We start from the raw sequence: 53,855 nt of genomic DNA on the forward strand, positions 1-53,855 counted from the left end.
AATTTATAATTAAGGAAGCTGAAAGGTCACATGCATGCATTGCAACACGAGCGAGGATGACGAGGATAATGTTCAGAAATGTATATGTTTCAGACTTTCAAATTAAGTGGGCGCATACCAGACAACATGGTCAACGTAAGTGTGGTATAATATTTATTTTAAAAATATTTTATTAAAAATACATGAAAATTAGTTATAAAGAAGTGTATTTTTTTAATATATATAATGCTTGATTTTTTTATGGTTCATTGATTTCCTGAAAGAGGAATATATTATGTATAAACAATTTGGTAAACAACATAAAAAATATTTAGTTGTATCTTTTTTACATTACATAATAAACATGGTAAATTACATTGCCAACTTCAAATTCTTCCAAAACTGAAATCTTTTTTTCTTAACATAACAAATTACGAACCTAGAATTAATATATATAATAACAAATAATGAAAAAAAAATCAAATTTAGCCAAACAAAAATATAAAGGCACAAAGTATTTATATTACTTGATGTGTAAAATAAAAGAAAGAAAGTAATAGTTTAAGAACAAACTGAGAGTTTGTTTTTGTGTGGCATAGATGAGTTCTTGTTTCTCTATAAGGCTTTTCCTTTTTGAAACCTCAGAATTTGTAACTGCACCTCCATAATTTTCGATATGTTTTATAAAAGTAACTTTTGGATTACCTATAGGAATAAGTTTTCTGAAATTTTTGAAAAAAAAATTCTTGGATATAATTTTCAGAACAAAATTTATAAATAAAATTTTTAGAACAAAATTTTCAAAACAAGCTTATGAAATGCATTTCAGAATAAATTTTCCAAAACATTTTCAGCATAAATTTTCTAAAATATGTATAATACTTTCTAGAAATGAGTTTTTTGAGATGAGAAACACAAAATGTGTTTAGGAATGAACCTTTTAGAACTTTTTTTTTTTTTTTGAAACGAACTATCTTTTCTTCTTCTTTCTCTACAGTGGAGAATGGAAATGCTGCAGTGAGAAAAGATATTTTAGTCTTCTTTTGTTAGTGAGAGGTGTAGTTAGTAATAGTGGGGTGCTGGAAGAAACTGTTCTCTATAATATTGAGCTAAAACTTGTGGAAGCCCATATGGCCCACTCTGTATTGTGAGCCCACCTCCTTCTCTTTGCGCCACAGACGTGAGGGACAGCTAACACAGGACAGAATGAACTGAGTAACACCAACGCTGTTTTCTTTCTCTTTTTCATTCATTCGAATTTGTTCTGTTCCTTGCAATTGAATTTGAGAAGCATCATCCATTTTTTCTTTCTGGGGACCTCCGAATACCCCTGCATCGCCCTGAAAGTGGTTCAGTTGGAACAACAAAAAGATGTCGGCTCGATTGATGAAGAAGGTTCTGAACGAGCAACACCACCTTCAGCAACACGTGAGCGAAGAAGAAGAAGAAGAGAACGATTCTGAGCCCATCACTCGTTCCTCCATCAACCCCTTTGACCTTCTTAACGACCAAGATTCTGAACCCGAAAACCAGGTTTTTAAAAAACCCCACCTTGTTCATTTCGATTCAAACTTTGATTTTGTGAAGCATTACCCTGTTTACCCATTTGAGGTTTTCATGTCGTTCCTATCTTTTTGTTGCTATCATGCACCACGAAATTGGATTAGATAGATTTTGTAAATCTGCCTTTGTATTTGCGAATAGGTCAGAAACAAACAACTATGGAATCTGAATTTAGGTTGAGGTTATAATTTATCGTTATTCTTTTTTTGTTAATTAAATGTTTCAGCATTTAGTATAATAGAATGGTGTAGGCCCTGAGTTGAATAAATGTCTCACTAGTTGGATGTGTGTGGCTTCTACAAAAGTTAACTGCGTAAGTTAATTTTAGCACATGGGAGAAGTCCAATTCATTTTAGGCTTTCCTATTTTCTTCTCTTATAAGTGATTATAGAGAAACTTAGAATCGCATGAAGTATTTCTTTCTTACAAAAAAAAAAATTAGTATTTGATTTTTTACAAGAACTTTTTGGATGTTGAACCTCAAATTTATTCTTAGATTCTTGTTTGTCCAAACGGAGGTCAAGATTAAGGAGTATGCTTCTTAGTTGTTACTTGATGTTGCTGTTTTGGCTGCAGGAAAATGAGTTGGCATCCTCCCATGAAACTTTGGCGAGTTATGATAAAGAGGAGTCATCTTCATTGAAACCTACTGCTGAGGTTTCCACATCAAATCCAAAATCGAAGAAAAAGAAAAAGAAGAAAACCAAGGATAATGCTGCTGCTGCAAATAAAACGGCAGATGATAAAGAATTGGACTTGATTCTAGAAGATTTATCTCTGAATGTCAACTCGTCGGCTGAGCAACCTGTTTCTGCCAAAGACAAAATTAAGTCTGTTAAACAGCAAGCAACCTCCGTATTGAAAGTGGATCCTAAATATTTGAATGCTGAAAATGAGCTGAGAAGAATATTCGGATCCAAGGTTATGAAATCATTTGAGAGCAATAATCAAGCGAGCAGTTCTAGGCAGATGCGAGGGGTGAGGGGGCGTGTACATTACAATCTTAGAAAGAGTGTTCTTGTCACTCCATCAGACAATTGGCTCCGCTGTGATGACTCTTTGTCCATGGAGTTTCTGGAGATGAAAAATGGACATAACTACTTCAGGTAATGAACTAAGGGTCATTCTTGTTCATTCTATTGATAAAATTTTCTGATCCGATTGTATATAATAAACATACAACGAACTCTGAAGTCTGGACTTATACAAGTTTCCATTTAAGAATAACCTTGAGTGGAATAAAAGTGCCTAATGGGTGAGTTAGGAAAAATAGTAATAGAAAGAGGAGGGGGAAATTTATCAATAGCATAGGAAATTACGTACTTTTGCCTGGTTATTGATTACTTTCATTACCTACAGTCTCTCTCTTCCTCTTCATATTGTTGATGGTTTTTCTTTTTAAAAGGAGGGCATGCATGATTGAGTCATCTACTGTGGGCTTTTGTTATTTATTTTCATTGTTAATGACCTCTGGGTTTGTGGAAATTCTTAACCTTAATCTGTCTGGTTTCTGACTTAGTGGATTACTTGTGAAGTTAAGAATTTAATATGCCTTTTGTACATGGCATTTAATTTCATATTTTTTACAATGTAGATATGTGCACTCGCCATCTTACTCCCAATCTCAGAGAGCATTTGAAGCTGCCAAAGCAATTAATGACATAAATGGCATAGCAAGCATATTACAGCACCGTCCTTATCATATCGATTCCCTTCTAACAATGGCAGAATATTTTGCAGTGCTGGGTGAACAGCCGATGTCTGCAGATGCTATTGCCAGGTGTCTATATGCCCTTGAATGTGCATGGCATCCCATGTTCAATCCACTGCAGGGAAGTTGCCAGTTGAAGTTCAAGCATGATACAAACAAACCTATATTTGCAGCTCTTTTCACTCACATGAAAAATTTGAACAGGCGTGGCTGTCATAGATCTGCCTTAGAGGTCTGCAAGTTGTTGCTTTCCCTGGATTCTGATGATCCTATGGGGGCTATTTTCTGCATTGACTACTTTGCTTTAAGGGCTGAGGAGTATGCATGGCTGGAGAAGTTTTCTGAAGAATATAAAAGTGATAACTCCATTTGGTTGTTTCCAAACTTCTCTTATTCCCTTGCCATTTGTCGGTTTTACCTTGAGCGTGAGGCTTGCAAAGATGATGGTATGAATACTGAAAAGTCTTCTTCATCTGATCTTATGAAACAAGCATTGATGCTTCATCCTTCAGTCATAAAGAAGCTAGTCGCCAAAGTACCATTGAAAGATCGCACATGGACAGATATTCTCAACCATGCCTTTTTCCGATCAGATCAAACAGGAATTCCATCTCTAGATCACTTGATTAATATATATGTTGAGAGAAATTATCTTATATGGAGGCTTCCTGATCTGCAAAAACTTCTTAGTGGTGCCGCGAAAACAGTGATTGAAACACTAGAAAGTAATAAAAGTGAAGTTAAGGATTGGGCTTGTGTCAGAAAAGAAGCATTTTCGTCCGAGAAAAATGAGTAAGAGATTATGTTTACTTTTTTGTTGTTTTAGCTTGATTTTGCATGCTCACTTTGTTGTCATATCTGTTGAAGTAAATTTTTATCTTGACCTGAAAAAGCATCAAATATTTGAGGGCCCATTTAGTGTTGTTTTTAATTGTAAGCTTAAAAACTTTTCAAAAACTAAAAGTGCTTATTCCCCCAAAATAAACTCCACCTCGAAAGTTTCTCATCATGTTAAAATTATTGTAATGTTGTGTATTATTGCCTTCAAGACTTGGTAAACTTTTTTCAACTTGGAATGAGCATTTGGTAGTTGAGCGATTCAAATTATGATTGAGAACTCTGCAAAGAGCTAATAACATGTAACTGAAAATTGTTGTATGATGAAGTATTCAAGTTGCGCAGAATAAAAAAATTAAGCTTACTCATGTCATGTAGGTAAGAAAGAGGGATAATTAAGGAAAAAGGAAGTAGCAATATGAATCTTATTCATTTTGAAGCTTTGGAAGCAGTTCATTTGTTTGTGTGTAATATGGCAGCACTCTTTTAACATCTATGTAGTCATTTGATTATGCTTTTTTATATGTCATTTGATTATGTTTTAATATCTATGTAGTCATTTGATTATGCTTTTTTATATGTCATTTGATTATGTTTTTTTATATGTTAGGTATGGACATTTGCTGGTATCTGATTTCTCTGATTCACTTTCATCAATTCCTCGAGAAAATCTTCAACAATTTATGGGTGTTCCAAGGATGATGGAGGACGGTATGCAGGATGAAAACCAATTTGCTAATCTGCCTGGTAATGGCCATGTTCCTCGTGGTGTTGCAAATAGGAATGCACTAGCTGTCTTATTTGAGTCAATGCTACCGTGGGTTACTTACGAAGATAGAGAAGATGGTGAACCTGATGATATCCAACATGACGACCACAGGCAAGACAATCAATGATGCTGGAGAAAACTGGCCTAATTGCTCAAAAGGCCTTTTTGAATGGAGTGTTGAACTAAATGATGAGATGGCTTTCTTGTACAGAGCGACGCCTAGGGAGCTTGATGTCTTCTGCTACTATGTCGATCATTGTCAACCATGTGGGAACGCATAAAAATGCCATATAATTTTGTGGTGTCTAATTGTAGGGATATCCATATAAAATGTTATACCATTTTCAGATGATTTACTTTCAATTTTTTGTCACTGTTTTGATAATGTAATGATCACGAGTTTAAACATGATATCGACAATTTGAGGTCAAATCTTTTATTACATGGATGGCTATAAAAAAATGAAAACATTATTTCAAAAAGTAAACCCTTAAGTATATCATGATGGTTAGAGTAGTTTTGAAGGAGCATTGGGTGCTGTTTTAGGCTCCCAACTAGTTAACCATGCGTCTAATCACTATATTAATCCATCATGGAGTTATAATCATTTTTATTTTTAAGTATATATTAATATCATTATTAGAAGTCAGTCACCATTTTTTTAAATTTAGAGTAATGTAATTAATGGATTACACTTTCCAAATTAATGTAATAAAGTTATATACTGTGAAAATCCGAGGGTGATGTCTACTTTACTGTGATGATGTTGTGGAAACAATGATGTTACAAAGATTATACACTATTATTGACACGATTTCATGATTTTTTTTAAAGCTGGTTTACCTGAATTTGGGTGAAACTATGACAGAAGTTGAGCTCAATTGTGACTGCAATAGCCACACAAATGATAGTACTCAAGTGAAGAATAGGAGGATAACAAGAGATTAAGACCTTGCAATGTGCTTGTTTATTAAAAGTAGAACTTCATAGTACAATATTCTAGACCCTGTGATGCCTATAATTATTTCTCAATGCAAACTTTATACAGACTAAATAGAGAAAAGCCATTTAACACGCCGGCCTAGGCATGCTGAGGAGGAATAAGAAATGTTTTCCTGACCCTATGGTAGGTGGAACATACTTTGTTATAAGTTCCTCCAGCTCAAGCATGCAGAGCTGTGTGACATTCTTTTCTTTTTTCCTTCTTTCTTAGCAGATTGAGCGTGTCAGTGTCAGTTTAGCCTTCAAACACAATATAAGAGAAGTGGGGGACCGAATATGGGATTGAATTAGTATGATAAAGTTATCATGTGAGTGGATTTTAACATATCATTAAGGTCACAACTATATGCAGCTAACATCATTACAACACTGCTAAGCATTATTGTCAATATCACTTAATTTATGTTTTTTTGGATTCTCTTATTGTCTGTCTTGTAAGTTGTGACCATCTGTCCACGCTCGTTTACTTTTCTGCTTTCTTTCCCAACTTGTGATGATGTTCAACCTTCTTGTCGTGAAGTTTTTCACCTTTTTTATGCTGAAATGAATGAGAATACAAGTAACTAAGAATACTCAACCTGCATTGCTTAACTTTTCTTTACCATGTTTGTTAATTAAGAAAAGAAATAAATAACATGTAATATTTTGTGACTTTATGTTTAAGTGACATATTCAGCATTGCTTTCACTTACCATTTAAGAAAATTAAAATAACTTAGCTGCGAGCTCATGGAATCAGCAAATCATTGTGTTGAAATAATGGATCATATAATCTATCGATGAGTAGGCGAACATGACTTTGTGTGGGGAGCCACAAGCAGAAAGCGAGTTGTGCTAATGTTTTGGTATTGAGGATCGTATACTATGTGGAAACTGAAAAGAAATAAAATCAATTAAGAATTAGTTTTCATATGCTACTTGATATAATGTGATACTGTGTTTTTTTCATTACTTATTCAATTTGTGCAGTTATGGAAAATATTTACACAAGGATGGGTTAATTTATTAATCATAAATAAGTTATTATAATGTTAAACACGTACTTATAGCATAAAGTAGCATATATATATATATATATATATATATATATATATATATTGTAATATTACACTATTAGATTTCTTGTTATCAGTGTGAAATATCTGCAATGAAATTATCTCTTCCAAAAGACCTTTTCATGAATTGATCTGCAAAACAAAAATCCGACTCTTTATCTAAGAGTTCAATATAGTTTCACTATAACAAACGTAATATATGTTATTTAATATAGATTAGTAAGATTTACAAAAGTATTTGTCCTAATTCCTCTATAAAAGAGGAAGCTATAAACACATCCATTCAATACAACATAGGATCAAATCAAATTGATTCAAAGGGCCAAACAACAATATGTCAAGTTGTCGCAATTTGAAGAACGCTGTGATAGCATTTTTGGTTCCACTTCCCTCCATCTTCTTCTACCTCTCATTTCTCAACCACTACGACTCACCAAATTCTTCATCATCTTGGTCAAGTTTGTGGTCATGGTGCTATTACCACCCTCTTGTATTAGCCAACACTCTCTTCTTCCTCAACGTCAATGTTCTCTTCTGGGTCATAGGCGTAATCCAGTCCAGCCACTGGGTATACTCAAAGCCCCCCAATTTTTTTTCTTCTTCATTCACCCACTTTCACATTTCCTTCCAAGTTGACGTCTTTTGATGTTGATGGTGCAGATGATTGACCCCTATTGGACTGTGATACCTGTGATGCTTGTTCATTACTATGCCACTCACCCTTTGGCTAATTATGATTTGTGGAGGTCGAGGATCGTGGTTTTATTGACTTGGGTGTGGAGTGTGAGGCTCACTCATAACTATTTCAGGAGAGAAGGGTGGCAGTGGGGTGCCAGAGAAGACTGGCGTTTCACTGAGATGAGTGAACAGTACGGAAAGCAATGGTGGTGGATTTCATTCTTTGCAGTCTATGTCTCCCAACAGGTAAACTTTTCTCATTGGTCTCCTTTTATTCATTGGTGTCAAAATGAAGTTTAGAGGAAGGAATAGATTCATGGACACTCACATGCTAGTGTACACCAAGTGAAAAAACTGTACAGTGTAGATGATATGATGTGCCAAGCAGAAAAAGATAGAGAAAAATACGAGTGACGATGAGGTGTTTTCACTATTAAGGTGTCTACAGAAACCTACCCTTAAATGAACCTAATGAGATTCTTTGAATTTTATGTTAATGGGACGATCTGAATCTTGTCCTGACTTGACATTTTGGAGCTGACAGTAAGAACCTGAACCAATTTTGATGTTACCTTGTAATTTGAGACGATTTATTGCATTGTGCAATAAGAGAAGATGATAGAGTTCATTCATTATATAAGCATTGCACTCTAAAGTAAATATTAGAAATTTCTTGACTGCAAGTGGATGTAAGGTACATAACCACGTTAATTCTGTATTTTTTTTCTTGTACGGCTTCATTGTTGAATGATGTATATGCTGTAACCAAACAACTTGAACCTGCTTCTTACGTGTTTGGTTTGTTGGTTTTCTTTTTTTTTTTTTTTTTATTGAATTGACTGTTTTCATTTTGGTATGTGATTCTTGTCTATGCAGATGTTTTTGATTGCATTGTCCCTTCCCTTGTATGCGGTCCATACTGTCAGTCAGCCATTGAGCATGTGGGACTTGGCAGCTACAGCTATCTGTTTATGTGGCATTGTGATAGCATACTTTTCTGATACACAGCTCTATGAGTTTGTGAATAGAAACAACAAGCTGAAGGAGCTCGGTAAACCTGTCGCTCCTGTTCTTGACAGTGGCTTGTGGTATTACTGCCGGCATCCGAATTACTTTGGTGAGCAGCTGTGGTGGTGGGGGCTGGCTGTATTTGCTTGGAATCTGGGACTTGGGTGGACCTTTATTGGAGCTTTGGTTAATACTATGTGTTTGGCTTATGTGACTAAGCTTGTGGAGGACCGAATGTTGAAAAAAGAAAGTAGAGCAAAAGCGTTTAGACTATATCAAAAGACAACTTCTGTGTGGATACCTTGGTTCAAGTCCTCTCCTTCAGGAGTTAAAAATAAGAATGTTTGATCTTTTCTTGGTGCAGTGGTAATGGTTGCTTTTGTAAAACTATCATTTTTGTATCTTATAAATCTTGCATCGTTCTTATTTATTTAATGAAATCAGAAATGGTACGTGTTCTATATATGTATTTTGCTGTAATGTTGTATAAAATCTTAATGCATCCGCTACATTTGGAGTTGTACTTCCTGAATCTGGCTTTTCAGCTTCAAAATGTCTGATAGTGTATTTGGCTGTGCATATACATTCACTAGCCCTTTTACCTAGGCTTCTTTCTGTTCACGGGAAAACCTGGAGCCCTAAAGAAATATTTTACAGTTATTTTTGGACCATTGAACCATAACTAGTGTTTTTAACCAGTTCAATTACTTGTGTTGTCTAATTTTAAAAATATTGCTATTTCAGATCATGATTTCATGTTATAAAATGCGCCATCAATTTAGATGCTCTGTCATGGTTGCAAATTGATATCTAATGAATGTATATTTCCCTAACCTTCAAACATTGCCATGAATCGTGAGAGCCCCCAAAAATACAGAAATCAAAGAAGTAGAATATACCACCATGTAGGGTGGGAAAGAGATATATCCATCTAAATTTTCTTGCATGGAGAGCTTTGACGTGTGTTGGCCATTTACTTTTAGACCATTGAACAGAATGCATATGCCAGAGGTTTTGGTTTGAGATTCTGAACCATGTAAAGAAAAATGTTTGCTCAGGTTAGTGCCTATTTGCATATTCCATAATGTAGAGGACATATAATAATTTCAGTGAAACAAGAGTCACAAAAGTTACATTTTGACTCAAGAATGTAGTGAGTTCAGGGATGTTTTGCAGCTATTGAACAAGTGCTATTAGTGTTGACCTGAAATTAGAGTTTTGTTCTGATAGTTAAGTGATTGGGTGAGACACATCTTGGGATTAGACTTCATTAGTCAACTCTTTTCAGTGTTAGTAATTTTTCCTTCAGTTTTCCCCTAAATTTTGGGAAACAAGTTTGAGATAGATTTAGAGGATCCTCTGGCGATATGTTCTGAGGTGGCTCTGCACCAAGAAGTCTAATAACAATCAGGCCTCATCTTCCTACAACCCAAAAATCTCAGCCATTAGTACCCCATATAAATTCCTGATCAGATGATCTTGAATATAAAACTTTTAATTCCGGATTAACCTTGTTCATAATAAAAATGGTTGCTGATTGGGTTTTTTGGAGTATAGGAAGGATAAACCTAACCCCATTAGTCCAAAAAAACAAATAAGCCCAAGGGTGTTCGGATATCTACTACAAGGGGTGTGTTTGGATATATACAAGAATGATAATGAATAGAAAATTATTCTTTCCAATACAAATGGAAGAAGTAATGTGAGTGTTAGATCGAATTGAAAGTGGGTGATGGAGCTTGAATTCAAATACATACTAGGTATGTTCTACACTCACCATACACTGCAGCAGATTTCTTAAAAATCAACCAACCACCACTGAGAATCAAAGGATTGAAATGATCACATATAGGTTTAGTATTACCTCCATGCAAGGATGAAAACTGATCATTGGAAGTTACACTTTCTTCTCAAAATTTTGTCATCTCTTTATTATTGCTGTTTACTGATTAGGTCATTAGAGTTGTAGGTATCTTGCTACCAACATTCACTTGGGACCGCAAAGGAGGACTTCCATACCATTTTGAATTTGAAGCAGAGGTTACTGTAGAACAAAGTTTTGTCGGAAAATTCTACATTCTCTATCTTCACTCCTGAAGTGGTACTTTTGTGTATGTTTGTGTGCGTATTTGCGTTGAACAACTTTGACTAATGTTAATTAATTTTGAGATCAAATATGACAAAAGTAGTTTTCATAGTATTTAAAATTACAATTCTACATTTGATTACAATTGACTACAAAGAGAAGTACGTCTATGTTCCACTTGTGTTTGACCATTCTTAAAGAAAATAGGAGAATTTAAAATCAAATCTGCAATTTCTATGTTTTGTTGTGATAACGTTTAATACCTTCGTAAATTTCTTGGCAGTCTCAGCACTTCAATTTGCCATTATAGCCTGGTAACTGCAAGCAACATAAGGAGAATCACATACTCTTCATTCATATTTGTTCTGATAATATTAGTCCCCGCAGTCCCCAGTTCAAATACAACTCCTTAGTTTCTTGGTCCATCCTCAAGAAAACGTGGTCTGGACAAACATTTTTGTAAAGTGGTGTGAAATTTTGAACTAGTTTAGTGCGTCGTGGTCACGTTACACAAGTGTGTTGCAATGCGCGTGTAGAACGTTCCCTTCTGTTTTTCTACCATTATGGTATGTCTTAAAGTAACGAAATACCAGTAAAAGTCTTGGTCTTGGACATCTTTTTGCTACACTCTTTATCATTTGGCGAACGAGCTGCAGAAATTAGAAAATAGTGAGTCAAAGGGTGCTTTGGAAAAATTGTATTGTTAACATTTCTCTATCCTAAACCAAAAGAAAAGTTAAATAAGCAAGTGGGGAATGTGGAACTGTAGTGATCTTATTCCATCATGGGCATGTTGCATGCTTGTGAAAATTTTGATGCACATGTAGAAAGTTCCCCCCATTTTACACTATTTTGGTGTCTCCAAAGGAACAGAACCTCCCCCTATGCTTAATGCTTTTGTTTTTTTCCCTTACTGATTAGGATGCTAACGATTGATGTGTTAATAAAGATAACTTGTGACTATCAACCTCAAGTTTGCTTACTAGTCTTAACAGAAGAGGATGATGTATCACAGACTGAACAGTGACACCACTGGTAAGCGAAAAAACAATGAGATATCCCAAATTCCTTCCATGTGAGGAAAATTAACTGCTATTATCAAAGACTGGACCATTAACTTTTGTAGTAGTTAAGATTTTGATTAATTATAGTATAATTTGAGCTACATGTAAACATCCACTTTGAAACTGTTTGATTCCGAATCAGGGTTGAACAGTGAAAGAATCCTGACCATAACTACAAGCATTGGTTGTCATTTTTGTACTAACGTCCAGAAGACACGTTAGAGATGCATACTTGTGAAGGGAAATGAATATTATTAAATGAATAAAATAAGATTAAACTGACCTGGCCAAGAGACAAAACATAAACCAGTGGATGAGAAGAATGAAGGAAACTTTTGAGAAAGACCCTTTTGTGATGGACAATTTACATACCATTGGTGCTATTTGTCAATTAAAGAATATTTTACTAGATCATTGTAACCTTCATTCTGGAATCTGAATTCAATAACAGTTATCCATTATAATTGAAAAATACAATATGGTTCTATATTGGGGGTTTTCTATATTTTTTCTTTCCTTTAGTGACCACTTACATATTCAGACAAAACAAAACCAGAGGGGGAAATAAAAGTAAAATGCAGATCCCTTTCTGTACAGGTTTCACAGATAATAATTGCCACGAGTGTTCAATGGAGACAATAGCAGAGGTTGACACATTCAATGAGCTCTTAAATATATAATAAATGTCATATGCCCTGCAGTCTAGTTTTTCACGCATATTAAATTCATTTCTACTGTCTAGGTTTGAGTAGCTATAATTAGGTGAGTCTTAAATATGCTGATATCCTTTGAATTAAATTCAAAGAAAAATCTTTCCATTAAAATTAATTAAGAGATTAACTAGTACCAAAACAAATCAAGACATTTAGGATAGTTCTACTTTTTTCTTTTATTGTTAAACCTTTAGTTTATATGATAATGTAATGCTTTTTATTTGTTTCTTTTTTCTAGAAGAAACTCATTATTGACCAGCCAACAGAAAAAAGTGAATTTCATTACTTTATAGTACTTTTTTTCTAGTTTTGTCTCCAAGTAAATTTCCCATAGTTAAAAAAATCATACGAAATTCCCTATGAGATTACAAAATGATCATGCACTATACATTTTGTGATGGAGGAAACAGAATCATGTCATGACTCTTTGAATTTATCTCTGAGAGAATATCCTTTGGAAGTTGCCAGTTGGCCCATGCTTAATTACTTTGGTTCAATCTATCTAACTAAGCTTATCATCAACCTGACACTCAGACAAGGACATCCCCAACAATTTTTTCGTGTTCCTAGTTCACACAGGCACATTCTGATGTTACTGTTCATTTCACGTTGTCTTCTTCCTATATAAAAAATCCAAAGCCATGAAAAATATTTAATTACCAAAGAAAACACAGAGAAGGACCTTACTTTACTTTCCAAAGTGGCCAAGCTCAAGCCTATATATCTTCTTGCTACTTCAACCCCACAAGGAGTACTGGTACAATTTGAGTTTTTCTTTTGTGTTTGGCTCCCAAATTCCCAAAAACAGTGATGATTTCTGGTAAAAGAAATGTTTTTGGTACCAAGGGGAGAACGGGTTTAGATTTCATGGTTTTGGTGTCAACAGTATGGTGGCTTTGTTTGACTGCTTTCAGTGTCTCGGCTACAACACAAGCAGACCCCCCATCACCTCAACCGAATCAAAAGCTAAGGTTTGGCCAAAATGGAGAATTCAAGATATTGCAGGTGGCAGATATGCACTATGCAAATGGCAAGAGCACACCTTGCTTGAATGTGCTCCCTTCTCAGAATTTTTCTTGCTCTGACCTTAATACTACTGTCTTTATTAACAGAATGATCCAAGCTGAGAGGCCTAATCTTATTGTCTTCACCGGTAACTAGTCTTGCTTTTAGTTATCATTTCATTTGATTTCTAATCGTTTGATATTTTGGCTTCTTAGTTTTAAGAAAATGACCTTTTCCCTTCATTCTTTCGAGTGGAACGTTTCTACTTTCTTGGATAATAATATTATATACCCAAATTATTTGATAAGAAATCAAAGACAAAGAGCAAGCTATTCTATTTAGTTGTAGCCGGATGGAAATGAAATGAACTCGAGTTAGAATCTTGTTTTTGTAGCTTGTAGTTTCTTTTTACGTTGGTTAATCATCATTTGCACATCTATTTCGAAGCTATAAGTTTCCTTGGTTAATGATATATGATATAACCTATGGAGAATGTTTGCTGTGGTATAACAGGAGACAATATCTTTGGGTTTGATTGCACGGATTCAGCTAAATCCTTGGAGGCTGCATTTGCTCCTGCAATTGCATCAAACATTCCTTGGGTAGCTGTTTTGGGCAACCATGACCAGGAAGGAACCCTCTCTAGGGAAGGGGTGATGAAGCATATTGTTGGGATGAAAAACACCTTATCTAAATTCAATCCTCCTGAAGCACATATCATTGATGGTTTTGGGAACTATAACTTGGAGGTTGGAGGAGTTGAAGGCTCTGATTTTGAAAATAAATCAGTTCTCAACCTATACTTTCTTGATAGTGGAGATTATTCCAAAGTTTCTACAATTTTTGGTTATGATTGGATCAAGCCCTCCCAGCAACTTTGGTTCCAACGAACATCTGCAAAGCTTAAGGTTCTGTTTTCATTTCCTATTGCATAAAAGAAGTTACAAATGCGCCACTTTTTCAACATTTCCAATACAAACCTTTGAAAGCAGGAACAAAATTGAAACTAGGATAACTTTTACGAAACATATTTTCTCATGTGAATGGAAATTCTCATTAAACATGTGCTTATTGTTCAGTTTTCATTGGTGAGTTAGGATTGACCTCTAACTCTTTCTGTATCCTGCAGAAAGCATATATAAGTGGACCCTTGCCTCAGAAAGATGCTGCTCCTGGTCTTACATATTTCCACATCCCTCTGCCAGAATATGCTAGTTTTGATTCATCAAACATGACTGGTGTGAAACTGGAACCGGATGGTAATGGCATTAGCTCTGCTTCTGTGAACTCTGGCTTCTTCACAACCTTGGTTTCAGCAGGAGATGTGAAGGCAGTTTTCACTGGCCATGATCACCTCAATGATTTCTGTGGAAATCTTATGAATATACAACTTTGTTATGCTGGGGGATTTGGATACCATGCTTATGGAAAGGCAGGGTGGCCTAGGAGAGCAAGAGTGGTGGTAGCTAGCTTGGAGAAAACAGAGAAAGGAAACTGGGGAGATGTTAAGTCAATTAAAACATGGAAACGCCTTGATGATCAACATCTTACTGGAATTGATGGCGAGGTCCTATGGAGCAAGAACTCTCAGTGGTAAGATATCCTGTGATACTTATAAAACTACTCTTGCTCTGCATAAACTGGTTACAGGCTGAAAAGGATGGAAGTTATCACAAGATTTGTCTGAGAGATGCGTGTTGGTCACAAAGAAAATGAAAAATTAGGAAACAATTGCTCATAGAAATAAAAGTTAGAAATGAATATCATAATTGAACATTTTTTCGTAAGAAAATATGGAAGGCCACTGTGCTGACAACTGAATTTTTTGAGTTGAGTCCTCCAAGAGTAAGTGGCATCATGAATTGTCCTATTCTGATTTCTTTTGATTCATCATGGCTAGGCAACAATGCTACTATTTCATTCTCAGATTTTCTCATCATCTTTCTATACATGTTTACTTCTTTCTTTTGTTTTGAACTCACAAAGGAAACACATTACATTTCTCTTTTTTTTTTTTCTTTTCACTTCATTTAGTATCAATTCACAGACAGTGCCATTCTACTGGTCCATGCTACAGCTCCTTGGATGGGTTTCCATCACTTTGGCTTGGTAGGCGCAGTCCCTCAAGGAGCTACTGTGTCTAAGTATTCTATAAATCTAATAAGGAAGTTCATCACTGTACTTCTCCAATAAAGATACCACGTTTCAACACTTTCAGCAATTTCATTGCATTTGAAATAGTTAAGGACCAGAACTCGGTAAATTAGGAAGATGTAGAGTTATGTGTTATCAAGTATTCTACTTTGCTTGTATGAAAAAGAATTTGAACTAAAGTGATTAAATGTCCAAAGATTTTAATAGTTAAAAAATATCATAGAATACTAGAATCTCGCCTTAGGGGACCTGGGCATGTTGTGAAGAAGACTAGAAAATGTTCCAATAAGGAAAGTAAATTAGATGGTATCATAATCGTTAGACAATAATTTATCTGATTTGCTGACGTTACATAATTTATTTGTTTTTTTATTTTATTTCATGTTATCTATTTGGAGTCATGGTATTTTGGTTTTCATTGCAGATGTCCAAAGATAAAAACCAAATGGAGGTGATTGAGAATTTGAAAATTATGCAGACAGATATTGATATCCACATGAGGCTATTTTGTATTGAGTTGCTATACGATAAATTTTATTGAGAGGAATTTGATTGTCTTTATTATAGATTTTGTTCTGTAATAGAAGTTAGCCTGCTAAGATTAGAATAGGACTCAAAGCTTCATAAAGAAGAAGTAGAATTACAACTATTCATACTCCATACCAACTTGTATGATCATGTCATTATTTCAAGTTTTTATATGTGGCCTTGAAACCAGAAGATGTTTTGTTGTTATTTTTGTCTGAGGATAAAAGAAACGCAATATCATAAGAAAACTCCCTTAAATGAGTGTGGGTTGCTTTCAAAATGGCAACTGGCATGCCACCAATATTGGTAAATTAGTGAGTTGCTTTCAAAATTTGTGTTCTCATTTACTTTCTTCTTATAAACACTCCACCTTAAGAATTGTTAATAGCATTGCGTGATATTAAAAGTAGTTCTCAGGGAGAGAAAAGCTCAATGGCAAACTTATTGTGAAGATTTCAGAGCTATAAGTTTTAATTTCCAATAAAAAGGGGATAAAACTGAAATTATATGCTAACTTTTCACATATTTTTCAGTGCGTTTTCTCTGTATGGTTATGAGATAAATATAATCGATTAAGAGCATTGATTTTTTAGGAAATGCGAAATGAAGATTAACTAAGCAACCAAGGAGCATCAAATGTCCCCTGTGCTAGTTACCATCATATAGTGTTGCAGTCTTATCATGCATGCATTCCTTCCTGAATTTACATTAAATGCATCTAAACTTAAATAGGTATTTGTACATTGAATCATCAATCTGTGCATGATAATAGAAGTAGCCATTTTACAAGCTTTCACCGACACAAACCCTCCCCTCTAAAGACATTTAAGTCTTACAACTTAGTTAAACAGATTTGCCAATGTTTCTCCATGACTTGCAATAATAGAGTTGTTCCATCCCTTCTTACTTGGGAGTGAAAGCCTGTAGCAGTAACAGATAAAATCAGCACAAACAACAATAAATGAACAAAACTTACACAGTTATATGCGTGCTTTTAGTATTATTCTCCAATCGGTATTTTATTATATACAATTCGGCTAACTAAGACTTCCATGAAATGTCAACATACTACAGAAATAAAACTCTAATTTTGATAGGAAAGTGACCACCAAAGTAAATTAGTGAAATCATTAGGCAAGACCCAGTTGTAAAATGAACTTACAGCAAAAATAGTAGCATGACCCGGATCTGCAAGGTGAGCAAAGAGGTTGTCAATAGGACCAGTGCCAGTGTATATGTGCTGGAACCATGCACCTATCACAGCCAACATGGCCAACCTCCCATTCTTGATCTCCTTTGTTCTCAACTCTTTGATCTTCTCAGGAGAACCACTTCCCCAGCCAAGTGGGTCAAACCAAAGCCCACCTGGGTACCCAACATCAGTTCCTGTGAGCTTGTTGTTGGGAAAGATGGGGTCAGTGTTGACACAGCCTGGCTTGATGATGTCAGCCCATCTTCTACCCTCAGCCCACCCAATGAAAATGAGCTCAACTATGAACAGTGTGGTAGTGTCTGTGAAGTACTCCAACTCTCCAGCAGTGTACCATGAAGGGGTGTTAAGGACACCAATCTTTGTGAGGAATTCTGGGATGAAAATGCCAGCCGCACCCAACATGGCCCATCTGGAGTGCACAATCTCTGCCTGAACATTCCATCTCAAGCTCTCAGGATCAGATCCTGCCGAACCACAACATACTTTTGTTGTCACTCACTTGAATTCTCAAGAAAGAATAGTCTAATATTATTGCTGGAACTTATTCGGAATATTTTGAAAGTGATGATTGCTTACCAAGACCGAGGGGATCAAAACCAAAATCTCCAGGCAAACTGCCATCTAGCCATGGAGGAGGGGTGCTTCCTGGGAACCACAGAGGCCTATCAGGGTCAGCAACTGCGCACACTGTAGCGCTGGATCGTGCTCCAACTGGTGCTGTGAAACTGTTCATCCTCAGTTTTCTTCCACTGAGAAAAGAAGCTTTTGCGGTTCCCAACAGTGATCCATTTTTCGAACTGCATGCAATTCCATTAGTACTCAGTAATAGGTTCAATATCATTGAATGGTCAAGCTAAGGATGATCATATTAGTATATACGTGAATTCAATCACAGGTTTTCAAAGTTTCATCATTTTAGTTAGAGGACAATGCATGAAACATTTGACGTAGCGTTTTGTAATACAAGTAATAATATGCATGGGCACGTGGGAACTATGAACTTGCCTTGGGGTGGAGATGGCAACAGCTGCAATGGCAGAGGAAGCACAGGAGGAAGCCATGGCAGGCTTTGAAATGTTAGCTCTGTGAGTTGCTGTGTTGTGGTGATTAAAATGATGAGAGGGAAGAGAATGCAATTTTGTTAAATGTATGTTCTTATCTCAAAGGATAGGAGTGTGAATCAGAAATTAGATGGTGAGTTGCCACGTGGCATGCAGAATCTCATAGGATAGGTTTTCTTTCAAAAATCAGAATCTAGTGGTTCACATTTGTCAGACCATGAAACCACTGCAACCACAAGACAGATTCTTCCATGTTGTTGACTGTCTTTACTCCACACAACCCCAATGACCATTTGTGTGGGAATCATTGACCTTAGGTAGATATAAATTAAAGGTTTAAATATTTTTTATTCCTTATAAGTTGATGTTCAGCCTCTTTTTTAAAAATATCAATTTTTGGTTCGTATTAAATTAATTCCAACAGTTAACGAAATCAATGAAATATGTATCAAATTAGTCTCATCTATATTCTTTCATACTTGTGGGCTCTTTGAAGGTTGCAAAATCTCCATATCTGGATGGCAACTTGGTACATATTTCATTGATTTCGTTGGCAACTTGGTATATATTTCATTGATTTCATTAACTGCTGGAACTCATTTGATACATTTTTTTATAACTTAGGGACCAAAGGTTGATATTTTTAAAAGCGAAGACTAAACTGAACACCACCTTATAACTAAGGATCAATAAAAAATTTAAACCTAAATTAAATGATACATATCTAAAGAAGAATTGATATAATAATTTATTTTTTACATTTTTAATTTTAATAAAAAAGTCTCTATTTTAAACTTATATTTTTTCAAAAGATTCAAAATGTAAATCTACAATTCTTTAAAAATATTAAAAATGTAAATGTGAAGTGGCATTTATAATTTAAAAAATTGTATATTTGTAAAAAAAAATACATCTTTTTAAATTATTTCAAATATATTAAAATATAAAAATTACAAGTGTCATTTGTATTTATATTTTTAATATTTTAAAAAATATAAATTTAATACGGGTATTTATTTTTAAGTTTAATTTCAATATTTAGGAAAAATTATTTATGTATAAATTTTAAAGAATTATTATTATTATTATTATTATTATATATATATATATATATATATATATATTATACAATTAAACTTAATTACTAATTTTATTTTATTTTGAAGAGGGATAACACTCTTTTTTTTAAAAAAAATTAGTATTGAATTTAATCAAAATTTTAAATATAAAAAATAAATTAAATACAAGACTACCACATACATTAATACATAGATAGTGTGACACTATATTGTTATATAAATGACAAATTATGTAAATAAAATAATTAAAACACAAAAACAGGAAACTGAAAATACATACACACACACATATATATATATATATATATATATATATATATATATATATATATATATATATATATATATAATAAGTTAACGTCAATTTAATATTGAAGATTTTTACAATTAGGAAATTTTAACACGAAGACAAGAAAATTTTTTACCAAAAAATAATATAATAATTTTAGAACTAAGAGTACATATGTAATATAAATAAAAGATAATAATGTAGATTCTTCAAACAAATTAGATTTGTGTAAAAGAATTTATAAAATGAATAGTGTAGTTCAATAACATGGTGAGTGCAAATCTAATTCACTCTAAATTGAATCTTAAACGCAATTTATTTGTATTAATGTAGTTAATTTTACTGTAAAAAAGTAAATGTTGTCAATTTTATTTACTATGTAAGATTAATTGTCGGGTTTAGATAAGATTAACACTTATTGCTCTGATTCCTAGGTGGTCATGTTGAAGCTTATTTTTGCACTTCCACGAGTTCTTTCACCACCTCCAAATTTTTTATAATACCATTTGTTCATTTAATGAAACCCAACGGATTTTGTGCATTGGTGATGAAGTAATAATCTTGTTGAACCATCAACATTAATTAAATGTAACCTGTGGTTTAATATATGGTGTTTTCCACCTCCTCATTCATTAATTCTATTTCTTCTTCTTTATTTCTGATTTGACTTTGTTGTTTGGAGAGATGTGATTGTGGATGGTTTTGATGTTCGTGTTTATGGTCAGAGTGTGTTGGTGTGATTCCTATGTTAGTGGTCTCGGTAGCTATGTGGTGGTCGGTGTCGGTTTGGATCATCAGAACAAAGTTGAAGATGGACATTCAAGGTTAGAATAGTGGAACACTCTTAACCAGTGTTTGAAATGCGATTAAGGAGTTGTCGGTATTCAAACGCCAGTTAAAGGTCATTGTATTTTGAAGTATGGTTAAGGTATCCGGGTCTCTTTTTACAATAATTAACCTAGAAATTCATATGCATTTAGATTCAATCATACAATTTCTACATCCAATTCATATCCATGCATTCAGTCCATATCTCCATGCATTCAGATTCAATCCAAATATATACATATACATGCATTAACAATGGAAAACAATGGAATCACAACAAGAGTAAGAAAGGACCAACCTTAGGAAAGAAACACGCGAGTGAGATGAGATCAACCTCGAACACCACTGCCCACTACCCCTACTCGTGAGCTCTTCAATACGGAGAAGAGAACGCACTGGTGAGGAAGACACAAAAAGGGAGAGGTGCACCGAGAGAGGGAGGGAGACATAGAGAGTGAGAGAAGGAGTTGAAGGAGGAGGCGAAAGATTTTCAAGGAGATGCAAAAAAGTGTGGGTTTCGGGGGGTGTAAGGTTTGCCTTTTTAAATTTTGAAAAAGAATCCCAGTCAAAGATTCTTCTGTTGTTTCCGTTTTTTGTGCATGCCTGCAAATATTCAGAAAGGGTAATGTGGGAAAATTGGAGGTGCAGGGAGAATTTGTGGAGGTGTAGGGAAAATTTGTGGAGGTGTAGAGAGAACATCTCTTTAAATTTTGAAAAAAAATCTCAGTCAAAGATTCTTCTATTAATTATGTTTTCTGTGCAGGCCTGCAAATATTGAGAATAGTCATATGAGAAAATTGAAGGTGCGGGGAGAATTCTTGAGGTACAAGGAGGTGCGAGAGAGTGTGGGTTTCGAGGGGTGTAGTGTTTGCCTTTAAATTTTGAAAGCGAATCTCAGTCAAAGATTCTTCTATTATTTATGTTTTTTGTGCAAGCCTACAAATACTCATATGGATAATGTGGGAAAATTGGAGGTGCATGGAGAATTCATGGAGGTCCAGGGAGAACATGTCTTATTTAAGTAGTTCTTGCACTTCCACGAGTTCTCCCTGCACCTCTAAGTTTTTCATAATACCCTTTGTTCATTTAATGAAGCTCAACTAATTTTGTGCACTGGTGGTGGAGTGATGATGTTGTAGAACCACCAACATTAAATATAAAATGTGGTTTAATATACGATGCACCCCCCCTCCTTGTTCATTCACTTTGTTTGTTCTTCTTTGCTTCTGGTTTGACTTGTTGTTTTTGACTTTGTTGTTTGGAGAGTTGTGGTCGCAAGTGGTCCTGGTGTTCGTGTTCATGATCCTAGTGTGTTGGTGTGGTCCCTGTGTTGGTGCTCTCGGTGGCTGCGTGGTGGTCGTGTCAGTTTGGTTCATCAGAGCAAAGTTAAAGGTGAACATTCAATATTAAAATAGTGGAACACCCTTAACCGGTGTTTGAAATGCGGTTAAGGGGTTGTCGGCGTTCTAACGCCGGTTAAGGGTCACCGTACTTCGTAGTACGGTTAAGGCCTCCGAGTATTCTTTTACAGTAATTAACCTAGAAATACATACATATTCATATTCAATCATACAATTTCTACATCCAATCCATATCCATGCATTCAATCCATATATCCATGCATTCAGAATTAATCTAAACATATACATATACATGCATTAACAATGGGAAAATAATGGAATCACGACGAAAGAAAGAAAGGACCAACCTTAGTGCAGAAACGTGCGAGTGAGGCGAGATCCAACCACGAACACCACTGCCCACTACCCCTACTCGTGAGCTCGTCAATATGGAGAAGAAAGCGCATTGGTGAGGAAGACACAAAAAGGGAGAGGTGCACCGAGAGAAGGAGTTGAAGGAGGAGGCAAAATTTTTTCAGGGAGGAGCGAGAGAGTGTGGGTTTCGAGGGGTGTAGGGTTTGCTTTTTAAATTTTGGAATATGAATCTTTGTCAAAGATTCTTTTATTATTTCTGTTTTCCGTGTAGGCTTGCAAATATTCAGAAGGGTAATGTGAAAAAATTGGAGGTGCAGAGAGAATTCGTAGAGGTGCAAGGAGAACATCTCTTTAAATTTTGAAAAAGAATCTCAGTAAAAGATTTTTCTGTTATTCTTGTTTTCTGTGCAGGCCTACAAATATTCAAAAGAAAATATGAGAAAATTGGAGGTGCAGGGAGAATTCGTGGTTGGATCTCGTCTCACTCGTGCGTTTCTACACTAAGGTTGGTCCTCTTTTTCTTTCGTCGTGATTCCATTGTTTTTCCATTGTTAATGCATGTATATGTATATGTTTTGATCAAATATGAATGTATGGATACATGGACTAAATGCATGAATATGGATTTGATGTAGAAATTGTATGATTAAATCTGAATGCATATAAATTTTTGGGTTGATTTACTAGTGAAAGAATACTCAAAGGCCTTAATTGTACTTTGAAGTACGATGACCCTTAACCAACATTCGAACGCCACAATCCCTTAATCGCATTTAAAACATCGGTTAAGGGTGTTCCACTATTATAACCTTGAATGTCTGCCTTCAACTTTGCTCCGATGAACCAAACTTACACCGGCCGCCACGTCGTCATCGGGACTACCAATATAAGGATCATACCAACACACCGGGACCACGAACACGAACATCAGAATCACCCGCGACCACAACTCTCCAAATAACAAAATCAAACCAAAAGTAAAGAAGAAGTAGAATGAATGAACGAGGAGGTGGGGTGCAACATATATTAAACCATATTTTACATTGAATGTTGGTGGTTCGACAATATCATTACTCCATCATCGGTGCACAAAATTCATTAAACTTCGTTAAATGAACAAAGGGTATTATGAAAAACTTGAAAGTATAAATAGAACTCATGAAAGTACCTGAAAAACTGCCCCTTATTTTTTATTTTATTTTTGGATTAAATATGTTTTTCGTCGCTTAAGTATCACACGATTTTGGGTTTAGTTCCTACTCAAAATTTTTTTTCCTTTCAATCCTTTTAGTTTTAAAACTCCTACTTTTAGTTCCTAAAAAGCAACAACGTTAGATTTCCTATGAGGTGGCTAACGGCGAGCCACGTCAGATGTCACTTTCCCTGATAACTTTGTGTTACGTTTTTTTTTCTCTCTTTTACTCCTTTTTTTTGCTAAGAACCCTAATTAATTTCAAACATAAAAAACCCCTAATCTGATTTCATAAATGATTGAAGACAAGTTCGTGTAAAAGTTCTTGATTGAAGACAGGCGCAATTTGCGCGAAGTTGAACGGAGAAGACGAAGAAGCATCGAGAGATGGAGGTTGCTTCGCGTAGGTTGTTGCAGGCATAATGGCTTAGACGATGGTTGAAGGAGATGAGGGAGGCGTTTCACGATTTGGATTGTTGATTTATGGAATTTGCTATTTATGTGCGAAGGTGCGAAGAAGATGATGATGTGCGATTTCGTGAGTGCAATTTGGGGTTTTATGGTTTCTTTGCATTCAATTGGATTTTTCTTCTGCATATTTCCATGGTGATTTCGATTTAGTTATGAAGATTAGTGTAGGCACAAGTTCAGAATTTGAACTTGTGCCTTTTCTAGTATCTGAACCTGATGAGTTTATTGTTGTTTGATGGGAGAGGGAGAGAAGGGTGCTACTGCTGTTGTCGGACTTTTGATTTTTTCTAAGAATCCTAATTATTTTCAAACATAAAAAAGCTCTAATCTGATTTCATAAATGAAAACATATATGACAAATCACTTAAATCTGATTTCAAAAAATAAAAGCAACGTGGCACATAAATGGTATCAGACTGGCTTGCCGTTAGCCACCTCACAAGGAAATCTAACACCGTTATTTTTTAAGGATTAAAAATACGAGTTTTAAAACTAAAAGGACTAAAAGAAACAAATTTTTTTAGTAATGACTAAACCCAAAATCGTGTGATACTTAAGAGATGAAAAACATATTTAACCCTTTATTTTTTTATTTCCTCCACAACCATGTTTTCCATTTGTGTGCTTCCCTTTTTCAAATTGTCTATATTACTTTTTTTTAGTTTATAACTAATTGAACCTTGAAAACTTTTGTTGATCCACTAGTGTTTTTATTTATGAGTTTTTAATATATTGGATTTAATAAACATTATTATTAAAGGTAAAGGTTTGGTGGGAGTTGAAGTTAAACATGTGTGGTAGAATAATTTTTTCTTTAAGCATTTGAACAATAATATATTATCTTAATTTTTGGATTATTTATTAATAGTGTAACTTAGAAGTCTTTTAAATTGAATATATTTGAATATTAATTTTATATTTAGTGTAATTATGAATTGTACGATCTAGAAAAAACTAATTAAAACATTTCAGTGTACAAATAGTAATTATAATGATTTAAGATCCACGTTGCATAGTTTGGAAACAAAGTTTCTAGTATGGTTAAATGTGATGGTAGTTAAAAATGGATTGCAGTTAAGCTTTAATCACAAATAAGATAAGTAATATGTTTTATAATTTGTACTAATAATATGATAAGTGAGATGTATTCATATTTAAACTTAAATTTGTTACTATCAAATACAACAAATGATAAACAAAATAGACACATATGTTCTCAGGTTGGAAAGAGGTACCAAATACAAAAATGAGAAGGAGATTTAGTTGAGGAAATGAAAACATCCAATTACTAAAATTAAGAAATTGTGAATTATTTACATAGAGAGCTAAAATTTTAAAAATAAAGACATTTTAGAAAAGAAATAATTTTAGAACCCAAATAGAAGTGTTCCTTATTCATAATTTGTGAGAAGCTTGCAATGTAAAATTCTATTCTACATTATACAATTCATAAACTCAAGTTTATTTTTGAATTGTTTTTCATTATAAATTATATAATTTGAAATGTAAAATTTCATTCTGAAATCCATAATATAAATTTAGATTTTAATTTTTTTTTAAATTTGCATTACGAATTATATAATCTAAAATATAATTTACATTTAAATTGTTTTCTAAATTTACATTAGAAATTATAGAATTTTAAAATATAAATTTTCAGTACTGATTATATAATCTAGAATGTATATTTGTATTACAGATTTTACATTTCAAAATGCAAATCTACGTTCTAAATCATAATATGAAATATGTATGATTAACATTTTTAAATTTTAAATTGTATAATTAAGAATCTTTATGAATTTCACGATTCACAACTATAATTAAAATGCAAAAATATGAATTACACTATTCTTTTCTATTAATTTGAATAAAGGTACCATTGAAATTTTAGAAAGTATGGAGTGCTAAAAAGAAAACGTATGGTTGCACGAAGAAATCTCTGAAAGAAACAAAACTGAGGTTAGAAAAGAAAAGGGATTCACGAGTTGTTTTTCACTACAGTGAATTTGAAAGAGAATAATTAAATAAATTTGAAAGTAAATGAAAATAAATTTGAAAATAAAATTTATGAGAATCAATATAAGATTTAATTTATGTGACATGTTAAAAAGAAAAGTTTAACTTATTTCCTTTCATTAGACGTAATATTTTAAAGAGATATTTTTACTTTTCATATTGATAATTTAAATTGAAACAACTTGTTTAATATGTAACTTTTTAAAGAGATGTTTTTATTTTTCAAATTGATAATTTAAATTAAGAGAATTTGTTTAATTGCTCTTTTCAAATTTAATTGGAGAAAATAACTTTTTACATTCCATTAAATTTAACCCATCCCATTCCTTAGATAAGAAATACATTATGATATTAGCACCTTGTTCACTAAATGAGCCATAAAGGATAGATTAATCTTAGTTCAAACTAATACAAAGTTAAGGATATTATGAAGAAAAAAATACGTTAAATCAATTTAATATCAATTATTTTTAATAATATATACTATTTATATTACTATAAAAAACATACATTTTTTTACCTTTAAAATAATTATTTTACCAATTTTACTTTTTAGGTCACTTTTTTAAAATTAATAGTTTTTATTTAAACTTGATATTTTTTAAATTAAAATGATTTTTTCTAATAAAATTCTAAAATTTATTTATATTTATTTTTATAATTATAATAATTATAATATTATTATCATTTTTATCATAAAAAAGTAATGTGTTTTCACTGGGTAATTATAATTATAATCTACCTTTCATCTAAATAAGTTCCATGTTTTTTAAATATTATTTTTCATATCTTTAAATTATTTTTTTCATTTTCTTTATTTTCTACCGGTTTTTAAATTAAAATTAATATTACAAGCTTCAAAACAGAAAAATGTAACCGAATCTATTAAGTTGGATATTCTATACACAGATTACTATTTTGACTTGTTTTAAAAATCCAAAAAAAGAAAGATTTTAAAAAAATAGACATTTTTAAAATTGAAGACATATGAAAAATATTAGTCTTCATATTTTATAAAAATGAAAATATAAATTCTTTGGACATGGTCTAAATCTTTTCCCTTTTACCAGTAATTCTTTCATTCATTATAGATAATATTTTACTATTATTGTATAATATTATATATAATTTTTTTTATTATTCAGTATTTTTATTTGTTTTTTACAAATAATTTATTTATTTAAGCTATTTTTTTTTTCTATTACAGTAATAAAATTCTTGAGAAGAGATTTTATCAGCGTGTAGAGAAAGGGCAAAGAGAAAAAACCAATTACCCCCATTTTTCATAAACCCTATACAGTAAACCCAGCCTTTCCCTTTTCTCTGTTTCCGAAACCCTAACCTAGCATTCCAATGGGCGGAAAGAGGAGGAAGAACGACGACTCGGATGCGGAAGAATCAGAAGCAGCGTCCTCCAAGAGGAAGAAGACAGTGGCGACGGAGAAGAAGGACCAGTTACGTCCTTCAATGATAAAGAACAAAGAGAAGAGATCTGAGGTGCACGCGAAGTTGAAGCACCAGAAGAAGCTCGACAAGCGCGCTAAGGCCAAGGCTCGTGATGCAGCTGTCAAGAAAGCTCTCGAACTCGGTGAAGAGGTAGTTTTTTAATTCTCCGAATGTGAATCTAAATTGTTATTGCTGTTGTGTTCGATACGTATCAGTAACAAAAACGATTATTCATGTTTCTGCAGCTTCCGGAGAAGAAGGTCCCTCGCACAATCGAAAACACTAGGGAGTTCGACGAGACCGTTTGCAAGCCCGACGACGAAGAGGTTTTGAATTTTGTGCTTTGTCATTTAAAAATCATTACCGTGTTTGTATTGCTATCAGATTAGATTGAATTGAGTTAGAGTTATTTTAAGCTAAATGATAATTCTACATTTTTTTTCTGAGAATCACGGATGAGCTAACTGATTGCGCCAATCTAAGTTGGAACATTTCAATCTGAGTTTGGTAGTAGTATAGCAACAGCGTGAGTGGGGGTTTAAGGGTGAAAATAGCGGGGAACAAGAACGGATTGTAAACTATGGAATTCAGTAAATTTTAAAATGGAGTAAAGTTGTTTTTGGGTGGTTAACTTGTTTTTGACGAGGGGCTTGTGTTTACTATTTTGAATTTGCGCGCAGTGCTGATGTTGTTCAAAGTTCAAACATCATTTGTTTTGACTAATGAATAATACTTGTTTGTTGCAGTTGTTTGCAGGGAATGATGCTGATGAATTCAGTTCAATTTTGCATCAGCAACAAACTGCCAAGATATTAATCACCACTTGCCGCTTCAATTCTAGTGTATGTTTGTAATATCTGTCTGATCTAAAATGAGTGTTTCGGAAGCAATAACTCTTTAGTTTCTTAGTATTCTAGGTACACTTTTATTTTGCGAGAATATCGTCATTCTTAATTGTATAACTTTTTTTACCTTTTGCTGAGACATGACTTACTCTGCAGAGGGGACCTGCGTTTATATCGGAGTTGCTATCTGTTATACCAAATGCTCATTACTATAAGAGAGGAACATATGATCTAAAAAAGGTGCTGGGTTTCTGACTGTCTTTTCCTAATAGCTGGGGAAACTAAAACATGTTTGAGAGCTTTTTCTAATTTTCTTTTTTTATCACAGATTGTAGAATATGCAAAGAATAAGGACTTCACTTCTGTTATAGTTGTTCACACCAATCGTAGGGAACCAGGTAAGGTTTTTCTTTCAGTGAAAATTCAGTCCATACAGATTTTATACATTTAAAGATTGTTTTTTAGACATGTTGGTCTTTCTCCCTTAGATTTCTGGGCAACATGGCCCTACATGATTCTTGCTCCCATTTGCAGATGCTCTTCTAATAATTGGTGTACCTAATGGGCCCACTGCTCATTTCAAGCTGTCGAAGCTTGTTTTGCGCAAGGATATTAAGGTATATAATCTGCTTAATTTGAATTTTTGGGGTAGATAAGATAAAGATCTCTTGAAATTTTGATTGAGGGAGAAATAAATCTTCTTGCGACTTTTCAAGTGTACAGATGCTCAGCAATTAAAGTTACTTTTTGTCTCCTTTATTTTTTGCTTAGTGGTCACCTATGCTGTATTGATACTTCAATTTGGGTCATGTATCTAATCTATAAAACACTAATATTTTTATGTTGACAATAATGTATAATTTTTTATGTATTTTGAAAATGTCTACTAAATGTGATTTTAATTTGCATTCTCACAATTGCAACTTGTTATTTTATTATTTATTGTCTATCAGCAGTAGAGATTGATACAATTTCATTTACGTACTTAAATTAAGCACGCTACTTATTGTCAACAAAAATAAATGATTTAAATTTTGATTGCATGCATTTGGTGTCCGTTGCAGAATCATGGAACACCAACAAGTCACAAGCCTGAGCTTGTACTGAATAACTTCACAACACGTCTAGGGTCTCGAATTGGAAGGTGATTATTTTCTCTCATTGTATGTTTCATCTGTAATTTTTTGTTTCTTATAATTTTGCTTTATTCAAATGGCAGGTCTTATAGAAATACTTTTATATACTTCCTGTCTGGTACTTTTATATAAATAATAAGCAAATAGCCAAAAAGGAATCTAAGGATTTTTTCCCCATTTTGCTGATAGAATTTTTCATAAACAGATATCTCCTCTGTTTCTGGTTTCAATATAATAATGGTTTGTGTAATAGGTTGATACAGTCTCTTTTTCCTCAAGATCCAGAATTTAAAGGCCGACGAGTAGTCACCTTCCACAACCAGAGAGATTTTATTTTCTTCCGGCATCACCGGTATTTATCTGTTAAACATAAAATATTGTCACTTGCTTCAAAATATTTGTAATTTTCACTTTCTTGACACTTTGTTATGTTCAACCATACTTAAAAGGTACATTTTTGAAAAGAAAGAAGTTAAAAAAGCTGAGTCCAAGGGTAAAAAGGACAAAGGTGACAAGAGTGATAATGTTCCTGAACAGAAAGTAATTGCTCGGCTTCAGGTTGGTCTTGGCTCTTTTTTATTTTCCTTTTACTTGCCACCGCCATTTAAAAACTCAACAGGTGTTGACCACTGTATTACATATAGTTGTTATGTTCCTCATTACTTTCCTTATTTGTCAAACCAAGTGGTATAGTATGTGGAGTGTTGTTCAGTCAATATTAGATAACAGGAACTGGCCTTTCAGATTGTTGACGTCTGTGATCTTGATCAGAGGGTATAGAGGAGAGATTCTGCAGATTAATTAATTTGTTTATGCCAGTTGTTTGTTATTTAATCTTTATTTAGATGTAGACTCCAGAGAGTTAATGATGAATGTGATTATGGCAGACTAAAAGTTGTCTCCATGGTATGATGCTGGCAAATTCTTATAGAAACTTTGCAACTTGTGTTACCAATGTCCGATGACATCTATTTTACATTTCAGTCTGAATCAGGAAATATTGGTAGCCAATTTTATTTATGTATATTGAGATTAAGCATGTCACATTTTGTTAACAAAAATTGTTTCAATTTTTATTGCATGCATTCTACCTTAAAAACGTCCAATGTTTATTATATTTTCAAGTATTAAAATTCTTGATTTGTTCAAGCTGTTATATTTGTTGTTTCATATGAATAATGGTCTTAAAACTTGGCTCTTCACTTAAACACAGGAATGTGGCCCTCGTTTCACCTTGAAGTTGATTAGCCTGCAGAATGGAACCTTTGACACAAAGGGTGGGGAATATGAGTGGGTTCACAAGGTAATTTGTTTGTCAACTAACTCGCTTTTTCAATTCTTGGTCTGACCTTGGGAAGCATTTACCATGCTTACTTAACACTTTTTATTTTTTGTCTCTTTTTCTCTTTTAGGCGGAAATGGATACAAGTCGAAGAAGGTTTTTCCTATGACTTGTTTGGGAGAGTTGCATTTTGGACATCATTTTTGCTGGAATAGTTATCTTGCGTCAACTTGTTTTTAGTTAAATTTGGTGTATAATTTATTTTATTTTGCTTTATCTGGGCTAAAGTCCTATCATCTTTGTATACCCGTGAACAAATCCAAATCTTTAACTTGAAATGTATTGGCGGTTGGGAAAGAGATAAGGCTTTGATTCTTTAGCGGTCTCTTTCTATTGTTCACGGTTTCATTTCTTTCTACTGTGTTGTATTATGAGTTTATTGAAGTCACAGAATTGATTCCACGTGGTGATGGGTGTATTATTTTATTAGCATTACCTGCGTAACACGTGTCACGATTTCCCCCTGTTCGATCGCCGCCCAAAGAAAATTTCTCAGGACGAATTTTAACTGACAGAGACTGAATTTTAAATGATCACCAATGATTTTCGTCAACTACTAGTATTTTTTTTTAAATGTATAAACACCTGCTTCGTTCAAAATTCTTTATTAAAGGCATCTCACTACTATCTGCATAAATCACTTGTGGCAAAAGGGTAATTGCATCCACTAATTTCGATTATTATTTTTTATTTTTAAGACTAATTTTATAGCGGGAGTTAGTTCAACAATAGTTTCAAAATTTTAAAGGTGAAGACCTGTCCTTTTTAATATATTATAATAATAGTTTTGTTTATTCTTGATCTAACATTGATTTTATAAAAAAATATAATTTGATTGTAACATCCCAATAAATATAACCAAAGCAATAATTTATTTTAGGAATTAACATGAATAACAAAGGAGAACAATAGTGAATAAGCATAGAAGTATGAAATATACTTGGAATTTAAAACTGTAAAATCAGTAATATTAAATACAGCATTTACAAAATAGACCGAACGGTCTTGAATGCAATTCATTGACCTATCGGCCAACATCAAAAGGTTTCTTATACTGAACGCTTTTACAAAACACAAGGCAAATAAAAACAACTATACTAAGGACCGGACGGTCCTACATAACTTTCAGGCACGACCTTCACGGGTTGCTTAGCCTGTACAACATCCTCCAGAGTATCTTCCAAAGTAGCTTTCAAGGTATCCTCTGCTCACACCCAAAAGGATGATCATTGCAATGAAGAGAATAACTGAACGGTTGGATACCGAACGGCAACATAGACAAAGACGAAACAGATAAGGGTAAGCTTATGTAAATTTAATTAATCAATTTCATCATACAAGAGAACATACAAACTCAAACCAATCAACAATTCATACATCATTTCTATACATGCATACTACATACCTTTAATCATGACTGACCACTAAGACACTGTCCGGACTGTATGAACCTGTAGCTCGGTCGTCCCTAGCACCCGGTGTGGTGTAGTAGCTGCCTTTACTTATCAGCTGCCACCCGAGGTTAGTCCTACAACGATCATCTAACCTTATGACCGCGGACCTCCTGCCATTCCCACGCATGAGTAACCTCTCTCTATATGAGAAAGTATTCTCACGGAATATCAGGATCAGGACGACACCAGAGTCATTCCCACGTTCATACTTTACCAATCGTCACCAATTCATGAGACATTCCTCCAGTGGAATTCCCTTACTCAGCCAAATTCAATCAAGGTTCATTATTACTTCCAAACTGTAAGGATGTTAAGAAAAGGACCGGGTGAATCAAAGATAGAATAAGAGATTGAGTAAGACAAGAAGGTTTGACTGAATGGTCTGGCAATGAACAGGACTAAATACCAAAGATTGAATTAATAGTGACCGAACGGTCTAACCGAAACGAGAAACTGTGTATCAAGAATTTAAATAAGTGACCGGACGGTCTAATCAAAGGTGAGACTGAATAACAGAAGAATGTCAAATGATTGGCCGAATGGTCCGACAAGGAATAAGATCGTACCCCAAAGGATTGACTATAAGTAATAGTCATCTGGACGGTTTGGCAAAGAATGTTATAGAATAAGCACTAATCTTGGTCGAAGGCTGGTCTATGACCGGACACTTCTCAAAGGACTTTAGTCAAACAAACCGGACGTTTCAATAAACACAAGCTCACTAGACCATTCAGTCACTAAATGACCGAACGGTTTCAAAAGGAAGAATATCAAATTTTGCAAGTTTTATATTTTAAGTGTCAGCCTAAGGCCGAACACTTGTAAAGGCGAACGCTTGGTTTATGACCAACGTTCTTAAGTATATGACAATGAAATGATTAAAGGAAAGCAACTAAGTTTAGTAAACACACTAGGCCGATCAGTCCGAACAGATTGAACGGAAGAAGGGAGGACCGAACGGTCCTAATGACCTTCGATCTCAAATTCATATTTTCTCTAAGTTTTATACATACTCATATCAGTGCAGAATTTATAGTTCATACTTATCATACAACTCATACAACAACATACCATATTTCAATCATAAGAAATCAAGCAACATACTTTAGATGTGAATCATACATTAAATCAGACACACGTTCAAACCATGCAAAGAAATTATAATTAAACTTTATAAGCTTCTCTTACCTCTAATTCCAGCTAAGACTTCGAAAGTAGGTTGGTAGCAACTATCTCTTCTAAGTTTCCCAAGGTCTAGAGTCAAATACCAAAAGTAGGTTCAGAGAAATGGTTTCACAGGTACATGCAAGCTTTAATGGTGCATGCATGCAGGAAGGCTAAGGAACTTCAAGGGTTCGGACACTTACTAGTTCATAATGAAATTCTGGTTGGTACCGTTTGAAGGTCTTGGTGCCGGCAGCAATAATCCTGAACGGATGCAAGTGATCGGAGAAGAATTGGAGGTTAGAAATCTAGAGAGAAGGTTGGGAGGTTTTAGAGAGAAGGAGGAGGATTTGAGATTTTCAGAAAAACAAGTTTGAGGAAGAAGAAGATTGCATGGGAAAAGTGGCGTCAGGTTTACATCCTACCTTATGTACTGCCTCCACTAAGAACGTTCGCTCATTCCCAGCGTGCCACCTGACTTCCACTTTCTGGGGCTTCACTGCTCTGCTGCTGTTACACGGATCACGAAGGAAGGGAATTAAAAACTTGACAGAGTTGGTCTCCCACTTTACCAGGGAAGACTGGACGGCTGACACGTGTATCCCACTAAGGGGTATTAAATGGGGTGTGACATTGATTGCATTAGTTTAAGATATTATAAGTAAAATATAATAAAATATTAAGTATTGTTCTGTAAGTAGAATTACTTAAAGTGTACTTTTGCCTTTCGGAAAAATGTTTTCGAATATTCCTCTGGATTTTGCATATTTTGGTAGCCGAAAGAATTTGGATTGGTGGTGGCACTCTGGCCCAAGTCAAGGATAACTTTTGAATTGAAAAACACTTATGAAGATTATTGTATTTTAACTTAATTCTCAAACAACGTTTTCATTTCCATTCCTGATTCTTTCATCTTAAAACTGTTGAATGTTATCCAAAAATGCTTCTGGGAATGATGCATCTGAAATTGCATTATCCTCCAATATATTAGAAAACATCTTTGATATACTAAAAATATATCTGATATATTTACTTTATGAAATCTTATATATATATATATATATTTGATTTTAATTCAATTATTATAATCTTATATTGTAAGTAAAAGAATCTGTTTAAGGTAAGAAGAAACGTGTAAAGATAAGAAATACTCAATTATTCTTCATGACTTATTATAATCAGCTATAATAATTTCTAAAAATTTTAGCAACATCAGGAAATCTTCTAGAGATGAATATTTCCTTCTTTCAGCTTGGAGGTGGTGTTAATGGTTCGAATGCAATGCAGAGTTATAACTTAGCCTTGTTGAAGTGTGATTAAAGATGAGGTGGGTCTGATGATGCAAAAGTTTGCCCTAGCTTAGGCCCACACGTTTTGTGTATGAATAAACGCGTGTTACATAGACAGAATATAAGGTAGTGAAGGCTTTCAAGTTACCTAGCACCACCTAGTTAGGTGAGTAGAGTTTATGATAACTTAAATCTTCAACATCTCACATTCCATTCTAACACACCAAAACAATAAATAATTTAACAAATTACACAATTCTTAATTCTCATTGTCCTTCATAACCACACTAACAACGTCAATGAAAGTAATTATATTTCAAGGTTTCCACTTATGGGGTTTTCTTGCATTTATATAATACAACATGCAAATAAGAATAATAAATAAATCTATATGTTTTCAAATACTATTGAAACTTGTCTTAATACTGGAAAAATACATTCAAATTAGCTAAATATATAAAAATATAATATATAATTTTAGAATTAAATATAAGCAAAATTAACTTTTTTTACATTTAACAAAATTTATTTCGCATTTTAATTTTTCATATTAATAAATGTACGTATCTATATCTTCGGCTGCCGCCATACCGTGACTCTCACACGGTCTTATACTTAGTTTTCTGTCACTGACAACATTATTATATAATTTGAAAGACAAAGTCCTGGTAGTTCATGACATCTTGCATCTCTTTTCCATGAATCTGTCGGCACAATTAAGTATTAATGAATCCAACATTTTTTAATTTCTTAAGCCATAATAGCTGCAAAGGCAGAAGAATAAAAGAAAAATTAGGTTTAGTATATCTGTGTTTTTCTCTTTGATCTGTAACCTTAAATTAATTGTATGTGTCTGGTTGAGGCATGTGGTTGGTACTTTCTTCTCAGTATCTTTCTTTCTTTCCTACTTTTATGGTGTCACCGACAACTGATGCATCTTTGTGTTACTTTTTCAGAACATTGTATCATTATAAAAGCTGCATTCAATTTTCAGAGACAGAACTGCTACCATCTCCACTTGCATCATAAAAAAAAACTATGAATTCAGAATACTCATTCCCTGATTACTAGGATCGTTTGGTCACAATCTCCGAGAACTAACCTAATTTATCACGAGTTTTAATTGGATTGAGTTTGAAAAAATTGAATTTTTTTTATAAGTTAAATTTTAACCTAACTTGTTTAAATCCGATTCATGCGAGTTGAATCTGTGTGAGTTGGGTTTGTCCGCCAACTCACTACCTAATTTTATTTTTTGAATTTATTATTTTATTTATGAAACTTATGAAATATAAGAAACTTATTTATATGTATTTTGTGTTTGTTTTTTTTGATGATATTTGGATTTTATATTGTACTTTTTATTATTATTTTGAATTGTCTTGAGTGTAACATCATTTTTTTGAAGTGAAAATTTTTTAAATTTAAATATAGAAAATTTTTAATTTTTATTTAAAAAAATTGTAATTAAATGGCTAGTAAGCTAATCTGTTTACCCACAATCTGTGGTGTCGGGTTCATATTTTTCTGGCTCATTAATAAATAAGCCGGGTTGGAATAAGCCGAGTTAGATTGACTTACTAAATGACCAACCCGTGATGGACCGGACCGGATCAAGTCGAGTTACTCGTTTTGATAGTTCTACTGATACTCTAATTTTAACAATAAAAAAAACAAACATGTTCTTTAAACATAATTTAAATTTATAAGTAATATATATATATATATATATATATATATATATATATATATATATATTATAAATTGATTTTATTTTTAATTAAAATTAAAATATGTAAAAAAGTAATAAGATAAAATATAGAGGTGGATGAAAATATATGGATACTGTTCAAAATTTTTTTTTTCGAATAAATTTAAAAGATTTCTTCAAATAAATATAATATATGGATTGATTATAAATTTAAATATAAGTTTTAATATGACAATAGATATAAAAAGATTAAGTATTATATAAGTTTAAAAACTTATAAAATATTAGTCTCTTATATTTGACTCAGATTTTATTACTTTTGTATTTATTTTATAATTTCTCTTTTGAAAATATCTATTAATAAACAAAATACTTGCGGTATGAAATAATGTTATTGATACTGAAAAATTAGTTAAAGTTTAATTTTTGAAAACTCGAGTTTTCAACTTTGAATGTAGAAATCTTTTTTAAATTTAAGTTTAAGAAATTAAATTTCTAAATATGAAAAATGTTGTCAAATGTCAGAAGTTCAACCGGAATTCAGTTTCCGGACAATTAAGTTCCGATGGATTTTTCAAATTTTTTTTCAGAAAAATCCAAAAAAAGAACCAACTAAAATTTGGTCAATTTTCTAAAAAGGCGTTATTTTACGTTACAAATTCAAATATCTAAAAATCAAATTCTCAACCTGAATAATGAACACATAAATAAGGTTTTCGTTTACATTTTTTTAAAATATGTTTATTGCTGAAACAGTTTATTTTTGAACAAATTTATTTTTAAAAATTAAAAAAATAAAAAATAAAAACTTTAAAATATTGTATTGTAAGAGTTACTCAGATAGAAAGCAACAAAAAAAAAATATAACGAGCTTAATATATTTTTGATTTGACAGTTATTTGTTTATTTATAATATATTGATGTGGGCTAAAAGATTTTCAACACATTTATTATTGATATTTAACTCATAGCAATAGAAAATGAAGGGTCTGAAATACATTCAGTGATTGTGGTTTCAATCATAATCATAGTGTTTGGTGCTATCATCCTCCATTCAATTAATCTCTGCTTCACATTATAAACATTGAAATTAATTCAAATAATAAAATATTTTTATTTTTCGCTATTTCTTTTTATGTTACAAGAAAGAAATACACATAAATTTGCATTTTCTGTGTCTATTTTATACTATTTTCTATCATTTTAATAAGACGTGATTTTCTTTAATTATTACCCCGTGTTCATAGTTATTATATCTTAAAAGTTTCTTACGAATATTATCTGCAGGAAATAATTTTAAACATTATATATCAATAATAAATGAAATTTAACTAATTTCATTTTTTCAATTGTGTATTTAAATGAAAGAAAAATAAATTAATTAAAAAACATAAAAAAATAGAAAAAAAAGCTCTAGCAATTTTATTTAAATTAAGTTTTAAGAAGGAATCTACAAATCGTATTTTAGAATTGATACTTTGTTTAAAATTATAACAATAAAGTATTTTAATAATAAAACCTTAAAATATAAATATAATTTTATAAATAAGTTTCATTATTTAAAACAAATTTTTTTCCTATTAAAGACGATACAGATCATGCCATTTAAGTTGTTTTTTTTGTAGTGCACATATATATTATATTATTAAAGTTATTGATATAAATAACAATATTAATTTTTTATTTATCTATCGTGTATTATTAAAATTTTATTTAATAATTTTATATTATTAAATGGGATGATACGTTTAAACTTTTGCTAACTTTGTTATTAACACTTTGACTTGTTACATTATTTTGTGATATAAAAAATGCAAGACATTGAAAGAAGACCGTATTTGTTTAACGTTAACGTTACACTCAATCAAAACACCTAGGTCTGTTATTAATACGAATATTGATTAATTAATGTATTAATTTTCACGAAAAAGTGTAGACATTGAAGGAAGACCAAACTATAAATAGTTAAGTAAACTAACCCAATCGTTACACTTCAAACTTCTTATAACCGTCACGTTCAACTGAAACTTCGAATTTTTTTACTTTTTATTAAATGGTACAGTTTAGTTTTTAAAGTAAGGAGTTAATAGATTTTTATAAATGTCATTATTTTAATTGAGTTATTTGATTTATTTGAAGGCTTTCTTTTATTTTTATATACAAAATTATGAAAGAACAGTCAAAACACATTTTTAAAAATAAAATCAATTTCACTATGAATTATCTTTTTAATTAATATAAATTATTTTTTCTTATATTTTTCCACACTGAACGGCAAGAAATTAGTTTTAAACAAAGTAAACATTAAATACATTTAACGAGAAAAACAGATAAGAGATGAAGAAAAAAAGAAATAAAAACAATAAAAAGAGTAACAAAAAATCAAAGTTTTGAAAGTTGTATTTTTCTCCTTCATTAAATAAATAACTTGTATTAATTTTTCCTTTTTCCACCCTCTCAACCATAGCAAAATGGCTTTTAAGAAATTATGGTGACCCTCTAAATATATATATATATATATATATATATATATATATATATATATATATATATATATATATTTTCAATTTTCAATAGCATAATAGTTTGGCAATTTTCTTTTTTTAAATTAAAATTAAAAAAATATCTTGCAAACAAATTAATGCACTACAGTAATACAAAAACGAGAAAGTTCTTAGTATTGAATAAGATAACGTGGGCGTCTCCGGTAAAGGTTGGATCTTTGTGTTTGGGCTGCGGGATATACTGTGGGCAGAAAGTCCGAAGAAGAAGGGTGATGATGAAGATAAAATACGGTGGAATGAATAATGATCTTTAACTTTAACCGAATCCCAGTTGAAGAAAGTTGTCGTTTTTATGGAGATGTTGGAGACGTGTGCGTTGCGTAACAGAGTCAAGAGTGTGTCTCTGAAATCGATAAAAAAGTGATAACCACAACACAGAAAAGATTCCTTCGTCAAGTCATTTTATCACATGAAAGGTTAATGCGGAAACCCTCAACTTGTCATGTCCTTGTCCTGTCTCCTTGCCTTTTTCTGTACCCAAAATCAAAACCCTCTCTCTCCTCATCTTAAATATTATATACATATATATATATATATATATATATATATATATATAATTGCGTTTGCTTGCTCATCACAAGCCAGAGAAAAGGCGATCGTTGCAAAAGTAAGAGATAAGAGAAGCAGAACCATAAAAAGCTCCCTGACCGATTTTGAATTTCTTCTTAAAGGACATAAATTTAAGTTCAAGGTATTACCTTTATTGGCTGTGGCGAGGATCTGGAGAATGGTAGGTGATTGGGTCCTTTTTTTCCTCAATTTTATTTGATTTGGATTTTGGGGGGTGGTTTTGACAAAAGGGTCATTTTGATTTTTGAATTCAGGTGGTGGCTGCGGGCGCGAAGTTTAATTTGAGAAGAGATAATAGTTCTTCTCATAATGGTATCAACGGTTATAGCGGTGATGCAGAACTTTCCAGAATTAGCAGGGGTTGCTGTTTCACATCAGTGACAGAGGTGGACAGAGACCCTTCTTGCGTTTCATTCACCACTTTCAACATTCTGGCTCCGATTTACAAACGGACGGATCCTCAGGTGTGTGGTGCTCTTTTTCTTAATTTTATTGTTTTCACGTGGATGGAGAGTGCTCCTAAGATGTGATTTTGCAGGGTTTCACTTTGAAATCTAAATTTTCTGTGTTATTGTTGTGAACAGAACCAAGGCATACGTGAAAGTAACTGCAGATCATTGTGGTTGTCCAGGAATGAGAGGATTCTCGATTGCTTGCTTTCTGAATCATCTTCCATTATGTGCCTCCAGGTAAAAATTTCTCTCCTTTCTTGTGGGCATTGTCTCGTTAAAAATATATTTTTATTTGGTCGGGAATAGTGTTTCTCGTTATCAGCTCTCATTCACTCACTCTATACTATGATGTCTGTTTCGTGTATAGGAATTTTGGGTTGGAAACGAAGAGCTTGTTCACATGTATGAGGAGAGACTTGGAGATGCTGGCTACAATCTCTTCAAGCTTGGTCGAACCAACAACCGTGGAGATGGTAAGTTTGCGAAGATTCCGTTCATCCTCATACTCATTTAAATATGTGTATTTCCAATTGTTGTATTCATGTGTTTGCTAGTTGTTAGTGCCAATGTTCCATGCGGTTCTGGAGGATTGTTTCATTGTTTTTTCTACAAGATCCATGCTTCTCTCTCCGTGTAGTTTTGCTGTTCTTTGTCTCAAATGCCCATGTTTATTATGCAGGTCTACTGACTGCTATACATAAAGAATGGCTAAGAGTTTTGGATTATCGAGAGTTGCTTTTCAACGATTGTGGCGATCGTGTTGCTCAATTGCTACACGTTCAGTCAGTTTCCCCCTCACAAAACCAAAAAGGCAGTGTTCCCCAAGAGTTTCTGATTGTGAACACCCACTTGTTATTTCCTCACGATTCAAGTCTTTGTTTAGTAAGATTGAATCAGGTGTGTGAGACCCATGTAAATAAATCCCTTTTCTTATTCATTGATGGTTGTGCAGCCAACTTGCTTTCAATCCTAACACTACACCTATCATTTGCCTTCTTGTAGGTTTACCAAATATTGCAGTATGTGGAATTATATCAGAGAGAAAACAGGCTCAAACCCATGCCTATCATACTCTGTGGGTGAGTTTATTGATAGATTTTCTTCTGATGTTATGCTAGTATTTTAACTGGAACAGATCTCCTTATGATGTGAACTTCATGTTCTATCTAATGCAGAGACTGGAATGGCAGCAAGCGTGGTCATGTTTACAAGTTCCTTAGGTCACAGGGGTTTGTATCATCGTATGATATTGCTAATCAATACAGTGACAGTTATGCCGATGCTCACAAGGTAAATTTCTCATTAAAAGATTGAACTTTTCACATGCTTTCCTGGTATGAAAATCATGGTCTTAGTAGATTTTTTACTTGCTTGAATTTTTATTGTCTCTTCGATCATGCAGTGGGTTAGTCACAGAAATCACAGAGGAAATATCTGTGGTGTTGACTTCATTTGGCTTTGCAATCCCAACCAAGCACGTAAACCTTTGAAGACCAGTTGGGCTGAAGCTGTATTTAGTATACTAAAAGTGAGTATGATTCACGCAATTTATTATATCTTTTTTGTTGTCTTTGTGTTTCTGACTTTTTACTTATAAAATGATTAATATGCAAGTCAACTGTTCAGGGTTTGTGGTGTGACACATATGTAGTGGCTTTAAAAAATGGTTATGGAAGTGCTTATCATAGAAATCTTAAGTGTTTACACCAAAAAGAATAAATTATTATACTTGATTTTTTATTGGCCTTCATAGTCACCGAACGCCATTTTTGCTGTGACGAAGTAGTGAGAATATAAGAAAGATCATTTTTGCTTTGCATCTAATGCTATCTCTCTTTTCATTTCAGTTCCAGTTGCGAAAAGCATCAGAAAATGATGCATTTGCCTTTCTGAAGGGTGACAACTATGCTGATTCTGTGACATATTTTAGTTTCTCCGAAGCACTTCGGCAGGTACTTTCACATCTAATATATGATGATATAAATTTCTCAAGCAAGAGACAAAAACATAAAAACACCATATTATAACTTGTGCAGGTAAAGTTAATTGGTGTGCCTTATGGACTATGCTTTCAACAATTACAAGATCTGTGGAATCATGCAGATGTAGATGGAAATGGTGTCATCGACTTCGAAGAGTTCAAGGTATATAGTAAGCCTTCGTTTTTGGATGATATTTAGGAAATCCATTGCATCATGTGCCTAATGCATGTTAAAATTTTATCATTAGACATTTCAGAAAGTTCCTATATACATAGTAATGATTGACTTTGCATTGCAGCAGAAGATTTGGAATTCAGCATGTCCAGATCATGTGTTAGAAGATGTGAAAGGGTGCATGGAAGACGTTAACACAGAATTGGAGCAGCAGCAGCAGCAGCAAGAAGCCATTGGTTTTATGATAAAGAATGCAATGCTGTATCCGCGTGAAGTGGAGAAAGGACTATGGCCAGAAGATTATTCTCTCTCTGATCATGCTAGACTCACAGCTGTGTTTTCACCAGCAAGGATGAGATGTTCGGCCACACAAAACTGAACCTACCACCTACCATACCTAGCTGGCTCCTTCATGGCACTAGTAGTGTTCAGGCCTATTAGAATTGACCAAAAAAAAGGTTGTGAAATACAAGGTATACCAATGGAAAAAGTTTCAATTTTGAGACAAGTTTGATATAGGGATAAACAAAAAGTGATGTTTTTTCACTTTCAATTTCAATCCTTGCCAAACATGTCCTACCATTAACTATTAATCTGTCATGTATATGAGCCTGTGGAGTCAAATTACTGTATGCTGTAACAAGTTTTGGAAAGCCCTGGCCATGCTTTTTTCTGGTAATGGGATAGCAATGTAAAGATATTTTTGCAATGTATATATATCTATATTTTTTTATACATCTATACACACACACACATATATATATATTTCCCTTTCTCACTTTGGATCCATTGATTTTGACAAAAATGGCTATAACCCATATGATTTTTTCCTAGGAAATAATTTTTTAAAATGACTAATTTACCTTTCATAAAATTGACTTTCTAAATATCTGTTTCCAAAATTTTCTAGAATAATTTTTTTTGAAATAGAGTTTGATGCATTCTGGAGAGGATTTCAGAAACAAATATTCTAGAATGTATGGTGGGCGTATTTTAGTCTTTTAAAATAATATGGGGTGTGATTAGTTATTATGGGGTGCGGGAAGTTCGGAGAAGATTACAATAGTGATCCAACAAGGAGAGTCCAAGACAGAAATAAACATAATTTCTCAATACAATTTCATTCTAACTTATAATTTTTTAGAAAGTATTAAGCATAGTTTTCCGTATGCCACAAAAATAAACATACAGAACGCATTTTATAATAGTTTTATTATTTTGCTCTTACTTTTTCCAAAACTGAATAAAACATTTTTTTGTATTTTTTTTTTCTTTTAACTAAACAGCTGGAGAGAAAACGCAGTGTCATATAGTCAATTTATTAATAAAAACAATAATTAATTATATTTTTAGTTTCACTAATCTGAAATAGATTTTTATTTAGTCCCCAAATTTAAAATCAATCTAAACATTTATTTTTCAAAAATTTGTTAAAGATATTATTTACACAGTCTTATCATAAAATATTTTCTATTTCTATTCATTATGTAGAAAAAACACATCTAAAACTTTATACCAAATTTCAGCGGAAGAATAATTTTCAATTTGAATATAAAAACAAACTTGTATGTTTGTAGAATTAAAAATACATTTAAGGTAAAATTCAATTCAAAGGAATTCTCTGTTTATTGTAACTTTGGAAAATGAAAAGTCATTTACGCTGATTTTAAGACGTTGCACCAATTTTCAGGGCCCAAAACTTAAAGATGGAGTGACTCAATTACCTATTAATTTCATGAAAGTTATGTTCTCTCTACTTTGGAAATTGCTAATGATTAAATTTATTTAATTCTTTTCATAAGATGTGATTTCTTATAGGATAATGATATTTAGACAACATTTTTTATAAGATTTGAACATTAATTACGTGTCAATATATGATTGGTCAAAAATTACTCTGCAATAAATAATAATAATCATAAACATTATTGTGAAGTAATTTTAACCAATCATATATTGACACGTAATCAATGTTCAAATATTATAAAAAAATGTTGTCTGAATATATTATCTTTTTTCTAAACTAGCTTCAATTATATTTATTAAGAGTGAAGCTAAAGTTTCAAAACAATAATATTAAATAAGGTTAAAAAAAATTAAAATATACATGTATACAGTGCCTATAAACACAGTGTCCCCTTATATTTAAGTCAATAAAGGAATATATTATTACAATCTTACAAAAATATCACTATAATGTATCTTAACTTCATTGAATATATTACTACTAAATATTTCAACACAACAACAAAGTAATATGTAAAATTGTTAATGGACAAATAATGAAATTTGAATTGTTATTTATCTGTCAATTTAAAAAAAGTTCAATACCTTTTTTTCTCTTGAAATTATTTAATGTGGTTTCTTATTTTCTATCTTTTTGTTTACTTTTTTTAAAATAATTCTAATTTTTATCAAAAAAAGTGGTAAAGTCTATTTCATTCACCATTTAGAGAGTGACAACACGAAAATATAAATGACTTATAAGTCTAACCACTTTTGTGTTACTGGATAGTCTAACCATCTTAATATTTCATCATTTTTTTAATATTGGCATCACCTATTTAATAAAAAAAAATCACATAAACTCATTTTAACAAAAAGATAAAAAAACTATATTAAGAAAAAATAAATTGAAAATCATATTTAATAATTTCATCTCAAATTAAGAATAAAAACACTTTTAAATAAAACAATCCTATTTATAAAATATAACATTATTGAAGTTCCTAGCCTCTTAACTTAACTTAACATTATAATGAGATGGGCCAAATGTTGTGAGTTTAGTCGACTCTATATAGACTCAATGTCTCAAATGCTGATTTTTTTTTTTAGGGTTTTCACCAATAGATTTTGAACTCAAACACACATTTGCATAATCTGAAATTAATGAACAAAACCTAATGATTAATATAATATATATATATATATATATATATATATATCTTTTATATTTTATATATTTACATTATTATCAATAATTTAATATGTAAGAAGGAAAAAGACATCTTTCATGGCTTCAAAACAAAAAATTAGGTCAAAAAGCAAGTCAAGTTTCGAATACAGCCATGGATGGGAAAAACTAATACTACCAAACAGTACTCAGATAAGAAATAAGGAAAGAAATCAAAACAAAAACAATATTGTCAATAACAAAAGTTAGGTAATTTTTCTTTCACCCAATTTGAAGTGTGGAAAATGACATAATTTTTCTTTTCTTTTTTTATAAATATACTTTGACTAAGGGTTAATAATGATTTTAGTTATTAAACTTTAATATAAAATTAGAATATATGAAATTTTGATATATTTTTATTATTAAATTTTAAGTATGATTGAATATAACTTTTTAATCTAATCATATTATATTTTTATATAGAAAATATTAAATTATAAAGCGAACATGTAAACTATAAAACATGTTCAAATGATAATATAAAATATGTTCAAATGATAATATAATAAAAAATTTAATGTAATTTAATTAAAAAAATATATCTATTCATTTTTCAAATTTAAAGATAAAAATATATTAAACTTTTAAATAAAAGTAAATTTTAATTTCATATAAAATTAAAAAACTAAAAATATACTGTTTAATATTTTATAATAATTCAAAAAATATAAAATTTTATTAATAATGTCACTTCATAAATCTTCTAATAATATTTTAATAAAAATACGTGAAATCATTTGTTATTCCTCACAGGTACACAGAATCTCAACTTTATCTTTTCCTTTTTCATGAAAACCAATTTATTAATTTTTTTATAATATTTCAAACACACGCTAAATCGAATCTCATGATGTCTGAATTGAATTTTGTATGCATGACATACCATTCTTTCATAAGTTAATTAAATAACAGATAAATAAGTCATATATTAATAATGAATTCACTCCTACATTAATAACAAATTTAATGTTTTACTGGAAAAATAAATCTCACTTTTAATGGGTTGACCAGTTCCTTGAAAACATGTAGAAGTAAATAAAGCCAATTCACCATATCTAATTTATAAAATATTTAAAATAATAATATTTTGAAAACATTTTTATACAATATTTTAAAAGATTATCTATGTATCATTATTACTCTATAATCAATAATAATAATAATCATAAAACTAATATAAACCGTAACCACTAAAACGATCGAATTTAATAAATGGTATTAAAATATTATAAAAAAATTATCTTTATCCAAATATTTATTACATGCTTAAACATTATTCTGTCATTCTATGAATTAAAAAAAAAAAATACTATGATACGACAACTTGGGGTGTTTTTGTTTTTGTTTTTGGATTTTCCAATGATTACTTATCAGCTAAGCCAAAAGGAAAAGAGACTGAGATCAACTTCAAAGTCAGTCAATGTCTTTCACAAATGCAGAAAACAAACACAACCCCACTCAAATTTTACAGGCATACCCTCTCTGCAACTTTTCCATTCTTTTCTTCTCAGTTGCAAACAGAAACAGCGGCAGCTACTGTTTGTTGAACCAAAACAATGGAGAACATAGTTTCCATACTTGATCACATGCCTGTGGGATTCAGATTCCGTCCCACAGATGAGGAGCTTGTCAGCTATTACCTCAAACACAAGTTGCTCGGTGATGATTTCTCTGTTCAGGTCATTCCAGAGATCGACCTTTGCAAAGTGGAACCTTGGGACGTGCCAGGTAATGCAAACATTAAACACTGACATATCTTTCATCGTGATGCTACCAAACCCACTTCACTGTTGTTTGATTCTTTTCTTGTTTCGATTTCTGATGCCAGCGAAGTCAGTGATCAAATCCGATGACCCAGAGTGGTTTTTCTTCAGTTCTGTGGATTACAAGTACTCCAATAGTAAAAGGGTCAACAGGACCACCGAACATGGCTTCTGGAAAGCCACTGGAAATGACCGTAAAATTCGGATTGGTGGCACTAACAATGTCATTGGGACAAAGAAGACTCTTGTTTTCCACCAAGGCCGCGTTCCCCGTGGTGTCAAGACCAACTGGGTTATTCATGAATATCATGCTCTTACCTCCCACGAAAGCCAGGTTGGTTTGCTTTTCCTAGAAAATCTAACATTGTTTGGAAATTGTCTTTCTGAAACGTTTCTGCCAAATTGCATGGTGTGATTGCCAAATTACCTGACAGGATTAGGATTTGTTGCTCTTGTTGGGTGTTGTTTAGATATGTTTTTTCACAACACTATGTACTCTTTAGGCTTTGATATCATTTCCTATCCTATTGGTTGTTCTGAAGGTTATTGGATACTTTGTTTGAATCCCATGTTTTTAATTTCGTCAGTCTCTGGTCATGACCTAATTTCTTCCATTTGGCCTTGTTTTGATGATGACGAAAGGGGCATTTGGGAGAATTTCTTTCAACAATAAGCTTTATGTGGAAGTTTATCGAAATAAGATCTTTTTATGGATCCCAGATAAAGCTTACGGGATAAGCTCTCATATTTAATGTAAACATGCTAAAAATTCATCATCAGTTTTCATTTAAGACTGTTAAATGTCAATTTTTCCCGAGACAACTCTACTTAGAGAAATGATTTTTATTATGCCACATTCTCTACGGAGCCTTTTTTCTAGATTTTGCCGTGAATATAGTTGTTCAGGAAAAGAAATAAGTTTCTGATTTTGAAGTTTAGCATGATATTTGTGTGATTTGTGTAAAATAATTCCTGATTATCCTTCAAGTTTTGCAGAAGACTTTTGTTTTATGCCGCTTGATGAAGAAATTTGAGAGAAAACATGAAAGGGGAATTGAGGCACCAAACCTTCCTGACTATGGAAATCCGATACCAGCTGAAGAAATTCCATCTGTAAGATGAAGCATTCTTGATGGACATATTTACACTCTGCATCTGAAACATGCTGAGAACTAATACTTGTTTTGTTAATTTTTTCTAGGTAGTAGATGTTTCACCTAGAGTGATTGTGGATCCAGACTTTCCAGAAGATATTTTCTTCCCCCCAGAACAACAGTCTCCAGTTGGTATTGATCTGGGAGAATTGTTCCTAAACCCCTCACCACTCGATGCTTGTTTTGGAAATGAAAGCTCCAATGCGCAAATTCCATTTCTAGATACTGATGATGAAGATGAGTTCGTAAATTCAATATGGGTTGATGATGAAGAGCTTGTCATCAATGAAGAAAGAAGACACTGTTTTGTCAATCGTTCCACCCAACCAAAGTCATTGAGAAGGGTATACAATGCAAGCAGTGGCACAGATGCTGAAGTTGTCTCTAATCTGGTAAAGATAAATTGCTCAAATTCTAAGTAGTGTATCTCTTTTTTGCTTATGACAGATTGTGCGTTATAGCGATGTGTTTTGCCACATTGTCACAATGTTTAGGGTCTGATTACTTCTATCTTTTATTTTCTGTCTTTACTTAATTACAACAAAACTGCAATTTCATTTTCAATTTATGTCCTATTTTGAAAGATTTGTAGAGGGAACAGTTTTATTTCGGTGTCTTCTGTACAGATATTTGAAATCAGGGAACATAGTTAAAAGAAGGTGATAGTTCTGTAATTAAAAAGTCCAAACAGAAAACGAAATCAGGAAATAAAAATGGAAGCAAACAAGACCAAATGGTTTTTCTCCTACAGATTCATAGAAGATACACACTGATAAAATGTTTGGTTTGAGTTGGTTTTGATGTTCTGTTGTGCTTCATGACACATTGCTTCTTGGTTTTGTGACTTTTTCTTTATTGAAGCACTTCAAGAATTGATTTCATATGTTTATCTGCTAAAATTATTACAGCATGCCAATATTTGTTCTGGTGAATACTCTGGTGCCATGAGTAGTCTAGATTCTAATCGTGAAGCACACAAAGGAAAAAAGGAGAGTATCATTCAAGATGATTTCTGGGCAGTAGAGACATCCTCTTGTGACTCAACTGCAGATGAACATATTGAAATTTCTAGTTCTTCCTCCACTCGTGCAAGATTGGAAAACCGGTGTAATCCAAGACCAGACAACTTCNTATTACAAAAAACTGTTGCAGGAAGACCACAAACCCAGAAGAAGGTTTCAAACAATGCAGTATCCCATGTAGAGGTGAGAAAACCAAGCAGCTGTGTTGGAAAAGTTAAAATCTGTTTCTTATCCAAGTTGGAAGATGCTTCATTTGAAGTGATTTCCATTTTAACATACTATTCCTAATACTGTGCTGCATGTGATGTATTCTGCAGACAAGGAGGGAATTGGTCACTGTGAAATCAGAGAAAGATCAGAAAAATGCTGAAAATTCTAGTTCAAGGAGGATCCTCAAAAGCAGAAGCCATCAATCCTCTGATGTCAATAGCAAAGGTTCTTTCCTTTACATGGAAACGATTTCATCAAACCAAAACCTATTTCCACGTTCGGTATATCTTGTCAATGTGGTCATAGGGATTGTGTTGTTAATAGTCATTAGTTTGGATGTATTATTATCTTAGAACATAGAAGTAAAGGTAGTCTGCTACCTGGTTAATATGAAAGGCATCATAAGTTTAAACTACACAGGGTATTGAAACCCTTATTACTATTTCGTTATAAGTTGCATCATGGTATGTTTTTCTTGTGTATCTTATCATTATGAAAATTCTTTTAAAATTCATAGTAGCAAATGGAAGCACTGTATAAAAAGAAAACGAATTAATTCATTATTTTAAGATTTTAAATTGAAGATGTTAATAATCTCTTGTTTCGAATTGAACATAATATTAATCTTTTATCTAACTGGACTCATATCTCATTTGTTTGATGTAAAAAATGCCAAGTAATAAGAATATTTTTAAGTAAATTTTATGATTATGATTCTGTTCTGTATGGATTTATAATAATTTAGAAAATTTAATATATTTCAGAAAAAGATAAAATATCTGTGTCTTTATAATAAACTATGACATATATCTAAATAGTATAAAACAATATTCGCAAATAGAGTTCAAATTCGCTTATTATGTTAGGGGTTTGCTAATTTACGGGTTACATTTTAGCAAAAAGTTAGGTTATAAAATATAGTTATTAAAAATCTTAATTGGTCTACCTGGTTATTAATTTTTATTATATATTTTATAAAAGTAGTTGTTTTTTAAAATAAAAAATAAAATAAAAGGTAGTAATCCTGATTGGTTTACATGGTTATTAAATTTTATTATAAGTTTTTTAAAATAAAAAATAAAATAAAAGGTAGTAATCTTGATTGGTCTACGTGGTTATTAATTTTTATTATAATTTTTTTAAAATAAAAAATAAAATAAAAGGTAGTTTTTTTTAACTCAGACGTGTTTTATAAACTCAGATGAGTTCTATAAACTCATAAGGATTCTATAAACCGAGACAGGTTTTATAAACTCTAAACCATTATATTTTTTAAAAGGTAGTTGTTTTTTAAAATAAAAAAAATAAAAGATAGTTGTTTTTTAAAATTAAAAATAAAATAAAAGCTAATAACTTCTCTTGGATAATCATGATTTTTAATAACTACTTTTTTTATTTATTTTAAATTAAATTTTAAAATTATTAAAATACCCTTAGATTTAAAGTTGATTTTCTTTTTTAACAAGAACATTTTTGTAATCTAAAATTTGATAGACTTTAATAAAATGTACCAACTGAACAATCTCCTTACGTAAATTAGCAAACCGCTTTTTTTTAACTCTTTTAAAAATTGGATAGATAAGTGTGTATAATAACTTTACTAAAATTCACATGTTTTTATTATATAATGTTAATGTTAGTAATTATTATATATTTATTTTATAAATTAAAAATATTATTAAGCATAACAGAAGGAAGAAAACATTGTGATCAAAGGTTTAAAGAAGAAAAGAAGAAAAAGAACATTCTAGAACTGAGACTAAAGATGACCTGAAGGATTTTTCGTGGAAGCTAACTGTATAGGGCAAAATAGGAATTTACTCATGTTGGGGTAACTATGTAATTTTGATATGTTTCCAATAACTATGGTGGAGTGTCAATTTTTATGCCCTAATTTAGGTACAGTGTTAGAATTGGGTGAGTGTACTAAACTAAACTAAATTAACTAATTTTTAACTTTTAAATAAAAAGTTAAACCGTTTTATATAATATAATTATGTTATTAACAAATCCTTTAAGTTGTATATATTAAATTAAAATACACGATTTATATAATAAAATAGGCACAGAAGTTAAAAGGTTGTTAATGAATGTCTTTTCATATAAATAATGTTTAATTACAAATGATTTTTCCATTATAATATTTTTAATTAGTACAGGATCTCCTTGAATTAAATTATCTAAAATTTGCTAATAGATAAATTCATGCTACATTTTTTTTTTCTACGATTAATCTTAAAAGTCCCTCCAATTAAATAAGATTTCAGGAATAAAGTATATACTACCATTCTTAAATATTAAAATTGCTTATATATTAAAACGAAAAGTGCAATTGATTAGGAATACCCGCGTATTCCTAATTAGTATTGGTTTGACATTTTAGCCTATGTGATAAAAATAGAAAAAAAAATCAATATGAATTAATTTATGTGTAATATAAAATTAAGTCATGATTGGGTAAATTTTTCATAAAATTAAAGGAAATCAGAAATTTTGGTTTTTATAAGTTAAAATTAATTTATACATAATATAATGTTTTAAATAAATACTCCTTTCACCCTTCATTACAAAAAAGAATTTTTGGAGAAAAATTGTTTTTGATTTAAGATACTTTTTAATTTTTGTTTTTCCAAAGGGAATTGATTTAAAAGAGAATTTAGTGAGTGATTTAGGATATTTATGTTTCATATTAATTTTGAAATAACTATTTTTTAAACTTTAATATTAGAGATTAAGTATAATGTAATAATTTTTATTACACATGGAAAGATAGTGTAAGAGATCTATAGCAACAATATCCAATCATCTTTTTTTTTTCTTTGTTTTTGTTTTTATTTTTTGTATTTTTCTATGATAACTTGTTAGCGAAGGAGTCAACGTGTTTCAATATAAAAAGAAGAAAGCCACAACATAACATAAATTCTCCTTGATCTCTGTGTGATCGATTTCTTCTTCCATTCGTATTTTCTTTCTTTTCGATGTTTCATTCAACCTACAAGCACAGATTTCAGTGTTCACCAAAATCAATGGGTAAAATTGTTGGTGTCGGTTTCCGTCCTACGGAACAAGAACTCGTCGATTTCTACCTCAAACACAAGTTGCTGGCTGATGATTCCCGTGTCGACGTTATCCCTGTCATTGATCTCTGCCAAGTGGAACCTTCCGATGTACCAGGTAATCTAAAAATCGAAGTACTGAGCATCCCTTTTGTCGTTTTTATTATTCTTATCTTTACGTCATTGTTGTGTGATCCTTTTATTGTTTCGAACAGGGATACTTGCAAAATCACGGATACGATTTGGTGACCCAGACTGGTTTTTCTTTAGTCCGGTCGATTTCAAGTATGCAAACAGTAAAAGGGTTAACAGGAAAACCGAGAAAGGATTCTGGAAAGCCACTGGAAAAGATCGTGATATTAAGAGCTGGAACAACAACACACTGATTGCCACTAAGAAGACTCTTGTATACTACACAGGAAGTGTTTCCTGTGGTGTCAAGTCCATCTGGGTTATTCACGAATATCACGCTGTTACCTTTCATGAAAGCAAGGTTTTTTTTTTTTTTTTTTTTTTTTTTTTTTTTTTTTCACTTTTTGGAAGTCATCTTTCTACTAGATTATTGTGTCTGTAAATTGTATAATTTTTTAGGCTTAGGTAATTGTTCTGGCTTTAGAAAAGGTTGTTGTTGTTGTTGTTTGATTGTTTGCTTCAATCCCATGTTTTGTTTCACTCTATTCATCGCCCAATTTTCGTTACTTGTTCTTTCTTAGAGACAAAGTGGACATGGTAGAGCTTATTTTTTCTTGTAAACTTGACCTCTGACCTTTCTTTCTGCTTAGCTTAGTTAAGTGAGTTTTATTTGGAAGCATATCAAAACAAGATATTTTTAGTTTATTCCAGTGGGAACCTGCATATGGATGAGCTCTCTTGAATGCCTGACTATAAGAGTTTAATTAAATCTTTTATCTAAGTGAGCTCAAAATTCATCTCCAGTTTTCATCAAGGACTGTCAATTTCTTCTGTATACCATAGCCTGATTTTTGTTGACTTTTGTTTTGGATTAACTTCAAATAAATGCTGATTGTGCTCAAAATTCTGCAGAGGTATTTTGTTTTATGCCGCTTGATGAGGAAATCTGGGAAAGCAATTGAAGGGGGGACCGATCCAGTAGTCTGTGGTGAAGAGGAGCCCAGTGAACTCAATGTTTCTGACTACGAAAATCAGGCAACATCTGTAAGCTGAATCATCCGTGATGGACGTATTTACACTCTGTCATGTGAAACATGCTGAGAACTGATAGTTGTTTCTTACACATAATTTTTCAGGGAGGTACGGTTACAGGAGCTGAACCAATCTTTCAGGCTAACTCTCAGTCAGAGACATACATCTCCCAAATACCACAGTCTTCAACAGAAGAAGCATCATCTTTTCCAGATTATTCATTAAACAATGCCTATTTTAGAAATGAAAATTGTTTTATACAATTTTCATCTAAAATTACGAAGGAGAATGAGTTCCTAAAGGATGAGTTCCTAAAGGATGAGTTCCTAAAGGATGAGTTCCTAAAGGATGAGTTCCTAAAGGATGAGTTCCTAAAGGATGAG

The 53,855-nt window shown here is 32.2% G+C and overlaps 8 protein-coding genes across 14 annotated transcripts in view; 7 read left to right on the plus strand and 1 right to left on the minus strand.

The window, feature by feature from the left end:
• Positions 1–1,149: 1,149 nt before the first annotated feature.
• LOC106778201 (transcription factor 25) lies at positions 1,150–5,327 on the plus strand. Its single transcript, XM_014666139.2, has 4 exons — positions 1,150–1,512; positions 2,119–2,648; positions 3,137–4,045; positions 4,701–5,327. Exons 1-4 carry the CDS (start codon positions 1,351–1,353, stop codon positions 4,984–4,986), a joined length of 1,887 nt encoding a protein of 628 aa, XP_014521625.1. The 5' UTR covers positions 1,150–1,350; the 3' UTR covers positions 4,987–5,327.
• Positions 5,328–7,184: 1,857 nt separating this feature from the next.
• Positions 7,185–9,178, plus strand: LOC106778168 (uncharacterized protein C594.04c). Its single transcript, XM_014666096.2, has 3 exons — positions 7,185–7,483; positions 7,576–7,839; positions 8,470–9,178. The coding sequence occupies exons 1-3, from the start codon at positions 7,250–7,252 to the stop codon at positions 8,947–8,949; spliced, it is 978 nt and encodes a 325-aa protein (XP_014521582.1). The 5' UTR covers positions 7,185–7,249; the 3' UTR covers positions 8,950–9,178.
• Positions 9,179–12,983: 3,805 nt separating this feature from the next.
• LOC106778183 (probable inactive purple acid phosphatase 29) lies at positions 12,984–16,394 on the plus strand. 3 transcript variants are annotated; one of them, XR_001377010.2, is made up of 5 exons: positions 12,984–13,617; positions 13,983–14,377; positions 14,599–15,062; positions 15,504–15,709; positions 16,048–16,394. XR_001377010.2 is itself a non-coding variant. In XM_022776058.1 (5 exons), coding segments are annotated over exons 1-5 (1,278 nt in total). In that variant the 5' UTR covers positions 12,985–13,274; the 3' UTR covers positions 16,049–16,394. The 3 variants fall into 3 exon arrangements, 2 of the variants coding, with proteins under 2 accessions (XP_022631779.1, XP_014521605.1); XM_022776058.1 differs by having other exon boundaries at positions 12,985–13,617; positions 15,504–15,578; XM_014666119.2 differs by lacking the exon at positions 15,504–15,709 and having other exon boundaries at positions 12,990–13,617.
• A 316-nt stretch (positions 16,395–16,710) lies between these two features.
• Positions 16,711–18,497, minus strand: LOC106778184 (chlorophyll a-b binding protein, chloroplastic). The gene is made up of 4 exons (XM_014666120.2): positions 18,370–18,497; positions 17,941–18,161; positions 17,314–17,828; positions 16,711–17,072 (listed from the first exon to the last, which is right to left on the minus strand). Exons 1-4 carry the CDS (start codon positions 18,423–18,425, stop codon positions 17,055–17,057), a joined length of 810 nt encoding a protein of 269 aa, XP_014521606.1. The 5' UTR covers positions 18,426–18,497; the 3' UTR covers positions 16,711–17,054.
• Positions 18,498–27,267: 8,770 nt separating this feature from the next.
• On the plus strand, positions 27,268–31,189 carry LOC106778187 (ribosome production factor 1). Its single transcript, XM_014666123.2, has 11 exons — positions 27,268–27,614; positions 27,710–27,790; positions 28,211–28,306; positions 28,466–28,549; positions 28,638–28,707; positions 28,844–28,926; positions 29,374–29,453; positions 29,699–29,797; positions 29,895–30,003; positions 30,659–30,748; positions 30,858–31,189. Exons 1-11 carry the CDS (start codon positions 27,372–27,374, stop codon positions 30,894–30,896), a joined length of 1,074 nt encoding a protein of 357 aa, XP_014521609.1. The 5' UTR covers positions 27,268–27,371; the 3' UTR covers positions 30,897–31,189.
• An 8,339-nt stretch (positions 31,190–39,528) lies between these two features.
• On the plus strand, positions 39,529–42,860 carry LOC106778188 (uncharacterized calcium-binding protein At1g02270). 2 transcript variants are annotated; one of them, XM_014666124.2, is made up of 11 exons: positions 39,529–39,699; positions 39,794–40,003; positions 40,124–40,228; positions 40,359–40,464; positions 40,671–40,888; positions 40,994–41,070; positions 41,167–41,281; positions 41,394–41,519; positions 41,839–41,943; positions 42,028–42,135; positions 42,272–42,860. In XM_014666124.2, exons 1-11 carry the CDS (start codon positions 39,697–39,699, stop codon positions 42,524–42,526), a joined length of 1,428 nt encoding a protein of 475 aa, XP_014521610.1. In that variant the 5' UTR covers positions 39,529–39,696; the 3' UTR covers positions 42,527–42,860. The 2 variants fall into 2 exon arrangements, with proteins under 2 accessions (XP_014521610.1, XP_022631815.1); XM_022776094.1 differs by having other exon boundaries at positions 42,275–42,860.
• Positions 42,861–46,500: 3,640 nt separating this feature from the next.
• On the plus strand, positions 46,501–49,719 carry LOC106778148 (protein CUP-SHAPED COTYLEDON 3). 2 transcript variants are annotated; one of them, XM_014666068.2, is made up of 6 exons: positions 46,501–46,831; positions 46,932–47,200; positions 47,863–47,979; positions 48,068–48,412; positions 48,929–49,225; positions 49,360–49,719. In XM_014666068.2, exons 1-6 carry the CDS (start codon positions 46,660–46,662, stop codon positions 49,603–49,605), a joined length of 1,446 nt encoding a protein of 481 aa, XP_014521554.1. In that variant the 5' UTR covers positions 46,501–46,659; the 3' UTR covers positions 49,606–49,719. The 2 variants fall into 2 exon arrangements, with proteins under 2 accessions (XP_014521554.1, XP_022631783.1); XM_022776062.1 differs by having other exon boundaries at positions 47,866–47,979.
• A 2,440-nt stretch (positions 49,720–52,159) lies between these two features.
• Positions 52,160–53,855, plus strand: part of LOC106778162 (NAC domain-containing protein 71) — a 2,839-nt gene continuing 1,143 nt past the window's right edge. Inside the window, exons 1-4 of one of the 3 annotated variants that reach the window (XM_022776064.1) lie at positions 52,160–52,426; positions 52,524–52,801; positions 53,353–53,484; positions 53,577–53,834. In XM_022776064.1, the coding sequence (XP_022631785.1) occupies positions 52,231–52,426; positions 52,524–52,801; positions 53,353–53,484; positions 53,577–53,834 (864 nt within the window). In that variant the 5' untranslated portion in view covers positions 52,160–52,230. Of the gene's footprint in view, positions 52,427–52,523; positions 52,802–53,352; positions 53,485–53,576; positions 53,850–53,855 lie in introns of all 3 variants that reach the window. The other 2 variants (XM_022776063.1, XM_022776065.1) reach the window with 2 other exon arrangements.

This window comes from Vigna radiata, unplaced genomic scaffold (assembly GCF_000741045.1).
Source record: "Vigna radiata var. radiata cultivar VC1973A unplaced genomic scaffold, Vradiata_ver6 scaffold_215, whole genome shotgun sequence".
NCBI classification, from domain to species: Eukaryota; Viridiplantae; Streptophyta; class Magnoliopsida; order Fabales; family Fabaceae; genus Vigna; species Vigna radiata.

Bases quoted from the DNA above. Each gene is read 5' to 3' on its own strand.
- LOC106778201 (XM_014666139.2), top strand. From the start codon at position 1,351: ATGTCGGCTCGATTGATGAAGAAGGTTCTGAACGAGCAACACCACCTT. The intron at 1,513-2,118 runs GTTTTTAAAAAA...TTTTGGCTGCAG, and splicing joins ATTCTGAACCCGAAAACCAG to GAAAATGAGTTGGCATCCTC. The intron at 2,649-3,136 runs GTAATGAACTAA...TTTACAATGTAG, and splicing joins AATGGACATAACTACTTCAG to ATATGTGCACTCGCCATCTT.
- LOC106778168 (XM_014666096.2), top strand. From the start codon at position 7,250: ATGTCAAGTTGTCGCAATTTGAAGAACGCTGTGATAGCATTTTTGGTT. The intron at 7,484-7,575 runs GTATACTCAAAG...TTGATGGTGCAG, and splicing joins TAATCCAGTCCAGCCACTGG to ATGATTGACCCCTATTGGAC. The intron at 7,840-8,469 runs GTAAACTTTTCT...TTGTCTATGCAG, and splicing joins CAGTCTATGTCTCCCAACAG to ATGTTTTTGATTGCATTGTC.
- LOC106778183 (XM_022776058.1), top strand. From the start codon at position 13,275: ATGATTTCTGGTAAAAGAAATGTTTTTGGTACCAAGGGGAGAACGGGT. The intron at 14,378-14,598 runs GTTCTGTTTTCA...TGTATCCTGCAG, and splicing joins GAACATCTGCAAAGCTTAAG to AAAGCATATATAAGTGGACC. The intron at 15,063-15,503 runs GTAAGATATCCT...CACTTCATTTAG, and splicing joins TGGAGCAAGAACTCTCAGTG to TATCAATTCACAGACAGTGC.
- LOC106778184 (XM_014666120.2), bottom strand. From the start codon at position 18,425: ATGGCTTCCTCCTGTGCTTCCTCTGCCATTGCAGCTGTTGCCATCTCC. The intron at 18,162-18,369 runs GCAAGTTCATAG...AATTGCATGCAG, and splicing joins GTTGCCATCTCCACCCCAAG to TTCGAAAAATGGATCACTGT. The intron at 17,829-17,940 runs GTAAGCAATCAT...GTGGTTCGGCAG, and splicing joins TTTTGATCCCCTCGGTCTTG to GATCTGATCCTGAGAGCTTG.
- LOC106778187 (XM_014666123.2), top strand. From the start codon at position 27,372: ATGGGCGGAAAGAGGAGGAAGAACGACGACTCGGATGCGGAAGAATCA. The intron at 29,454-29,698 runs GTGATTATTTTC...TTTGTGTAATAG, and splicing joins CTAGGGTCTCGAATTGGAAG to GTTGATACAGTCTCTTTTTC. The intron at 29,798-29,894 runs GTATTTATCTGT...CATACTTAAAAG, and splicing joins ATTTTCTTCCGGCATCACCG to GTACATTTTTGAAAAGAAAG.
- LOC106778188 (XM_014666124.2), top strand. The intron at 40,889-40,993 runs GTGTGTGAGACC...GCCTTCTTGTAG, and splicing joins GTTTAGTAAGATTGAATCAG to GTTTACCAAATATTGCAGTA. The intron at 41,520-41,838 runs GTGAGTATGATT...TTTTCATTTCAG, and splicing joins CTGTATTTAGTATACTAAAA to TTCCAGTTGCGAAAAGCATC.